Source organism: Saccostrea cucullata, unplaced genomic scaffold, assembly GCF_032062105.1.
Source record: "Saccostrea cucullata isolate Sc308-1 unplaced genomic scaffold, CSIRO_AGI_Scuc_v1 ctg110, whole genome shotgun sequence".
NCBI lineage: Eukaryota > Metazoa > Mollusca > Bivalvia > Ostreida > Ostreidae > Saccostrea > Saccostrea cuccullata.
The window spans coordinates 879925-952013 of NW_026939674.1; the positions used below are offsets into that span (position 1 = coordinate 879925).

The window sequence follows — 72089 nt, forward strand, 5'->3', positions numbered from 1 at the left end:
TTAATGGGCTTAAGAGTTTGAATATTGTTCGCTATCTCCATATAATTCATGGTATATCAAAGTATTTACTATACAAGTTAGTTAACTATAGAAAACTATAGTTAGCTATATATAGAATTTTTTTTTACCAAATGACCACAAAAAGCAGGATTGGACCATAATGGACACAGGGCCACTTTAATATTTAAAACTGAAATTTTAAAAAGTGGAAAAAAGACAGCAGACAATTTCATTTTTTTTAAAGATAAAAATCCATGAACCTTTAAAAAAAAATCTGAATTGATGCCATAAATCCATGAATCTAGCAAACAACAGTCTCTGTCAAGAAAGAGATAACACAAAAATTCTTAAATCAATATATTTTTTCAGGAATGGCTCCTAAAAGTACACAACAAGTAAGAACATTCTCTGCATGTCAAAGTATAAACACCTTTAAAAAAATAAAGCTGTGATAAAAATGATTTCATAGTTTTTCATGATTTCAGTAAAGTGGGATGTTTGTTTTTTTAAACAGTTATTAATGACCACCTGTTGGAATAGAGGACAGGTAAATTAACTTTTTACTAATGTTTAAAGTAAAGATTGAAAAAAATTAAAGTGACTTGAATATATATTACTTCCATTCATCTACTGGATTCTCTTAAACTCGACGTTTTATTGAATTGATTTTAAATCATCTATTCATTTAATGTTCTAAAATCAAGATTCCTTCATTAGATAGTTAGTTTTTTTGTTTCGTTTGGTAAATTTGTTTTTTTAATTTTCTAAAATCCATAGATATATATGATTTAAATAAATCATTTTTAACATAAATGTATATATTTATATATTTTCTGTCTTTAAAAGTACAAAATCAGGTAAATTTAAGATGTAATGTCTTATCACTGTAAAACAGTATAAAAACTAGAGCAAAGCTCGTTGCAAAGCAACGGGTAGGTCTTCCTTCCTGTTTGACCGGATGTAGCTTTCAATTTTAACAAAAATTAGAAATAACGCCCTAAAAATGCTTTGAATCCTCTAAAGCTATGTTAATTAATGCAAAAATAAGCCATTATTTGCTACTTCCGGTTTGACCGGAAGTGACGACAACGCATGGAAAATTAATTTTTAAGCTCCCAGAGACATATGTTACCCAAAAACTTATCAAAAACGGCAAAAATACGCGTTTTCCGACTACTTCCGGTGTGTTTACTTTCAGTACTAATTAAAAAGTAAAATGTTGCCTCTTGCACAAAGCCTAACTGGGTTATGGCCGGAAGTGACGACGCTGGACGTATTTTGACGACTCCATTACATTAAGTTTGACATTTTCAACAACTTTGCTCCTTTGATGTATAACAAATTCTCAATACTTTTTGAGATATCTGGAAAAAACTTTTGGCCCCTCTAGATCCCTTAATTTAGGGGTCAGCCCTTTTTCCGACATATCATTTGAAAGATCTTCTAATTCTGCACAAATCATGTTCAACATATTTTAACAAAATATTTTTAGTTTAGAAGATAAAAAGCAAAATATGAGTAATTTTTGGTTCTTTTAAGCGTTCTAATTTTTGACCCCTATATAGCGCCATTTTGAATAGAGAAATCGAAAAACAAAAACCGATGTGCACAACTTGAATCCTTATTATGTTCCCCAAACGAAGTTGGGGAACATATTGTTTTTACTCTGTTTCTTATTATTATTATTCTTATTATTTTTCTTCCTGGGAAAATTTTGTCCGCGAGTGATCTTGTAAACTACACATCCGACTTAGGTAAAACCTTTTTAGGGTAAGTAGGCATGTTATGTAGATTTGCGGAATCAAGGTCATTTTGCGCGCACGTGCTTGCAAGAGCGCGCACGTGCAAAACTTAAAATGACCAATGTATAATGGATATAACCATAACTTCTCTATTTTGTGACGAAATGTTTTGAAACTTATATTGTAAGGATGTATTAGTAGTATGCACAAGATGATATGGTCAAAATAGCAAGATCTCACGCGCATGCACGTCCGCTTCGCTCTGATTGGCTGGAACTAAAGTCTCAATATCTTTTTTGTTTTTTGATAAAATCATTTGAAATTTTGAACATAGTCATATATTAGGGAGATCTACAGCCTGTAATATAAGATTTATCATGAAAGCATGTGCATGCACATGTGCTTGCAAGAGCTTGCACGTGCAACACGAGAAATGTCCAATATAATTGATACAGACGTAACTATTTAAATTATTGATGAAATGCTTTGAAAATCATTTTATAAGTATATGTTAGAAGTATAGACAAAATGACATGATCAAAAAAGTAAGATCTCACGCGCATGCACGTGCGCTTCGCTCTGATTGGCTGAAACTAAAGTCTCAATATCTTTCTTGTTTCTTGTCATAATTCTTTGAAATTTTGAACATAGACCTACATTATGAAGATCTACAGCATGATATATAAGAATTTTCATGAAAACATGCGCATGCCCACGTGCTGCAATCTGATTGGCTGAAACTTTAAATAACTATATCTACTTTGTTTTTTGACGAAATGCTTTGAAATTTAAAACATTGTCATGCATTAGGATATCCTACAATATGATATAGAAAAAAAATCATGAAATCACGCGCATGCACGTGTGCTGCAATCTGATTGGCTTAAACTCGAAATGGCTATAACTCCCTTGTTTTTCAACCAAACAGGATGGGATTTAGAATAAAGATAGATATAAAGAACTCCTACAAGAAGGTGTGGTCATCATGCACGTGCACGCACGTGGGTGCATTTGGAACGAGTGAAATGAAAAATACACTTGAAAGAGTGATTTTTCATACTTTTGCACTGAATGCTTTAATATTTAGTATATTAAAATATGTAGATAGTGTAGACAAGATGATATGATCATAACGCACATGCATTCACATGCGCACGGGTGCAATGCTAAAATTTGAATATAATTGGTATCCTTCTGAGAAAACGTTGTTAAAGTCAAAATGCACAGAGTTTGTCTTATTTAATGAAGCTTACAGGGAATATGGCACCAAAAAGGAGTTGGGGAGCGTTTGGGGAACATCTGTAACGGTCCCCGTTACAATTAGCACTAGTTTTATCTAAAATCAGTAGAATTTCTGCTCCAGCTTTAGCCGTCTCTGAGCCTTTGTCTGGAAACAAAAGCCTATAAATTTTTGTTTAAAGGAAAATAACTCAAAACTGGAAGTGACTTTTTGAAATTTTAGACAGCATTCTGATAGAGTTTAGTAACTTCTAGTATCTCTGAAAATTTGAGCGAAATCATTGAGAAATGAGTGAGATATGAGGCTTCAAAGTTGGCGTCTAGGAAGTAGAAGGAAAAAAAAGAATAATAATTTTTACCAACAGAATCAGTAGAAGGTCTTCCGTTGGAAACGGAAGACCTTATTTATCAAAACATGTATTGTCATTTTCAAGTGAGAGTAAGTCGAAATGATTTTTAGAAGTGGAAATAGATAAAAGACACCTTTGTTTTAATAGTGTTAAATGATTATATAAATCATCTTCAATAATTCTTTACGATATGCAAAACAGAATCGATTCTTACATACATGAACATGTTCAGTGGACCTTTTCTCCCCAGAATTAAAATACAAAATTTAACAGATTTTAATTTTAAACACTTCTTTCGATATGCAATGTTAAAGCAACATAGATAAGTTATCATTAGTATTTTTTCCATTGATCTTAAGTATAATTTTATTTTAAACATAATATATATACTTCAATGCACACAAGTCTTCGTATGTCCAAAAACTGATAAATAAATTTTTACTAGGTCTTAAGAAACAAGAATAGAACTACTGTAAAGACCGTGGAAGAGTGAAGGCTATCTGCTATGATTACATAATACTTTCTGTACTCCACTGTACATTTTAACAAAGGTTAACAATGAATACTGAAATGGTATCATGTTCTAGCAAAAAGTTATATTCATGAACCATTTCCTGTAAATAAGTGACTAAATAACTATCTAAAAAAAATATTTCATAGGAGTTTTTACCCAATAATAAATCTTATACGTGAATAAAACACTTGCTGTGGCATTCAACTCGACATTTAGATATATCGACGACGTTTTGCCAATTAACAATTGTTATTTCCATCAATGTGTCGATGAGATCTATCCCGGTGAGCTTGAAATAAGAAACCACAGACTCTGACACATTGGGATATTTTAATTGAAAAAGACAATTGTAATCTAAAAAACATGGCAGCTTTATAATAAACGTGATAACTAACTTTCAATCGTTAATTTCCGTAATTTATGCAGCAATATACATGTTCTTTTATGACCTGCAAATGGGGTCTATATCTCTCATCGACTTAATACGCAATAGCATGCTCTACATATGAACAATTTCTAAAACGAGGTAAGTTATTGATAAACAAGTTGATGAGAATATCATAAGCCTCGTTGAAAATCAACATTTCCTAAGTTCTATGGTCAATACAATAGCCATGTTAGCAAATACAATCCATCATGAAGTCAAATGCCGACTGACGTTTTCAATACTAATTGTTAGGCCATTAATTACACATTGCATTAATGACGTATTTTTCCGTTTTTTCCCAATCATGACAAGAAGCACTGATGTGACCGATCGGCAGAGATTGCTCATTCGTCAATGGCATCTGATCCCAGTTCTTGCTCTGCTCCAATTTTATACTGTATAAGGAATCTTTTAACTTGAATACTGTTCGTTATCTTCATATATTTCCTCATTTTATTCAACACTGATTCGGATAATGTATTTGCGAAAGCTGGATTGGCTCATTTTAAAGCAAGATACTAACTCGGTATGATAAAATACTAATCCATTAGAATGAAATAATTATATTTTTATAAAGAGTTACTTTTTTGCTTTCTTGTGAAAATTGAGCCTATCCATTGAGTACAGTGATTAGAGTACCTCTAGATTCCATTATATTCATGTATCAAACTACTTTAAGTTTTGATCTCTACTGAGTTCAAGGTTAAAGTTCCAAGCATGCGATAGTACTTACTTAGATAGCATGTTTTCATGCATATAGTTTAAGTCTGACGCAGTTTAGGGAAACACTACAGATATGGGACGCTTTCTGGCCTGCTTTATTTTGATGTTTTATCGTGAGTTTTGATTTACCTATACAAGTATAAATTCCTCGTCATTGTTGTTACTAATAACATAATCAAATTGAATAATCTTTTAAAAATTATATCGTTTAAAAAAGATATTGCTTTTATATGGCTAGCATAATAACGAGAAAAAGACTTTCTAAAAACTGAAAATCTTTTTTCTATTGTCATACATTTTGTGTAAACAACGTGCATATAAGTGAGGGTATTATTAAAACATGGAATAATGACAAAATCATTGCCAACTGAAGTGTATCTGAGATTTTCGAATGGTTAAGAAAATTGACAATGATACCCTGAAATACTTGTGAAATGTGTTATTATGTAAAGAATATTATATACAACATTAGATAAAGGAATCGCGTTCGTGCAATATGCTTTGTACCTCAAATGCATACAAAAAAGAAATGATCGCTATACGAAGAAATCCAGTCAGTAGCATTTATGACAAGAAAATGAGTGTCCGATTGATTGCTTGATTGTTGTTATTTTACGTCCCATGGGAACATTAAGACTATAGCGGCGTCACCATATATTGGTGAAGGGCATTAAATTTAGACCTTTACTCGGTACTCAGCTCCCTTGAGCAGTTAGGGGTCTTTATCATGCCACATAGGCGTCGGAACCGGGTGGGGGTACTCATCCGAAAGACCCGCAATTATCACTTCTAATTGCCAAGCGCTTTGCGAAGGAACAGTTGCTACATATTTTTTTTTATCAATCTAGGTCTATCGCGGTAACAATTTGAACCTAGGACTCTCTGATTACGAAGAAAACGCTTAAACGACTGAGATACCGTGACAATCAAGAAGATTAAAAAAAAACTTAACTCGTTATAACGAGATAATATCTCAATATTACAAATACGTTTTTCATTATATTGAGTTAAATATCTCGTTATGACGAGATAATTACTTATAACAAGATTACAGATCCTTACAGAAGGAAAGAAAAACATGAGTTTAGTAATTGTTTATACATAGATAGATGTTGGATATTTTTCTGATTTTTCTCAATGTGATGTTGCCAAAAAAGAAGGAAGGATAAGAACAAAAATCAAGATTCCCAAGAGAATTGTTACATAAAGCGATAATAAAACTTATTCTTAACTTGTAATCACAGTTTATAAGACGTGGGAGGCGGCTACACACGAATGCCATGGGCACCATCATTGCACCAGTGTCAGCTGCCCCACTTTAAATTCCATTTGTGTCCACGGGCAATGTCGTTGCTCTGACAGTAAGTTTTGCTTGCTTTATCTAATATTGTATTTTGATGTAGACAAGGAAAATTCTTTTCAAATAACCTGAAAAAAATATTGTAGAAGGAATTCTAAACATTATGCAATGATGTTTGATTCTTTCATAGTTATACAGTCATCAATATCGTGTTTTCTTCAACGATTTACTCATTTACTTTACTAGAATGATAAACGTAATTTAAACAATCAATTTAATTAAATCAAATCCTTATTTATGTTAAGTTCATATACGTAAAATGTTTAGAAGGTTATGTTTATGATTTTCCCCTTTAAATAAATAATCCTAAGTTTTCTAAATTTGTATCAAGTTCTACTGATATCAATTACTGTATTCCTACATAATCTAGTCATAATCTCCCTGTTCTTTAAGGTTTTGCCAAAGGTCAACATGTCAAAAAATTTATTTTTACAATAGCTCCAAAGCTATGCGTTAAAACTTTTGCAGTTTATAAATATATCATCGATTTACAGATAGAAGGTATCACTTTAAAACTACGGAAGCGTATTAGTGCCACGCAATATTTTTTTTTAAAGTTGGTAATTCCAACTTTAAAGTTGGAAATTCCAACTTTAATCTTGGCTTTTCCAACTTTAAAGTTGGTAATTCCAACTTTAATCTTGGCTTTTCCAACTTTAAAGTTGGTAATTCCAACTTTTATCTTGGCTTTTCCAACTTTAAAGTTGGTAATTCCAACTTTAATCTTGGCTTTTCCAACTTTAATCTTGGCTTTTCCAACTTTAAAGTTGGTAATTCCAACTTTAATCTTGGCTTTTCCAACTTTAAAGTTGGTAATTCCAACTTTAATCTTGGCTTTTCCAACTTTAAAGTTGGTAATTCCAACTTTAAAGTTGGAAATTCCAACTTTAATCTTGGCTTTTCCAACTTTAAAGTTGGTAATTCCAACTTTAATCTTGGCTTTTCTACCCGCTTTTCTTAGTTTTTTCTTTTGTTTTAAGTATCACAAACTTAATTAAAGTAAAATATCACACTGAAATAGATTTGTTAGCAATTTATCATTGCAATCTAAGGGTAGGGGTCGAAATGGTGGGGGGGGGGGGGAGGGGGCAAGGAGGAGGTAAGAAGAGCGGACGGGATTATGGGGAGTTATAATATGGCACTTTTACAATGGAAAATAAATATTAGCACATTAAAATAAATTCAATTTTGTGTTTGTTTTATTTTTTACCTTGACCTTCCTTATGACCTTACTTAAAACTTCCAACTTTACTTAGAAATCCTTATATTCCTTTAAGTTCTCTTGTGTAATTCTATTGAGAACAACTTCATATAAATTATGTACACAGTATTCCGTACATGACAGGATTTCAACTTAACCAATTACAGATATTAGTCATTTATTATGCATTGTACGAAAGAATGAGACAACAATTAAATACTCAATCTAATCAAATTTTATTTACTAAAATGAAACATTTTCTGCTAAATTTTATACAACCTAACTAAATGTATCAATTCCGTACTGGCGCGGATCCAGGATTTTTTTTCAAGGGGGGGGGGGCACCCCAGCAAGAAATATGTTGACAAGCAAAAAATTAATAAGTAAATAAATAATAAAATCCTTCCTTAAACGTTAAAAGTCAAAGTTGGAAAAGCAAAGATTAAAGTTGGAAAAGCCAACTTTTAAAGTTGGAATTACCAACTTTAAAGTTGGAAAAGCCAAGATTAAAGTTGGAATTACTAACTTTAAAGTTGGAAAAGCCAAGATTAAAGTTGGAAAAGCCAAGATTAAAGTTGGAAAAGCCAAGATTAAAGTTGGAATTTCCAACTTTAAAGTTGGAAAAGCCAAGATTAAAGCGGGAATTACCAACTTTAAAGTTAGAAAAGCCAAGATTTAAGTTGGAATTACCAACTTTAAAGTTGGAAAAGCCAAGATAAAAGTTGGAATTACCAACTTTAAAGTTGGAAAAGCCAAGATTAAAGTTGGAATTACCAACTTTAAAGTTGGAAAAGCCAAGATAAAAGTTGGAATTACCAACATTAAAGTTGGAAAAGCCAAGATTAAAGTTGGAATTACCAACTTTAAAGTTGGAAAAGCCAAGATTAAAGTTGGAATTACCAACTTTAAAGTTGGAAAAGCCAAGATTAAAGTTGGAAAAGCCAAGAAAAGTTGGAATTACCAACTTTAAAGTTGGAAAAGCCAAGATTAAAGTTGGAATTACCAACTTTAAAGTTGGAAAAGCCAAGATTAAAGTTGGAAAAGCCAAGATTAAAGTTGGAATTACCAACTTTAAAGTTGGAAAAGCCAAGATTAAAGTTGGAATTACCAACTTTAAAGTTGGAAAAGCCAAGATTAAAGTTGGAATTTCCAACTTTAAAGTTGGAATTACCAGCTTTAAAAAAAATATTGCGTGGCACTAATACGCTTCCGTATAAAACAAAACAAATATTTGATTTTTTTTTTTTTTGGAAGAAATTTGCATATTTAGATTTAAATGCACCTGCTTAATTCTGTACTTTTAGTGAAAACATCATTGCAAAAATAATATATGTTTATCAGTGAAGTGCAAGTTGGACGTGAATGGTCCCCGAAAGGCTGTTATTGAAAGCATCACATGTATAAAGACAAGACCCCTATAAAATATGCCATCTGCAATGTACTTTCGGTTTCTAATCTTAACATTTGGACAAAATAAACAGGGAAAACAACTTTCCAATTTGCTTTCACTAAAAGTACGGAATTAATAAGGTGTATTTTTTTAAAAAAAATATATGCAGTTTTTCAAAACATTTTTCTCGATAAATATTTTTTAAAGTATTTGTGATCAAATGACACCTTCTATCTGTTAATGAATGATATATTAATAAACTGTAAAAGTTTGAACTTTATAAACCACACAGTTTCAGAGCTTTTGTAAAAATAAATTTTTGGACATGTTGACCTTTGACGAAACCTTATATAAAGCTCTAACAAGTCAAACCTACTGATATCATTTGATCTTTTTATGTAGGTATTACTTGTATTTTTAACGTTAGGATTGAGAAAGCATTAAAAAAATATTAACGTTTTCTGATTTTTATTCTTTGTACCAGATTGTATTGTTAAGGTATAAATCATTAAACTTAGATCATCTTTCAAACGTTCTTTGCTTGCCTTCTCCCACCCGACTGATTCAGAATGCCCGACGCAAATCTTGTATAATTCTTTCAGAATACAATTATCATGCCTTTCGAAGATTTCATATCCAATAAACTACTACTTAAACTTCACATTCACATGATATTTTTAATAAGAAAAAAATCTACTACCTACTTACAAATTTTCTTTCTTTTTTCCTGAATCGGAAGAGGGAGAGAAAAAATTCTTTTTAAGATGATCTGATCATAAACAATTAGTATAATATGTTATTGTCTTTTGAAGCTGTGGGAGGAGGAATTTCATGTCTTGAGCATCATCATGTGGCCAACACCCATGACCCAAATTGTCAAAGTGCTGGTATCAAATGCTCAGATGGTCATAGCCCAGGTTGTCATGAAGGGCATTGCACATGCGCTCATGGTTCTTTCAGTAAGATACATTTCAATATGTGTGAATCTTTGAATTTGTCACAAGTATTCTTGACAAAATGCCCTTTTCTTCATTAAACTACATGAGAAGTTTGTACGTAACACGATAGGTAGAGTATAATTGTAATCTTCATTATAATTTCAGCTTGCAATCTTGTAAACGAATGTATAGAAGGGGTAGCTAACCATACACTTGAAGACTGTGTTAATGTCGGTGGAATACACGGATTCTGGCATTGTGCCGAGCATCAGTGTAAATGCATCTTCTTCAATCACACGGACTCTACTTTAGTAGGATGAAAAACGAGAAAATTTTAAATAAAAGTCTGCATAAACAAACTGACTTCCCTTCTCTTACTGTTGCATGCATATAGAAAAAACACCGTTCATATCTCTCTTAAAAATTACCAATTTTATAAATAAATGTATCAATAATTTGATATATCGTGATTATGAAATTTATAATTAAATTTTTAAGGTCATACTCAATGTAGCTTGAACCTAAATTACTAGAATGTAACCTTTATTTGTAATTTTTGAAATAAATGCCTCACATTACTGAGGAGCAAAATACAAATAAATAAAGTACAAATTAACTTCAAATACTACGAACCGGTCACGGTAGCCTAGTGGTAGGGCGTTCGCTTCGTGATCGGGAGGCCCGGGTTCGATTCTCGTTCGCGGCGCCGCGTCATACCTAAGACGTAAACAAAGGTAGTGACTGTTCCTTCGCCAAGCGCTCGGCACTAGAAGTGAAAGTCACGGGTCTTTCGGATATGACCTTAAAAACGTAGGTCCCGTGTCACGGTAGGCGCTGGCACGATAAAGAACCCTCACTGCTCAATGGCCCTGATCATGAGTGCCGAGTACAGGTCTTAATTTGAAGCCCTTCACCGGCATACGGTGACGTCTGCATATGAGTGAAAAATTCTCGAGAGGGATGTTAAACAATACACAATCAATCAATCAAATACTACGATTCTTGTTTGTCGTGCACAAAGTTGGATGGCAGATAATTTGTATTCATACATTATCATTCAGTATATTTAAAATATTGATTATACAACTGTAATGATAACAGTTATATTTATTTACATTGACATTTACAATTGCACTGTAAAAATGTTTTTAGATGATAGACATATTTCTAAATACATTCTTGTCACACTTTTTTTAATGCGTTTAAATTATGCGAATTATTCGAAAGTGTTTTAAACCTAAATACTTACATAATTAGAGTTAAAACACACTTCTCATTATAATAAGATTCGTGTTGAGAAGCTAAACACTTCATTGTTTTAAACAAGGATCTGCAAGAAAACTTAAAATATAAATTTTGTACGTAATACTAAGTCGGTGTTTTCGTTTTAAATTTGATTTTTTTTAAACATCATATTGAAATCTTAAAAATATTGATCTAACACAGTCATGTGATCTCACGGAATCATTAATCAGTGGATTCCTTTTACCTGTGAATAGTTTCATTATTTGTAAAGTGTGTGCAGTAGTACAAAACAAACTTAAGTTGATATTAAAAAAAAACTCCAGGTACATATGTATTGTGTGCTTCTTGCAGTGTGATGTAATACGGTTCAATATTTCAAATCTGTGGTGATGCAAACATAACAACGAATATCTGGATGATCTTGAAAGGTTTTTCCAAAACAGTATACATGTTATCAATCTTTCACATCCATAAAGAGAAATAAATTTTGAAGCTCTTCCTCTCGGATATCCAATTGCGTCAACCTGTACGATGTAATGAAGGCGTAAGGTGCATTTAAGTAACAGTTTGTTTTCCTCACTGAAAATGCTGAAGTTTTACAATAATTACTAACCATAAATAAAATATTTTTAAAAATCTATATTTTTGCACAATAGATTCAATATTTATTGTCATTAAAGAATAGATCACATGACACCGAAACACAACCTTTAGATAAAGTCACTGTGCAATATCCAAGGTTATTATTATACCATCGTCAATTTTTACTTCAAGTACCAATCCTCATTTTTCTGCCAGAATCTACTCTGCTCTGTTTTTTGCCAAAAATGATATCAACAAATATTTGAATTGAAAAGAGCATTTATTATAAATGCCAATGAAATATACAGCAGTATTGTTTGATATTAAATATATGTTACGCTGTCACAATAAAAAAATTTAAAACAACCCAAAAGGTACATACAATAAAAAATGAAGGTTATTATTTACTTTGCTCATCATGTTCTTATAAACAGAAGCATCCCTAACCTATAACAATAATAATAAGCCTTCGAAATGTATTTTACTATTTCTGTGGTGATTGGCACTCTCAAGTTCTCATCAGCTTTCTTGAAAACATTGTTAACTGATTTGTCTTTATATATATATATATATATATATATATATATATATATATATATATATATATATATATATATATATATATATATATATATATTTTTTTTTTTTTTTTTTTTTTAGTTTTTGGTTCGCCAACCGCGCTTAATTTTATATTAAACGTTCATATATGCATCATTTCCAGGAAGATAACTTTGCACTTGACCGAATTTAAAAAAAAAACAAAACATCATGTTCTATACCAAAAGAACTAAACAAGTAAAAGAAGTGTTTATTTCCTACGCACATTTTTAACAGTGTGTGGTAAAGTTACGTCAATTAAATTTGGTTATCAACAAACTCTTAAACACTGAGTGAGAGTTTTCAGTGATATATCTTTCCTGTATTTTGGACGCATTGTTATTCTCCATGCTGAGCTTGCAATTATGATGTTGTTGTGTAGAAATTCTTATCTTCAATAAAGTTAGTTGAAAGTCAGAGTCTCGTGTGGTAACGATATCAATGACCATTTGGACAAGTAATTATATATGATTTGGTAAATATAGACTAATTTCACGTTGCACTGGGATCCTTTTATTATAATTGCACGAAAAAAATGGAACGTCTAGAAGTCGACAGCATTTGACGTCGAATGATAGCTGCAGTTATAAAAGTGCAAATATTAAACAAAGACCGTTTACTCACCACTGACAGAGTTTCCGAAAACCAAATATTTCTATCAGTCATTCGGACTGATGACTAAATGTGTTTTACCAGTCCGAAGCATATTCTATCAGTCCGAACAAATTTCAAAAATATACAGTGTATATTTCATGTCAGATGTAATCCAAAAGAAAATGGCATTGAATATGTAAAAATTTTTGTGGCTCACCAACACTGATTGTGATACCAGGGTTACGAAACTATAAATAATTCAAGCTTGGCACCAGCCCACACAGGCTTGTGGCAGCAATGAAGTCACTAGCCCCAAGTAAATGTTGGGGGAAAGAAACAACTAATTAGAAAAAAAGTTAATTCTTGAAAAAGAAAATTTCTCAAGATTTCTTTTAAAAAGTTAAAGTTTAATTCTCACCTGTAGAATTGAATCATATATAAATAGCAGTTATGTTAGAAATTCAGAATAAAAATAAATATTTTAAATTTTCTTTATACGTTTTCTCAGTGACCATTGCACTTCATGACCTATATACTGCTGTTTACCAATAACAGAGGAATGGAGGAAATTCGGATTAGGAAAAAACGATCGTTTTTTGGAAGTAAATTAGTCAAGTAGAACTGCAAAATGGATAAGATTATGGATATTTATGAAGAATGGGAGCTTGCTACATTGAAAATTTTCATTTATGAAGATATTACAATAGATTAGAGTACAATAAATAATCAGGACAGGCCCTCACCACAATCTGTCACACGGACCGGTACATTTCGATTTTCTACCGGTTTTGCCGGTAGGACCGATAGTTTTCGGAAACTCTGCACTGATCCATCTGGAGTATCCATTTTGTAGCAAGGTGAGTTATTTATTTTTTAGTGAACATAATTTTTTGCTGCCACGAAAACGATAGAAGAGAGATGCATTTGCGTCGAATTGTGGATCTCGACAAACGCATCTAGAACAAGATAGGTTTGTGAAACACTATGCGCCCGGCGGCAACAAAGTTCGAAAAAGCTATTTATAGCATATAGGTCACTGTCAAGGTCACAAGGTCATTGACTTTCAAATATAAAGTCTCTACTTTCATGGTTCAGGAGTTATGGTGAAGGTTAAAAAAAAACTATTTTTAGCATATATGTCACAATCAAGGTCATTAACCTTGATGCCATTTAAAAGAGCTTAATAAGTGAAGTAAGCATACCAAATATGAAGCCTCTATCTTTCATGGTTCAAAAGTTATGGAGAAGGTTAAAGTTTGCAGACAAACAGATAAACAGACAAACAGACAGACAGACAGACATGACAGAAACAATGTACGTCTCGGATCTATCGATCCGGGCGCATAAAAATAAGTAAAGTCATAATTTTCCATCTTCTCAAGCCACGGTCAGGAGTCCGCATATAGCTCTCTCCTACCCGTGGCTACTTGATCACGAAAAGTGTCGTAATCTTGAATATTTACGCCTCTCTATTGTGACGTCATATTCAGTCAGTGGCAATTTTTGTTTCCATCGCAATTGAAATCAACAACTGACGTCAACAGTATACAAGAAATATTGCCTTTACTGTGATTGGATATTGAAAGGTCGCGATGAAGTTCATCTTCCGATTATGCTTTACTCGCATTGGTCAAAATTTTAATGAGCTACGAAGAATTCTCTCCTCCTTCAACCACGGCCAGAATGGGAGAGGATCGTACATTTTGGCTGTGGTTTGCGACGATGTAATTTTCTCACTGCCAAGGGATAACATTAGGAGCTGAATGCGTTAGCAGTCTAGACAGATAAAACAGTAACCCTTTTCGTTCATTTTGATATCTACAATGCGATATTCTTATACAAATTATTTGAGAATGATTGCTTATTTATGTTATGTGCTAACTACATCACAATTTTACAAAAGATTTACTCTCGATGATTTATTCAAAATCTATTTGAGAAGAAGAAAACATTTGCCGGAGGATAACTGTCAATTTGATATTCAGATATATCCACAACGTTTTATCAATTAAAATTATCTATTTCTAACTCGACTCAATTTTTACGAGTGAAATAAAATAAAACACCAGTTTATGCAACATCAATTTAATATTTGGATGTTCTGGCTTTATAAAACAAACAACAACTAGCTACTAATTTGAATAACAAACGATATGACTTCAGCTTTTCAATTTTAATCTTTCCTTATTGACGTAGAAATATTCTGCTACTTCCTGCATATGGTGTTTATTCGATACTCAACCGAGGCATGCTTCTAACAGATAATTTGATGTTTAATGGAAATGTCAGCTTGTGCTCAATTCTATGGTCGTTATTCTTTAAATAATTATTCTATCATTATGTTGTATTTTTACTGACTTGTTTCATACCAACTGTTAAATGGTTTTTATGTCCCCGTAATCGAAGATTCGGGGTTTATATTTTTTGTCATGTCCGTACGTCTGTCTGTCTGTTTGTCCTCAAAACTTTAACCTTGCCCAACTTTCATATTTCACATGTGTATTACTTGTGATAAGACCTTTCTTTGGATACCACCAAATTTGACCTTTTGACCTTAACCTTGGAGTTTGACCTACTTTTCCATAAAAATTCCAAACTTTTACTTTGGTCATAACTTAACGGTAGAAACTAGGACTTTCATATTCCTCGTATTTATTCTTTGTGGCAAGGCCTTTCATTGGATACCAACAACTTTGACCACTTGACCTTGGACATTTCCGTACTCATGAAAAAATCTCTAACCTTGGTCATAATTTTTGAACAGTTAGGGCTGAGCTTTCATACTTCACATATGTAATTCTTGTGAGAAGACCTTTCATTGGATACCAAGAACTTTGACCCTATGGCCATGACCTTGGAATTTGACCTACTTTTAAAAACAAACCTTGAATATAACTTTTGAAGGGCTATTGCTCTCATACTTCACATATTTAATTCTTGTGACAGGGCCTTTCATTGGATATCAAGAAATTTGACCCTTTGACCTTGACTTACGAGTTCGACCTACTTTTTAATAACTTTAACCTCGGCTATAACTTTTGAACAATTAGGGCTAGGGCTTTCATACTTCACACATGTAATACTTGTGACAATACTTGTTTCATAAGAGACCAACAACTTTGACCCTTTGACCTTGACCGTTGAGTTTGACCTACCTTTCGAAATCTTATAATATTGAAACATGATGGTGCTAGGGCTTTCATATTTCACAATCGTATTTCTTGTGAGAAGACCCTACTTTGGGTACCAATATATATTTAATTAGAATTTAAGAAAAGTTAATCTTCATTATGTTGCTGTACGAGGGCATCAGTGTTTCACAAACACAACTTGTTATACTTAATTTGGTTGTCTCTTTGATCAGTACATAGGGTGAACGACTTTGTTTCCTTCATCAGGAAATGCTTCTTTTTCTCCTGCTAGCCTCCTGATCCTGCCTCTGGAATGAAATTTCCAGGGGTCCGTGAATATGACCTGCTCACAACATTGTTTTGTTGGTAGTTTTAATAAGATCGATCACTTATTGTAATCTTTATCTTTTCCATAGTAATTTAAGTTGAACAAGGAGTTAAAATCGTATGTTTCTTTTAATTATCTGTAGCATACAGATAAAGACTAATGAAAATTATAGTACACAGCTAAGGTATGACAATTAAACTTCACTGCAAAGCAAGAGAAGACTGCACAATATAAGTGCCGGAAAAAACTTTTTAGGTTCAACTTGTATCTACCATTTCGTTGTTTTCGTGTATGTCAAGGACACACCACTTTTATTTTTAGTGCAAACTTGTAAACAACAGTCAACTGGAGCATGCAAAGTTAAATGAAATGTTCTAACAATTTTTTTAAAAAGTTTGCATCAAAATTCTTGGTTTACATACATTAATTCCGAGGTGCTTGAGACCATGGTAACTATGGTAACTTATTCAACTTTCTGCGCACGCGCACAATAGAGTCGAATGCGTAAACGCAATATATTTTTTATGGGGCATACTGATATAATTTTTACTTTAATTTTTCTCCATTAAAGTAGATTTTTTTAGATTTTGAAACCTGTTATGTTCTGAAACCTACTACTTTCAGGAATTGAACAAGATTTACTCAGGTCATGCAAAAATTCTATGTTTGTCAATTTTCCCCTTTGTATGTCACGGTGTCTCTTTAAATTATTTGTCCTTAAAAGGCAGTCATGAATTGGCACGAAGTAAGAAAGTTCACGTATAGTACAATCATTGTTGACATTCTTAAGTTTTTAACACTCGAATTTGAAAAAGAGTTCGGGGCAAAAGTGAAAGACACAAATGCACATTTTCCCCCCAAAATATATATATCGTTTTTGGATTTTCTTATGGCTTTCAGTTTAAGTATGAATATTATTTAGCTATTTTGATACAAAATATGAATCAGAATTTAATTGAATAAGCAGCATGTAGAAAATTGCGATAGTGGGGAAAATTAAAATTTAAGAAAACCCTATCTAACTGTGCAAAGAAAGAAAAATCAATGATATTAGAATTCATCGTATTTTAAAATACATTCAACGAATTTGATTTATTTGTGTTGTAAAAAGAAATTTCATTACCACATTATGTTCGGCTCATATTTAGAGAAATATCAGGTGTCGTAACCTTATTTAATTTAAATGTATGGCCTGGTACAAGAATATTGATTTAATCCTTATTCCCTACTGTGCGCGTGCGCTGAAATACGTTACAAAAAACAAGGAAATGTCATAGGAACTGGAAGGGAGGTAAGCGGGGAGGGGCTCCATTTTTTTGCAAAGATAATCATATTATAGCATTGAAAATTGAGGCTTTCTTTTTGAATGGTTTAACACCACTTTCAATTAGACACCCTAATTTGCCTCTGACGCCAATATATTGATATTGATTAACCGGAGAGATAGAAAAATGCTTCCAAAAAAGATCAAAACAGTTACATGTTCTGCTCCATCTTCGCTAGCTCCAATTTGATATCATTTATTTCTTACTATAAAAAGTTCGGGATGTAAACTCGGACGATAGCTACGATACGTTTGACACAGAATTTGTTTTTTCGGCACTTTGCATTATTTGCTTGCTAGCAGGACAATTGCATTTATCAAAACTTTGGATTTTCTTTTTAATTTATGCATTATTTTATAAACAGTTTCGTTATAAAAAATATCATAAATATTGTCAGTAAATGACCTCAGATGGTTCTCAACATCGAATGGTTAAAACGACGAAGAGTTCACATTTAACTTTTTTAAAATGATCATATCTCAGATTCACAGCACATTGCCCTTACAAATTTAACGATCCGTTACCGAATGAAATTAATGTTTTAAAGCAGAACTTAAAATACAGCTACAACCGGTCATGTGTAAATTTTTAGCTTGTATACTTGGAGTTAAGGTAAGTGAAGTTGAATTGTAAATTCATATTCACACACAATTTAAGTAGCAATTTTGAGTAAAATAAAAACATATTATTAGGCATTGACTTTGAGACAATTCATCAATATATATACACTGTATTTATGCTTTATTATGCATCTAATATAAATAATATAAAAAATCAATACAACACTGGAACAAGAGAAATTTAACCTCTCTTGGTCATCTAACAGCCCTAAAAACCCCTTTTATTACCAACCTAACATCATATGTTTGCGTCTCTCCCAAGTCCCTCTGAAATTTAAATGAAGAATTAAAAAATATTTTTATACATTTGTAATGGGAAGTAACATTTAAAGACTGTCAAGAAATATTTCTGTAATGAATTATAAAGAAGGAGGTTTCAAGATGATTAGTATAAAAGAGTTCCTAATGTCCTATAACTCGTTTGGATGAAAAAATTGTTACTACAGATCAGTGGGTTAGATTCCTTTTTAGATATTGTCATTTTAAAAAATTGTATGCTTTGGGCAAGATTACATTGTCAAAAAATGTTTAATTTCAAATATATTATTTGGAGGGATGTGTTACATGCATGGTTAAGCTTTTGTGACAAATCATTACAAATGAAACACTTCTTTAGAACCATTATTTATAAACAAAAAAAAAGTTATTAATAAAAGACATTCTTCTGTAAAAGATGGTTTTCACGTACATTTCATGTAAGCTAATGACATACTCTATGAAGATGAGACATTTATGAGTTTGAGTGACCTACATATGAAATATGGTTAAAAACACATTTTCTTGAATATAATGGCATTAAGACATCAATATTAGAATGGCCAAGAAAGATAAACAGGGATCCAAATATTTTTGTCAAAGATATACATTTATCTTATCCATATATCCCAGATAATTTTAATTCGCTCACGAATGCCAAAAAAAAATCACATGATTTAAATATGAATTACTAATTCAACAAGAAATTGAAAATTGGGTAAAACCTCTTGGATTAGAATCTTTAACTTGAGCATTTTTGAATGGAAGAGAATTTATTTACTTGCATTCAAAATTACAAAAAAAAAAAAAAACAACAACAAACAAACAAACAAACTTCAGTGGTTCCAATTTAGAATAAGTCTTAAAATATTTGCGACAAATTCCTTCCTGCACAAACTAACAAAATTCAATTTGATAATAAAACATGTACCTTTTGTTAAAAAAAAAGAAGAAAGAAACTGAAGCAATAGAACATGGATTGTAAACATGTTCAGACTCTTTATGAGAATTTTGCAAACTACTGTTTCGATAAATCCACACTTCTATACCTTTTACAAAAAAGGAATTTTTATTGGGCTATTTGAAGAAAACCGACAAGCTTAAAAATGTCATTGCTTTACAAATAAAGCATCATAATTGTCTGTACAAACAGAAACATCTCCTTGTTTGGGTTGATATGCTCTATTAAGACAATATATGAATTAAAAAATATATACCTTATAAAAAAAATAATGATAGAGAATCGTTTGGTGAAATCTGGAGACCTTTGTGTGTGTTTCAATGTTTGTTTTCCTTTTGTAAATTTTTTTCCCTTTAAATGCAATAAATTAAAAAAAATAATTGCTTGCAAAACATTTTTTTCAAGTGTCTTTTTTCTGGCAGGAAAGTTTTATTTTCATCATCGAAAGTACGTCAATTTATCAGCCAGATTTAATTTTGCTCTGTTTGTTCTGCCCCTATTTTGTATTGTTTTAAGGACTTTTTATCTTGAATACTGTTCGAATCGTTATCTCAATATGTTTCACTTATTAGTGCAACAAAATATGCAACCAAGTGTTTGCCATCGCAAGGACAAGATATTTGAGTAATGTGCTTATACAAACAGTGAGAAAGGTTGTTGATCTGCTTTAAAAGCCTCAGTAAAACATCGTATTAAAAACTTCAGACCTTTGACAAACTAAATTGTCGCCCCAGTTGAACGAAGTTCGGGAACACCAATAATTTTCTTTACAGAGAGTGGACACAACACGGAAACTATGAAAAAATAAGTTGTTTTTTTTCTCAGTCATTCTTTTGAAACAGTTATTTCAGTTAGTAAAGTCTATAAAGTATTTTTGTGATTTTTCATAAGTAGCCCTAAAAATGACGGAAAATGTGTAGTCGTAGTATGTAATTATTAAAATTTCACAGACTGCGATACATTTAATAACAAGGAAACATGAAATGGACTTTTAACTGATTGAAAAGCAAGTGCTTATATTGAAAATTTTCTGACAAAGACTTTTTCCGACATAAGTTTTACCTTCAGCTTGAAGAGGAAATCCACCAAGGATCTTTAAAATCTGTAATACATATTTAAAGGTATTTTTAACATTCGTTTCCACCAAGAAGGTATCATTGGTTTTAACATGGATTTAAAAGCCAATTCCATATAGTAATGGTCGGGTTATTTTTTACAAAATCATTCATGAATTCATTAGTAATACATTATTTGAAATTTATTCGCATACGTGTACCGCACTACTGAAATCCTGTGAAGCAAAAAGTAGGGAATTCATATCCCATTTCAAGTACATATGTATCATAAAGGGCGTGATTACTACTTCGATTTTATAACAGGCATCCGACCATGGACCTAATGAAAGAAGTTAAAGAAGGGCTGTCCAGTAGTCCTAAGTATATTCCAGTCTCTTTGCGTTATGACCATCAGGGATCAGAGTATGATGAACAATGTTTACATATGGAGGACTTTTATCATTATAGAGCAGATGTGGATCTTATTAAGTCTTGTGCTAAGGTATGTTTCGTTTTGTCATTTTCAATTATCTGAAATTATCTTTTGAGACAATTAAACGAAAATCTCAATTTTGAAAACGCCATTCTTTCTTATTTCTAGGTGGAGTAAAATTGATTTGCATTTTGAATTTGTATCATTAATCATTTATTCATAGGTTAAACATTTTTACCAAAAAAACTTTACCTAACTTTTGAAAACGTATCTCATTTCTATATAGGATGTGATATCCCAACTATGTACTCCCTGTAAACTGTTTGACATTGGATGTGGAAATGCTAAAAAATCTCAATTCTTCTTGGATGAATTACTACAGCTTCAAAACACCGTAGAATATGCACCTGTTGACATTTCAAAAGGCGAGAAACCATATGCAATGCACACATACTGTATCATTGTATTTTCATTCCTACGGAGCATTTTAAGACATTGCTTTTTTAAATGTTTGTAGATTTTCTAGATGAAGTTTGTAATGCCCTCCGGCATACTTATGGGGATCGTCTCAAAATTGATCCAATGGCAGACGATTTTTTCCGGGCATTGTCCAAGATCAGGTAAAAAACATTTTAAAAACGGTATGGACTACATTATTAATCATAATGACAAAAAGCCCTTGGTAAGAGTTTACGCCCGAGAGTCGTTGAGTAAAAAAAGATCATCATGTCGAGATTTTGCATCCCAAAGTGGAATGCATCGTCTCAAGCCACGGTCCGGAGTCCGCATATATAGCTCTCTCCTACCCGTGGCTGCCTGATCGCAAAAAGTATCGTAATCATGAATATTTACGCCTTTCTATTGTGACGTCATATTAAGTCAGTGGCAAGTTTTGTTTCCATTGCAATTGAAATCAACAACTGACGTCAACAGTATACAAGAAATATTTCTTAGACTGCGATTGGACATTGAAAGGTCGCGATAAAGTTCATCATCATACTATGCTTTACTCGCATTGGTCAATTTTTTAATGAGCTACGAAGAATTCTCTACTCGTTCAACCATGGCCAGAATGGGAGAGGATCGTACATTTTGGCCGTGGTTTGCGACGATGTGTGGAATGCAACTGCAAGACGTACTGAACTGTAAAATTGAGATCCTTGATTGCAGTAGTTGTTAGCATGAAAAGATCCCTCACTGTTTAGTTGCAAAAACTACTCGTTTCAGGTTAAATTTACAGCCCTTCTACGGGTAACTGCTGGCTCTTGAAATCAATGAAAACATATCCAAAAAGAATCAGCGATTTCGACGCAAGTTATTGAGAGGGCACAGAAAAACTTGGTCTTAACTTTTCGTTATATATCTTATCGTGAAAAAATAACAGCTAGGAAATTCCTCGTGCCTGTGTTCTATTGTCGATCTAATTTTACAGGAGCTATAGAGGTAACAAAGCTCTTCTCTGGATAAGCGGACTACAGGTGTTTCCAAAAGATATGCAGCTAGATATATTGTCAAAGTTTTTCTCGGCCTTAGAAGGTAATTCAATACCTAAGGTATTTTAAGTCCGTTCAAGATTTCATATTCACTTAGCTTTAAGGACAGATAATACAAGCAAACTTTTATCAAAAAATATGAAAAAAAACAACTTGGTTCATGTCAAATTTAGTAAAATGAATAACTTTCACCGGGTAGTTTTTCATTTTTTTTTAATTCAAATTTGCACAAAAATGTAATTTGAAGTGAAAAGAGCATGCTCTACATAAGAACATTTTTTACGACGTGTTACGTTATTGACAAACAAGTTGATGAAACAAGAATATCAGCAGTTTAGTTTAAAGTAATTATTTTATTAGTTCTTTGGTCGATGAAATGAGTTTGTCAGCAAATAAAATTTATCAGCAAGTCAATGTTTTTCATACTAATTGTTAGGCTAATTTATACACACTGAATTGTCAACGGATTTTCCCGTTGTTTCACGATCATGACTAGAAGCACACATTTGGTGTTACCGATAGGCAGAGGATGCTCAGTCCTCCGTGGCACCTGATCTCACTTCTGACGTTTTGAAGGTCCGTGTTTGCTCTGTTCTTCTTTAATATTGTTTTATTGACTTTTGAGCTTGAACTGTTCGTTATCTCCATGTATTTCACCTGTTTTTTGTTGTTTACTTACAGGAAATGGTGCCTGTATGATAACTGCTGATATTACTCAAAGTAGAGAGGCCATTGAAAAAGCCTACCTTAATTTTGATGGTATATAGAATAAAAAACAAAAACAGAGTTAATTGTATAAAATTGATTTCTTCCAATGGTGCCGGTTACATAATTGAAACATGCATAATAAAACACACAATAAAATGTGGCTTACCATTGTATTAGAGTTTTTACTATATAGAAAAAAATGAAAAGCGTTAACAACACTGTAAATGCTTCTGTTACATGGAGATATAAAGAGAATATAAACTATCTTTATTTCTCCTTTCATTACTTTAAGAGGAAAATCCTTGTGCAAAATTGTACGCAAATGGATTCCATGTGTTAAATAGAATGTTTGAAGCAAATATCAATGTGTCACAATTTAAACTGGAGGGAAGATATGTAGAAGATAAGGACGTTTCTAGTGCCAGCTACCTACAAGTGTGGATGCGTTCTCTATGTAAACAGTCGTATGAAATAGGTACAAAAATATATAAACTATGCAATTTTGCGGTAAACATTTAAAGATATGGTTTGAACATGTTATACTGTACTGATTTTATGATCATTAATAACGGTAATGTTGTTGATTGTCAATATCTTACATACTCCAGTAAATGTTTCTTTTTTTAGATTGGAATGTATCAGTCCTTTTTATTAATTCGATTTCCTTTGTCATGTCATTACCAATGCATGCAATACATCTGATAATTTATTGATATAGTTAAATCTAATTTCAGATAAGTTGGGAATGACAATATCTTTTGAAGAAGGCGAAAAATTAATGCTCCATGGAGGGAATGGACTTAGTCACAAATACACTATTAGCCAACTGGAATATCTATTCGAAAAGGCACATTTTCGTATTTTAAAGATATGGAAAAATGAAAATTCAGCCTTGTTACTTTGTGAGCGTAAAAAGTAAAATTAATATATACGTATTGTAAATTTATGTTTAGGTGATTATATTTTTCTAATCAGAATTAGATAGGTTTGACATTAAACATCATTTTCATATATACCTCATATTTTTCATTTATTGTGAGATAAAAAATTATTGATGTTTCTAATTACAATTTCAAATTTTCTTCACATCATGATTACACATAATATTCATTTATGAAAAAGTAAGTTACGCTATTAAACTATTATTAATTTAAATCTAATGATATTGTTATTGATGATAATCGGTGTTTGGGATTTTAAAAAACAAATGGTGAAATTTGGAGCAGATGAATATTTCACCTTAATATATATTCATAGCAATTTTGTACTGATTTTAGTATATTTCATGTATATATCAGGTTTCAGAGCTAGGACGTTATGTAATGCATAGTCTCAGGTTTTGGGGCTTTGCGTTGATTAGTTGTGAGCTAACGTCGGATATATCACGTGATTGTTATCGCTGGTGGATGCTGCAAGTGTTTGTACACACCATTTTTTGTAGAAAAACATACCCTCCACCTCCCCGTACAACCGTCCCTAAGGTTAAACTTTACTTTGGGATGTATTTTGATAATTTCTTTTGTTTGGTGGCCTATTGTTTGTTGCCACCTTACTTTTCAGCTTAAATGTTTGATATATGAGTATTGTCATGATGTTATTTTAAAGTTTTGGGAGATCCATAACAAGGTGTAGATACAAATTGTAGAAAGTCATAGGATCTCCCAAATTTCATGTGTTTCATTTGTGTCATTAATAAATGACATATTTACAACAATACTCATTCTTGGTTTTCATTCAATCTGAAAAATAACAGAGCTGCGGGAAACTTGGTTTTAAATTTGCACCATTATCATATGGAAGGCATAAAATACATCTGATAATTTATTGATATAGTTAAATCTAATTTCAGATAAGTTGGGAATGACAATATCTTTTGAAGAAGGCGAAAAATTAATGCTCCATGGAGGGAATGGACTTAGTCACAAATACACTATTAGCCAACTGGAATATCTATTCGAAAAGGCACATTTTCGTATTTTAAAGATATGGAAAAATGAAAATTCAGCCTTGTTACTTTGTGAGCGTAAAAAGTAAAATTAATATATACGTATTGTAAATTTATGTTTAGGTGATTATATTTTTCTAATCAGAATTAGATAGGTTTGACATTAAACATCATTTTCATATATACCTCATATTTTTCATTTATTGTGAGATAAAAAATTATTGATGTTTCTAATTACAATTTCAAATTTTCTTCACATCATGATTACACATAATATTCATTTATGAAAAAGTAAGTTACGCTATTAAACTATTATTAATTTAAATCTAATGATATTGTTATTGATGATAATCGGTGTTTGGGATTTTAAAAAACAAATGGTGAAATTTGGAGCAGATGAATATTTCACCTTAATATATATTCATAGCAATTTTAAAATATTTTTGATGGCTTTTCGGTTGACGTAATGCATATAATTGTTAAGTAAAATAATTATAAAAATATTTCCTTTATTTATTCAATTATTCAATCTTTAAAAATATTTCCAATGGCAATAACTCCTCATTTCATCCAGGCATTTCTTTATTGTACATATAATGTAATATTCTGTATCTGATTTTCATAATTTTATTATTTCATAAAATAGCATTATGCTTTGGAACTTTAGCAACTGATTCAGAATTATGCATTTTTACCAGTTTTTGCCTTACGTTTATAATGCTGTTGACAAAACAGGAACAATTTTAATGCTGACACACACTTCTGTTTAATATCATCTTACTTCCTAAGAAATGTGGCAACCTATACTTGTACATTTTTTGCTATTCTTAGTTAATTTTAACTATATTCAGTGATAATAAAATCATTTTTTTTTCTTTGACACTATAAAAATGTGAAGATGGAATTACCTTAAAAATAATCTAAAAGTGTATTGTTTTCTTTAAACCTTGATATTAAAAGAAAGGAATTGACACAGTTAGAATAAGTAATATTAATCACAAAAGGGCCGCGTCTTGTATTCCACCATATTTATAGTTAAAGAATGCATCTAGTTTTCCTACAAATACACATCAACTATTGCTTCCAATTTTTCTATTATGAAAAAAATTCAACAGGGCCTGAATATCGAATATCTGAAACATAAGCCTCCATCGTGTTTATGTTCTTCTTCAAACTATAACTATAGTCCTGCTGGACATCTTATTACAGGTGACTTATATATAGTTGAAAATGAGGACCTTAGATTACTTATTTTAAAAGGTCCTAAATATAGGGAACCCCGATCCTTCAACTGACGGAAATTTATTGTAGAAGATTACGTCAGGCGATGGGCAAGATATGAAAAAGATGTTTACACTCTACTAGAATGGATTAAATGGATCAAATCTATGTTACAATCGCGTATTAAAGAGTGAAGCTTAAGGGGCAATATGAAAACCATCAATCCTTTTGTATTCAATCATCCAAAAGTGAAAAAAAGAATTAGATATATTACATGATCAGATTACCTACTGGTCCTTGCTAAAAGCAGGTGACAACATTGATTTCGTTTTAATGCTTATTATATAAATTGTATTTTGGAGGAACTTTTGGTTTTATTCCAAAAATGGTAATCTCAATAATATTTCCCTTTCTATGGAAAAAATTCTTCAAAATCATATGTCAATTTTGAATATTTTAAACTTCTGATAGCATACAATGGTCAACTGACCGCGACTTTTCCTTAATCATGTGTTCAGCGCACTTTAAAAAAAATATCGTATACACAATTAGGGTTGGTGTCTTTCTATCTTTGACAAATTTTATAAGGATTTTGAAAGCTATCTACGAAAACACTAGAGTATATAAAACTAAGGTGAACCAAAATATGATTTCATTTCGGTTGCTGAATAATATTGGACTTTTACGAGGAGCGCTGACTTTTACAGTTGACGCTTACTTTTACACTAGGGCTATGTACGGTAGCTCCTTTACGATATAAATATTTAGCTCAACATTTAATTAAACGGAAATAACGGTTATTTTAATGCACATATAAGTTGTCCTTGAAGAAAACGACAACGACCCTACCCTCAGCTCCCGGACTTCACAAGTTAGTGCCCCTAACACCATACCTATGACCACAAGAAAAGTTTTTCTATGCATTATCAATTCTGTACTTCCGTACATGATACAAGTTTAAATGTCCAAGTAAACGTCAACTGTAGAAGTCGGTGCTTCTCGTAAAAGTCCACTAGGCCTATTCCATTTTTTTTTTTCCGAAAAATAATTTCATTCAGTAAAGGAATAAAGATTGAAAGTTTCCATAAAATTGCTTGCATAGTTACTGAAAAATGATAAAATTAAAGAAATATAGAATATCACACTGCTGTTTTGATCTCGGCCCTGGTATCAGCCCGAGCTGTTCGTATTGGCCCAAGCCCGGAGGGCGCGGGCCGAGACGACCCGAGGGCCGATACCAGGGACGAGATCAAAACAGTGGTGTGATGTTGTTTATATCATATATCTAAAACCAAAGAAAAGAACAAAAATTCAGATATTTTTCGAATGTGTCGTAAGAAAATTAGAGTTATCTTTATTTCGATGTTCCTGAAGATGTTGCTTGACAGTGAATAATCATATTATATAGAGTAAGATTTGCCTGGTCCGGTCATTAAAAAGAATAGTCCTGGTGTTTTGAAACATTTCCTTTTGAAGCACGTTAGATAAGGCCTAACAAATATATTTTTTTTAAAATAGGTCCCAAACTTAAAAATATTCTACTTTCACTTTGTATCGAACCGGGGTTACAACTTCTTCAACAAAACATTACAATTTGTAAGTCTGAGATTAATAGTAACTATTTGTTTTGTTTACGATAAATATTTAATTAAAAATGACACATTAAATGAAAATTTGGTATTGTCTTACTGTCAAAGCAAATAATCGTCCAGTTTTTTCAAAACATGATTTGTTGCTGTCCTAGAAGTAAACAAGAGTTACCTCTCTTACGTCACAAGTGATATCATTTGGCGCACTTTTTAAAACAATTTTCTCAAAATTCTAGTATAAATAAATAATTTTTTAAAAATCAGGTTAATTTTTTCGAGATATATTGTTTCTCTTTAATATTTAAATATGAATTTTACTTTTAATTCACACTTCAAACAGAAATAATGATTTTAAATTTGAGGGCGAGACATTCCCTTGACGACGGGCCGAGACAGAGATATATCAGCCCCGAGGGAGAGACAGCCCTTCTTCCCAGGCGCTGTCTCGCCTAGTCCAAAACGCCTGTATCAGGGCTGATACACTACTAGGTATATGATATAAAAGAAGGTTGGCTGAATACATGGAAATTCTAAGTAGAAATTTTGTAAAGTGTCATCAAGATTTTTCAAGCTACCTCTGAGAACATATATGGGCATAATACCCTTTTCTGGTTTGTTTCTACGGTAAGTGTGTGCTGTCAATCCTTTTTTTTTTTAATAAAAAATGAAATCAAAGTTAAAGAATTTTAATTTTTTTCTCTGTAGCAACAACTAAAAATTTGAATTTTTTTAAAGGTGAATCGCACAACTACAATTACTGATAATCGTTTCTTTAACGTTTCATGAAGTTCAATGGACAAAAGAAATCACTCAAAAATAAAAATCCTTACTTTTTGCGCGGTTTCATGGCGACGTACCCATTTAGAAACTGAGCATCTGCACTGTACAACTAGTGATTGTTTTTTGTGGAAAGTTTCAGAAAGATTCTCTCAGGCATCTGTATTAAAAAAGTAAAAAAAAAAGTTTTGTTCATCTTTGCGTCTGAGCCAGATATACAGGTTAGATCTTCTATGACTCATTAAAGAAGTCGAGGCAACACACAAAAGCTAAATAAATATGAAACTTGAACAATTTCTTTCTTTTAAAAAACCAACAATTATGTATACAAAATATGAAGCTGTGAGAATTTTTGAGTCTGACAGATTGATAGATTGATTGTTTGTTGTTTAACGTACCTCTAGAGAAATTTCCACTCTCATAGAGATGCCTGTGTCTGGTAGAAAAACAAGAAACATTTGCAAACACCATCGGCACAATGACAAAAGCTGTATTTTCCATAAATGCTGCAATGTTTATCGTAACATCAGGCAGTTGTTGACATATGTACAATCTGTTGCTGAAAAGAATCAAATTTACGAACACATGTATATAGCGTAAGCAATGGGATACACAGATGCTCAGAACTTAACATGTCATTTCATTGTCTACTTTATTCACCGTTCAGTGTAGTATGTGAAGATATATTTGTGGAATTAAAACATTTCTAAATAAGTTATAAAATTCATGTATGCGTTTACAGTACAACTAATAAATGCACATTTCAGGGCTATAAGTTTGAAATTATGGTAATAGACGTGACGGATATTCATTATTTTTTTATCTTTTTAGCATTTATACAAGAAGGTATGGATAATAAGTCGGAAGAACAAAATATGTACAAAATGTTACACATCAACGAATGGTTAAAACGATAAACGACTATTCGTCTGATTCGTATTACAAAAATATATAAAATGATCATAACTCAGATTTTTAACCTTTTACCTTCACTAAATCAGCGATCCGACACGCATTGAATTTTATGTTTTTAAATCATACGTAAAATTCAACTGCGACAGGGCCATTGGGAGATTTTCACTTGCCTAACCCTAATTTAAGGTAAGATAATTTGAATTGTAAATTCATATTAACAGTTTAACTAGTATTTTTAGCAAAACATTTTCAAGTGCGTTTAGTATTACAATTTTATTTTTAACAATTATGTCCATTGTATTGATAAATTTTTTTTATGTTAGACAGCAATAAAATCAACCAAGAAAAATTGATAAATCTTACTTCAAATTAAGATGTAGTTAGATGTAAATTCAAGAGATTTTCCCCATAAATACCCATAAATAACTAATACATAATTCTGTAAATATTATGATACAACTATTTAAAACTGAAAAAAAAAGTGAGAGAATGCTTTTCTTATTAAACAAAAATAGTCTACATTTTTTCCAATTCACAAAATGGTAAAAAAAACAAATACGGGAGTTTTAACACTAACATATACTTTATGTAAATTCTCTATAAATTCTAGAATTGGATCTACTTCAATCAAAGATCTTTGAAATAATACATACATGTATACAACAAATGGCACAAAATTTGTCTATTCTTAATACAGAAAAACAATTTTTCCTGTATGAATTGGTCTTCGCTACATTTTTGAAAGGTTATATTCAAAAGTATATTTGAGGCACTCCGATTCTCAGGTTCTGAAAATCAGGCATTGTCTAATTGAAAAGATTCACAAAATGTCTGAATTCTTTATCCACTATAATTCTTCAAACTTCATCTTTCAAGTTAATCATATTATATAGGGAATCTCAAATGAATTTTCAAGAAAATGCAAACAAAAACACCTATTATGCTGTTTCGATTTCAAATTTGATCTACAAACACATTTTAGAAATTAAAATCATAGGTATCCACTATCCAGGCTTTTGAAGAAATTATACAATTTTTATACATATAAGGTACTTTAATTTCTTCTATTTACTTCGATAATTTCATAAGGTATAGTGTAAAAAGATTTTCTTATCATTGCAAAACACCATAAATCAATTCTTATCTCATATCATGTTAATAAACATTGGTATTTATAGTTGGATTAAAATGAACCTAAATTTCTTTAAATATGTAATTTTAAGATACTTGTATCGGGAAAAATTTCGACTTTTTATGAGACCTTTCTCAGAACTTCAAAAATCCTTGAAGCAGAATGAAAATTGCTGCATGAAAAGATTTAGTTTTCAAGCTTCATTTTGAAACATTTTGAATTCAATTATAAAATATAGAGTTATCCTTCCTGGCTGAGGACCGGAGTGCCTTCAAGAAATGAATTATTCAGTAAAAAGGAAAAGAAAGATTAGAGGTCCGCCGTACATTAAAATACCTTCTGTGACAGTATAGATTGATTGTATGTTGTTTAAAGTTTAAGTTTTACTCATACAGGCGTCATCTTATGTTGGTGAAGGGCTTCAAATTTGGATACATTTCTAGTCTTTTTCATAAATTAACTTTGTAACATCTGCCTGCCCAAATTCAGTATACGTACATGTAAGTAGTAGACACAATACGATATAAAGAATAAAAAAACTAGTAATTCATTATGGAGTACTAGGCTTAATAATACATGTAGCTGCACAAAACAATATACTATAATAAAAAGCACAATAAAATATATCATTAAAATCTAGAATGTCTGATGTGCTATGACAAGTACATAATACACAATGTACAACAATCCTTTTATAAATGACAAAAACTAAAACATGAAATACATGGAGATAACGAATATTATTCAAGCTCAAAAGTTCATTAAAATAGAAAATTGGAAAAGGGCAGCACAGACCGCCATAATATCAGAGGTGGGATCAGCTGCCATGGATGAATGAGAATCCCTTGTGGACTGGTTACACCCGCCACTGACAAAACATTAAACAAGAGGCCCAGAGGCCACAGCACTCACCTGAGCACATCGGCTAGGAAAAAGCACATATCAGATCAGAACTGAAAGTTTACTGAGGTGGGGAGGGGGGGCTTGAATTTTACCCCCCCCCCCCCCAGGGGTTCATGATTTGAACAAACTAGAATCTACACTACCTGAGCATAATTCCATATAAATATCACTAATCATGGATTTGAAGTACTTGAAAAAAAGATTTTAAAAGGTATATCCCTATGTAAAACTTGGGTCGGCCATTTTGGCCCCACCCTAGCCCCGGGGGTCATGATTTGAACAAATTTGAATCTACACTACCTGAGGATGATTCCACATGAGTTTCATCTTTCCTGGCCCAGTGTTTCTTGAGAAGAAGATTTTTTAAAGATTTTTCCTATACATTCCTATGTAAAACTTGATCTCGGCCATTTTGGCCCCACCCTAGCCCCGGGGGTCATGATTTGAACAAACTTGAATCTACACTACCTGAGGATGATTCCACATGAGTTTCATCTTTCCTGGCCCAGTGGTTCTTGAGAAGAAGATTTTTTAATAATGCCATTAATTTTTCTCTAATTCATAATTATCACACCCTTGGAAAAGGGCGTGGCCCTTGAGAAGAAGATTTAAAGAACTATATACTTGTAAAATCCCCTTTATCCAAGTTTATTTTGTAGCAAGTTTGGTTGAAATTGGCCCAGTGGTTCTTGAGAAGAAGATGAAAATGTAAAAAGTTTACGACAACGACAGACAACGGACAAATTTTGATCAGAAAAGCTCACTTGAGCCTTCGGCTCAGGTGAGCTAAAAATCACACAGTGGTATATATCCTGGGAAATGTACTTACTAGTAAAAATAAAATGCAATCAAAAGATTTTACCAAAATTAACAGCTTGAAAACCTACGACTTCTCAACTTTATACACAACCATTCCCAATGATAAATCAAAAAAAAAAAAAAGGTTTTTGATATAATTGACAGCTGCTTTTTTCAATAATAAAAAAAATAAAGAATTCGTAAATTTAATAACATTGTGATTGGTTATTTGCAAAATTATTTTGTTAAAAAACATTCTGATTGTACACACAAATACTCTGAAGTTGGCATCAAAAAGATGTTTGAGTTTCTGCTTTACAATATCTATGCTGTTTTGGAGACCAGTTTTTCCAACAATCTGTTGGAATTCCCATGGGTATCAATTGCGCCCCGTTTTAGCAGACCTATTCCTGTATTTATATGAAGCAATATTTGTGCACAAAAGATTATATTAAAAGAAGAAAACACTTGCTATGACCTTTAACTCGACAATCAGGTATATCGACGAGGAATTGTCAATTAACAATGGTAATTTCCATTCTTATGTCGATACGATATACTCTTGGTGAGCTTGAGATTACAGATACCAATGAGTCTGACACTTCTGTTTCATATTTGGAGTTTACTTGCAAAAAAGACGTCAATGGTATACTAACAACCAGGCTCTTTCATAAACGTGATGACTTTAACTTTTCTAATGTCAACTTCCCTTACTTATGCAGCAGTATGCTTTCATCACCTGCATACGGATTTAATATATCTCAGTTGATTCGATACGCAAGAGCATGCTCTAAGTATGAACAATTTCTAAAACGAGGTAAATTATTGACAAACAAGTTGATGAATCAAGAATACTTTCACTTTCAACACTTTACTTAAAGTCATAATTTTGTAAGTTTTATGGTTGATACAATAACCTTGTCAGCAAATACAATTTATCATTAAGTCAATTGCTGACTGAAGTTTTTTATAGTAATTGTTAAGCCATTATTTATACATTGACCTGACGACGAATTTTTCTGTTATTTTCCGATCATGAAAAGGAGCACACGGCGGCTGTGACCGGTCGGCAGGGGATGCTCATTTCTCCATGGCACCTGATCCCACCTCTGATGTTTGGGAGGTCCGTGTTCGCCCTGTTCCTATTTTGTATTGTTTTATGGACTTTTGATCTTTAATACTGTTCGTTATTTCCATATGTTTCATGCTACAAAGCTTTTGCCATCGAAAGGACAAGTTATTTAAATATATTTACATGTACATCCACTGAATATTTTCTCCTTAATTCTTAAGAAAACCCATTGCGTTAATCACTGCATGAACTACATTAGGCATGTCGCCTGTACAGATTTCTTGATCAGTCGCTGTTCCATCAATGAAACGTATAAAGACGTTCGCATCATTGATACAATAATTAAAATTTTTAATCCTTCTTTAAATGATTATTAAAAAAGATATAAATATAAACAATAAAATGTCTTTCTTTGTTTGCTTACGCGGGTTATGTATTTTCTCTGCAACAGCTGCTTTCGTTAATTCCAGTCATTCGAAATTCGAAAACAACCCCTACCCGAACTTGTGTTGAGAGCAAATCTCCAACCTAGTAAATTCCGCCCATCAAGCCAGCCCTTTCTTGCCAGAAATAGATTCAATAACTATGCAAACTAAAAGATCAAGTTATGCTACTCATACAACCAAGGTCAAACATGTAGAACAGACCCATGTCCCTACAGACATATCTGTCAGTACTGCGAAGAGCAACACCCAAGAGTTAAATGCCCCAAACTCCCCTCAAGTGATGAAAGACTCTCGTCTAAAACTCGCAACCCCAGTAAGACCAGAAATTCGTAAAACTTTTTTGGAAGGATACAATTCCTCCCTTTCAGAATTCATTTTATCAGGCTTCACAACTGGTTTTAGATTAGGCTGTTTAGGTACACCTACAATCGTCTTCAAATCATGGATCCACTAACAAACATCCTCAAGTTGTCCTTAACAAAATTCTGAAAGAACAAAAATTGGGCAGGATATCAGAACCCTCCCCTTTTCCTCAATTTGAAAATTTGGTTATCTATCCTCTAGGCGTTGTTCCTAAAAAAAATGTGGAAGGTCAATTTCGTCTCATTCATGACCTTTCCTTCCCGGAAAATAACTCAGTTAATTCACAAATCCCTCCAGAGAATAGTCAGGTTTCTTATGACTCCATAGACAATATAATTTCACCAGTGAGACAATTTGGCTCTGCAGCCCTTTTGGCTAAATGTGATATTGAAGATGGTTTTCGCAATATCCCAATCCATCCGGAAGATTACCATTTACTGGGATTTAAACGGGAAAATTTCTTTTACTATGACAAATGCCTCCCTATGAGAGCAAGTAGTTCCTGTAAAATTTTTGAAATAATTAGGACTGCATTACAGTGGATCATGCTCAACAAATTCTCAGCCAAAGGTATGTCCCATATGATTGATGATTTTTTCTTCATAGGTCCCCCAGCATCTGATAGCTGCCTAACAGACTTGAACAATTTTATTTCCCTTTGTGACAAAATTGGAATCCCTTTAAACCCCAACAAAACCTGTCTCCCCAACACGAACATCATCATATGTGGTATTGAGGTGTATTCCATTGCTATGGAATGTCGTTTACCAGATGACAAAATATCAAAAATCGAAGCTCAGTTATCCAGTTTTTCCATGCGGAAAAAGATAACTCTCCGTGAATTACAATCCCTCATTGCGTTGCTAAATTTTGCTTGTTCGGTGATATCTCCAGGGCGTGCTTAATTGCGTAGGCTTATTGACATGTCTTGTAAAGTCTCGAATCCTAGACATTTTATACGCCTTACATGTGAAGTCCGAGCTGATATACAATGCTGGTTGCAGTTCATTTCACGCTTTAACGGCAAGTCAGTTTTTCTCAATGACGTTTGGTCCTCTTCTGACCACCTCACCCTTTACACTGATGCTGCATCTACACAAGGTTTTGCTGCCATTTTAGGAGCAGTTTGGTTTGCAGCCGAATGGCCTGATGAATTTAAACAATTGCACATTACAATCTTAGAACTCTTTCCAATTGTACTGGCTATGGAGATGTGAAGTTCCCAATTTCAAAACCATAAGATTTTGTTTCTTACTGACAATGAAGCAGTGGCTGCCATTATCAACAAAACTTCAAGCAAAGACAAGACTGTTATGAAGTTAGTCAGGCGTCTCTTGCTTATTTGCTTATAGAATAACATTCTCTTTAAAGCCAAACATGTTCCAGGTAGACAAAACGTTATAGCTGACAAATTGTCTCGCCTTGAATTTCAGGAAACCTTAACCCTGGCACCACGGCTCAACAGATGACCAGTGCAAATCCCACCTCACCTCCTCCACATCCAAGCACCACTGCTATTTCGCTGCTGCATTCCTCCTTGGCTTTGTCAACTAAGACTTCCTACAAGCACAGCTGGTTCCTTTTTCTTCAGTTTTGTGATCAGAAGAATTTAAACAGCACATCTTTTCGAACAGAACTACAGTCCTTCTTCCATTACATCAATGGTTTCTGCTATTAGTTTTGTTCACAAAGTCTTAAATTTACCTGATCATTCCCAAAATTTCTTTGTACGAAAAGTTCTTCATGGTGCAAGCAACATTGCAAGAACGCCAGATTACAGACTCCCGATTACAACTTCAATCCTAGTTAAACTAGTAAACGCTTTGCCTCTTACAGTTTTTTATCACATTTTTATCACAGAATTCTTCTTCATTGCATTTTCACCATAGCATTTCATGGGTTTTTCAGATTAGGTGAATTAATTGCAAAATCACCATCACATAAATCTTGCATTATTCAAAGACAAGACATCAGTATACAGGGCAATTCAAAAGTTGAAATTATCTTAAGATATTCAAACACAATGCAAACTGCACACCCCATTACCATATATCTTTCCAAGGCAACCCCTCAAGAGATATGTCCAGTACAGTCCCTTCAAATGTATCTGTCCTATCACAAGCACTCATCGGGACCGTTGTTTCAAGTCCACTCAGGTTCCGCGGTAACTCATTACTTTGTTACAAATAATCTCCAAAAGACAGTATTTTTCATAGGTCTTAATTCAAATGTATATAAAGGCCACAGTTTTCGAATAGGTGCAGCCACTGAAGCAGCAAAAAGAGGTCTCTCTCAAACTCAAATCCAAAAGCTAGGCAGATGGAAATCAGATGCCGTTCAAAAATACATTCGCATTAATTCCCTACACAATTAAAATCCACCTTCCTGTCAAATTTTTTAATGACTGCTGACTCACCATCTCAAATTTTACATTTATTGTCTAGCCGGAGTTAAATGACATTTAAATTAGCAGGTTCAGAATTTGTCTGTCTGTTAACAGTGGATTTATTGTATTAAGTTTTAACAGGGTCAGAATTTGTCTGCCTGTTATTTTGTCAGTATTGTATGAATTTTAACAGGGTCAGAATTTTTGTGCCTGTTATCATATAGTATTGTTTTGATTTTAACGGGGTCAGAATTTGTCTGCCTGTTACCTTTTTTCTGCACTGTATATTTCTGACAAAGTCAGATTTTGTGTGCCTGTTAGCTATGTCCTTAAAATTTAGGTATCTGCAATAGGTGTAGATTTGTATACAAATTTGTTTTTTGTACATAATTTTTTTCATCTTAAATCTTATGCGGCTTAGAGGTTATCCATCCGTTCTATCTACGTTCATAGATTCCTCTGATTTTTTTTTTGGCCTGTAATGTTTGTACATGTATTAAGTCTAATTTTAAAGGATTCACAATTTGTCTGCCCAATAGTTTTTCACAAATGTTTACTGGTTATTATGTACCTGAATGCCATGATAAATGTGTAGTAACATGTGTCTATTAAGACAATCATAGGTTAGGGCAGTGCAGTCCTTCATTTGCACTTTTCCCCAGATCCTTTTATTGTAAATAGTATCAACCATGTCCATACAAATTTAACATGTTTATGATATTAGAGGGTTTACCAAGCCAACATTTTGAGTGGTGCTTCAACCCTTTGGGTTGATGGAGCTTTTTATGCACCACTTTTGTTTCCAATATTAAGTTTGATGTTGTATTTTACCACAGTATCACATCTCTGTGTTGTAACAGTATGGTGGCTGGGAGACCACTGTTTTTTAATCATTTATTGAACTGCATTTCTAGTCAAACTTTCCATGATTCTGGTACATGTATGTCTCCCAGCTAAATTCTTTTGTAATTGTTTTATGGATTTCATTTTTTCGTCATTTAAGGTACTCCGATCCTCAGGTTTATAAAATTAGCAGTTAAGTAATCAAAAATACTCATAAAAGTATCTCTGAATCCACAAAGTTATGTAGATTTATCCACAATATTTCTTTAAAGTTAATGATTAAAGTTAATCATATTATATAGGGAAAATTGTCAAATCTCCAATATTTTTGCAGGGAAAGCGAATTGGAATATCAGTAATGCATTTTCTAATCGCAAATTGATCAACAAATATATTTTAGGCTAAAAAAAGATAGGTATCCAGGCATTCAGAGAAATTGTCATAATTTTTATTCTTATTTTGTATTTTTTGTCTTCTATTTCCGTCATGTATTCTATAATACGTAGTGTAAAGGCTTTTGCTATCATTGCAAGGCACCACAAATCACTTCTCATTTCATATCATGCTAATAAGCTTTGGTATTGAAGGCTCGATTCAAGAAAATCTTATTTCTCTAAAACTGTTTAAATTTTTTCTCCTTTTATAAGGTACAAATGTCAACGTTTATAAGACCTTTTCTAAGACTTCCAGAGACCTTGAATCCAGGGATGGGGTAATTGAATAAAGTAATTGTAATTGAGTGTAATTAATTACATATTTCAAAGTAATTGGAAGTAATTTGTATTTAAGCGAGCCTTCAATTACAAGTAATTGAATGTATTTAAATACATTTCAAAAAATGTCATGTATTTTCAATTACTTTTCAATTACATTTCAATTACTTTTTTTCAAAATGAAAATTTATATTTAAAAAGGTGTCTTATACCGATACATAGTTTTATACTGGTGGGTATATTACTTATTCCCATGTTTTATAAATCTCAGTTCTCCCTATTCCCACTTGCAAATAACAATGATTGTTTAGATAGTTAATTTGTTTTACAGCAATTAGACTAACTACATCCCCTTTTAGATTTACCTGTATTCTATTCATTTTAAGATAGAAAATAATGAATGGAATTGTGATCTATATATTATTTATTTCTATCCATCAAAAATATGGATTTGAGAAAGTAACAAAAAAAGATCTTGCCATACACCATACTGGTGTAGCATGGGCTTGTGATTGTACAATAATTAATTGTCTCATAATGTTTTATTTGTTTATACAGTGTGTCACACTCATTATAAGGTAAAGGTCTAATTTTGACCAGGTGTGAAACCCTATCATACCCAAGAACAAAAACACTGATTGAAAGTTCGAATTCGATCGCTATAGAAAAAAATCTTATTTCAAAAAAAATCTTAATTTTTTTTTTATAAAAATAAAACTCGAAGTAATTAAAATGTATTTAATTACATTTGTCAAAGTAATTGAAAGTAATTAATTACATTTTAAAAAATCAATGTAATTGTAATTGGAAGTAATTGAAAAAATTATCAATGTATTTGAAAGTAATTAATTACATTTCAAAGTAATTGACCCCAAGCCTGCTTGAATCTTATAAAGATGAATAAAATGAAAATTGTTGCATGAAAAAATTTCATTTTCAAGCTTCATTTTGATGCATTTCAAATTAAATATTAATTTTTGGAGTTATCCTTCCTGGCTGAGGATCGGATATCCTTAAATAAATGACAAATTTTTTACACTTAACATTTCTTCTGTTTTGATTTTTGGAAACAAACTGAGCTGCTATGACGCTTGGTCTTCCAATAAGGTTTTAACATAAAATAAGGTTTATTTTCAAATAAAGCAATTTATGTTAAAAATTTCATATGTGTAATTTATGTGGATATCAGAATATGTTTTAAATTAATTGTTTGGTTAATTTTACAATACTTTTTATCTGTAAATCATATGTATATATAAAGCCCCCTTTTTTCTGTTACCCGTTTTTATCCGGTTCATTCAATTTTACCAAAGCGCTTATTTTGTCTCAGCCAATCAGATTGCCGCGCCAGGCATCCTATTTATATTATTCTCTGTGTATCTCGAAGTGCTGCCGAAAAAATTTGGTGCACAAGAAAACAACCACCACCTCCACTCCATCCCCCACATTTATTTTGTTTTTTAATAATAAAATTATTAGGGTATTTGTTCTTAAGGGGACGCTTTTTATGCACCACTTTTGTTTCCAATAAAGTTTGATGTTGTATTTTACCACAGTATCACATCTCTGTGTTGTAACAGTATGGTGGCTGGGAGACCACTGTTTTTTAATCATTTATTGAACTGCATTTCTAGTCAAACTTTCCATGATTCTGGTACATGTATGTCTCCCAGCCAAACTCTTTTGTAATTGTTTTATGGATTTCATTTTTTGGTCATTTAAATAAATGACAAATTTTTTACACTTAACATTTCTTCTGTTTTGATTTTTGGAAACAAACTGAGCTGCTATGTTGCTTTGGTCTGCCAATAAGGTTTTAACATAAACAGTGATATAGTCAATGATTTGATGTATATGAATGGACTTGATTTATTCTTTTTTTAATGAGATTGGAGATGTTTTAATTTTGTAATGACCAAAATTGCCATAGCAGCTTTTACCGAATGAAAGGTAATTGTATACATAATGACCCAAAGGTTTTTCTGTCTAGAGGATTAAACCAATATTAAAAACGTTGAAAACTTCTCATAAACATTGGATAAAAATGTGAAGATAGGAATGAATTTGCATTGTAAGTCGGAGTTTTTTTGTTGTTTTTTTTTTTTTTTTTTCGAGTATTGTTCGAGAACCCCTGCCTAAATTCAACTTGAAAACTCCGCTTCTATTTACTAAGTCATTTAAAACGGATTTAGGGACACGCTAATAGTTTTTTTTATCCTAAGTTTGTCATTTGCATTGGAAAGTAGTGATAAAACTTCACATCATAATCAGCCATCATATTTTAAAATCGCAGCCATTGCCCTGTAGATTTTTTTTAAAATGTGAAAAAATATCTTTTTTCTCAGTCAATTCTTTGACACAAAGATCATTTTGTGCATCAGATCAAATTGATTTCTGGAAATCAAAATCGATTGAACAAACATATTTTCTGTTTTTAATGAGAAAATTTTGATTTTATTTTTAATTTTTTTTTTTCAAAATGCATGCTATGTATGTGCTATGAAAATTATGTGTTAAAAACAATGGCCAAAAATGTAAAATATGCAATGCAAAATTAACAAATATATACATATGTTCACATGCATTTATCTAAAAAGAAGAAAATTCAAATTGTTATTATACAAAGGATCTATCAGGTTTTTGAAATAAATTTGACCTATCATTGGTTTTGAATTACTTAAAACCAATTTGTAAAATGTGAATGTTATAGATAATAAAACCATTAAAATATTTTACTTATATAACACATCTATTTATACATGATTTCAAAAATTTTATGCAAAATGTTTATGTCATTGCCCATGCGTGTACTGCACCATCTGTGATGTATTCATTAGAAAACTCACCCCAATACAAGTTCATGCATCATTAAGGGCGTGATTACTACTTTGATTTTATAACAGGCATCCAATCATGGACCTCATCAAAGAACTTAAAGAAGGGCTGTCCAGTAGTCCTAAGTATATTCCAGTCTCTTTGCGTTATGACCATCAGGGACTAGAGTATGATGAACAGTGTTATCATCTCGAGGAATTTTACCATTACAAGGAAGAGGAGGCTCTTGTCAAGTCTAACGCTAGAGTAGGTTTTTTAAATCATTTTTAATTTTCTTCTATTATTTTTTTAGGGAAAAAAACGAAAATCTTTACCTTGAAACATCATTCTTAATCCTTTAACGGGGAAGGAGAATAAATTTGCATTCAGTATTTCCCGACATGGAGCAACTGTACGACCGGTGTAAGGACGAAAAGTGACGCCTGCAGAATATTGACCAGGAGATCATTTTTCTACGTAGAAAAATTACCCAGCGTTAATATTCTACGATAAGAAGGGTCATTTTTCGACTGTAGAAAAACATTCCAGACCAGTAATTCTAAGAAACCACACACACGTTGAAAAATGACCCCCATAGGAATTTGACACCCTACTTTTTTAAACATTAAAACCTGATATGTGTCTCCTGATATTTTTTTATTCTTTCAATTGGATTTTATGTACTTTACACTTTTCCAACATATGTTTGATTGCATGTTTTAATGGTAACATCACAATCAATGTATGAGTATCTGGTGTGGATTTTTTTTTTATTTTATGAATCTCCACATATTTCATTCAGCATGTTATAGAATTTATTTTTATTTATGGATTAAACTAATATCAAGCCTTTAAAGGTTTTTCATTATTAATGTAAAAAATTAGATTTTTATAGGATGTGATATCCCGGCTGAGTACTCCCTGCAAAGTATTCGACATTGGATGTGGAAATGCTAAAAAATCTCAGATGTTTTTGGATGAATTACTACATCATCAAAACACCGTAGAATACGCACCTATTGACATTTCAAAAGGTGAGGATCCATATGCAAATGCACACAATCTGTATCATTGTATTTTTACCCCTACTTAGCATTTCAAGAGTCTGCTTTTGAATTGTTTTGGTTTGTAGATTTTCTAAATGAAGTGTGCAATGTCCTTCGGCAGACTTATGGGGATCGTATAATAGTTGATCCAAAGGCATACGATCTATTGCAAGCGTTGTCTAAGATAAGGTATAAATATAAAATCACTGAAAATATGGGTGGCATTATTACTCAGACTGATGAAAAACCCTTGTTATTTTTAGCATATAGAGTGGTTATAATTTACGCTCGAAAGTCATGGAGAATTTTGTTTGTATGTTGGTTTACGTCCCTCTCGAGAATATTTCACTCATGCGGAGATGCCATCACTTGCCAATGGAGGGCTGCAAATTTTGACATTAGATAGAGCGTTCTATCGGTAAAATGATATATATTGTCCCGCAGACCCGGTTTAGCAATAAAACTGTTCTTTGTCCTAGCAATGAAGCAAAATAAACACAAGTGATAATTAGAACTCAGAGCATCTACGAGGGCTGTTCGGAAATTATTGAAACATTTACATTTACTCCATAAAGGACGGAGATAAATTCATGAAAATTCATCAACATTTTATAAGGAACCAATTAAATAATAATGCATAATTTCTAATTCCTATGATAATAAGAATGTTTCGGTGAAATGATAAATATGCATATGTCAATCGACCCGGAGCAGCATCACTATGTCATTTAACGTCACGTCAGCCGGAGATGGTTTCACATGTAAAACGATAGCAAAGCGTTTAATAATTTTCCTTCTTTGTTATTACATATAACTTTACAAAAATCAAACAGTCTCGTTTCTCAAACTATTCTTTAAAAACGTATGGCATTGCTAGTCCGGTGTAAAATTTTCATTTGTGGGAAAGGATGACTTAGAATCATGCAAAGCCGATTTATTCAACGCGGGTCAACGAAATAACTACCTTAACGATATTAATATCGTACGTAATAACTGATGGTTGTCCTGAGCTTTTGATTTTACTCTGGTTGAATTAATTGTTTAAAAAAATGAATATCAATTAAATAAGAAAAAAACAACCCATTATTTTTTTCTTGTTGTTATTGTTTTAGCAGGTCGTCCAGTCTGGAAAAAGAGTTCTACATTGCGCTACACAAAACTTTAGGTATGCTGGCTGCTCCACCCTTGACGTCAAAATCCAATTTTTCGTTCTTTGCAGATTTCTCTACCGCGCTTAATTTTTTAATGATATCCGTATTTGTGATCAAAATTCTAACAAAGTTGCACAACATGAATTTGAAATAAAGCTGACAAATTAATACACATAAATTGAATTATTTTCGCTCTTATTAAGGGTCCACAAAGAGTTAGATCGTTGGTGTTACATATTACAATATCTGATTTCATGACTGCTCCGGTTACCCCTACTATTGGCACATTTATGTAGCATTGTACAGAAAATATTCAATATTTATAAAATATTTTTTGCTTTTATTAATTCTAAGTGTATGTCAAACGTATATGCAAAATTTCACCGAAAGATGTTCATTAGAAAGCAAAATACACACAATGTCTCAATAATTTTCGAACAACCCTCGTACTATGAACAATCCAGTGAGTTCCGAATGTAAACATGGCCTGTGAATTTGAAACGAGAGAGAAACGTGTTGAGAATGTCCGTCTTTCAATGGATTATGCTTAGCAGCTACTGCGACAAGTGACCTTTGTTTATGCGGTCTCATCCAAAATACTGGTCTCCTTGTACCACGAGCTTTGAACCCGCAACATAAACATCAACTTCTTATTCCACGATTCTAACCAATGCGCCACGCAGGCTATCGTTGTGGGGTCAAATTCAAACACGCGGCATTAAGACCTTTTTTAGCGTCGTGGAGTAAAAAAAATTATCCTAACGCGGCGAGTTTGAATCTTACTGTCCATGGGACTTGAAGAATGATCTGTAAAAATTGAAGTCTTCTATTCAGTAGATGTTAGCACGAAAGAGATCCCTTACGGTTCAGTTGCCAGGTTGAATTTGCAATCTTCCAAGGGTGACGTTTCAATCAGAGTAAAAACCCTCGAGGAGAATAAAAAAAAAAGAATCAGCCTTCTTGGAACTAGGATATCGAACTGGCATTGAAACCTATATCTGTTTTCCACGTTTTATATCTAACCGTAAAAATAACAACAAGTGAAGGACTTATGTTGGTGTTCTGTAGATGCATTTTATTTTACAGGAAGTACAGAGATAGAAAACTTATTCTCTGGGTTAGTGGACTACAGATGTTTCCCAAAGATTCCCAACTAGATATATTGTCAAACATTTCCTCGACCTTAGACTTGGTAATTCGCGATATCGGTACCTCTTATGCACATGCATTAATTGCAAATTTTCTATTCACTATTTTAAAATATTTTTTTAGATTATCACGTGCCTTGTCTGATATTGTGTTATATTACCAGAAACTTTACTTTTATTTTTACCATGGAATGCATAAGATACTAGGGTTAATGAATACCATGGTAACGTCATCTAATCTTAGAAAAAAGTTTTCCAAATGCAGATGATAGGTGATAAAAAGATATATCGACAACCAATTATTATAACTGATGATTATTAAGTAAAACAATTGTTTTACTTATTATGGTCGACACGATGTATCACAATGAGTTCGAAATAAAAGATACAGTAGCCCAGAGTCTGACATATCTCAATGGTAAGCGAACAGCAAATATAGGTGTTTCTCTTCCAAAAAACAAAGTGAAACAATGAAGGAGATAACGAAAGGTATTCAATATCAAAGTGCATAAAACAATACAAAAAAGGAGCAGAGCAAACACGGACCTCCAAAACATCGGAGGTGGGATCAGGTACCATGGCGGAGTGAGCATCCCCTGCTAACCGGTCATGCACACCCGTCGTGTGCTCCTCGTCATGATCGGGAATTAACGGAAAAATCCGTCGTCGATTCAGTTTAAAAATAATGGACTAACAATAAGTATGAAAAACTTCAGTCAGCATTTGACTCAATGATACATTGTATTTGCTGACTTTATCACTGTAGATATCATAATTACATCTTACAGATAGTGTTACAAATTGTATAGGACAGTGAAAAGTTAACTTTTCTTTGCTTACAGAAAATGATGCCTGTATAATAACAGCTGATATTACTCAAAATAGAAAGACCATTGAAAGAGCATACCTTAATTTTGATGGTAAATAGACTAAATAACCAAAAATTTATAGTAAAGAAACAAAGTTAATTGTATGAAATAGATTTAACAATGGGCCAGGTCTTATATAATTGAAATATGCATGATAAAATATATAATAAAAAAAAATATGGTTTACTGTTGTATAAGATTTTACTATATAGAATAAAAAAAAAAACCTTTAAAAGCACTGTAAATGTTTCGGCTACACATAGATATAAAGAGAATATTAAACATGTTATATCTTATTTTTTCCCTTTCGTTTCTTTCAGAGCAACATCCTTGTGCAAAATTGTTCACAAATGGAATCCATGTGTTAAGTGGAATGTTTGAAGCAGATATCAATATGTCACAATTTAAACTGGATGGAAGATATGTAGAAGATAAGGAGGTTTCTAGTGCCAGCTACCTACAAGTGTGGATGCGTTCTCTATGTAAACAGTCGTATGAAATAGGTACAAAAATTAGTAAACTAATAGATGCAATTTTGCGGTAAACATTCAAAAGATATGGTTTGAAAATTTCATACTTTTTTCATGATTAATAATGGCAGTCATGTTGTTAATTAGTAAAAGTATCTAAATAATTGGTTCCTTTTAATATAAAAAAAAAAATTGTAAGTTGGAATGTTTCTGTCTTTTTTTTATCAAGTTGATTCCTTTGTTATGTCAAATTTATCTATGTATGCAATACTTCTGATTTTTATTTGTATAGTTAAATCTCATTTCAGATAACTTAGGAATGACAATATCTTTTGGAGAAGGCGAAAAATTAATGCTTCATGGAGGGAATGGACTTAGTCACAAATACACTATGAACCAACTGGAATATCTATTCGGAAAGGCAAATTTACTTATTTTAAAGGGATGGAAAAATGAAAATAGCGCCTTGTTACTTTGCGAGCATAAAAAGTAATAATATAAGAATTGTAAATTTATAGTAGGATATTTGCAAGTGCAAAAGATAAAAAATAAATTTGAACCAAAGTCTCATTATGTTATTAGGTAGGATGAAGGTACAGGGATATACTAGTAGTTTTTAAAAGTCACAATTTTAACAGTACATTGTATACGACGTTATGTTTTGTTAACCTCCGTCGAAATGGATGCGCTTTAAAAGCTAGTTTACACTTGGGTGTTAACGTAAAGTTGACGCGTAACGTAATACTGAGCCTGGCTTAGTCTATGATACAGTGCAGGATTCGGGGCCATAAAAGTCAGATAAATGCAAAGGTAATGCACTTTTGACCTTTGTCTCACTTATCCACTATATATTCCTTTTTTGTTAAAGTGAGACTGAAATAATGTGTTAATTCATATAAATTTTATTCCCTCGTGCCATACACAAGTAAGGTTTTCTCTAGTCTTCCATTGAAAAAGACAAATTGATACTATCATAGCTAATATGAAACAAGAACAATTCTCTGAATTTTTATTCCAAAAACAACCATTTTGTATACAAAATATGAAGATTAGTAAAAGTATTGTGTGTCTAGAAGAAGAAACATTTGCAAACACTATCTGCACAATGCCAAAAACCGTCTTTTCCATGAATGCTGCAATGTCCTAACGTCAAGCAGTCGTTGACATATGAACAACGTGTTGCTGAAAAAGAATCAAATTTAAGAATGCTTACCTTAGGACAATAATTTGAAGATTAAGGTAATAAACACGACGGATATTTAAAGAATTCTTTATATTTTAGCCTGATTTTTGTAATTATACGAGATTGTATATGGCTTGATCATTATGTGTCGGAAGAATGAGATGTACAGAAAGTATAACTTACATGTTGCATGTTCACATGTACACATTCCCGAGTGACAGCCTTTCACGTAACCGTCAGCACAATGTAACTCATTACTAGTACAAACACCGTCAGAATTACATCTAGCAGCCAGGCTTACTCCTACTGTAAAGTATTTTATTTTATATCTCACGATTCAAACATTCACCAAAAATGATGAATTCAAAAGATTGATAAGGTGATAGGACAAGATTCTCTTCAAAGCTTTACTGCGTAAAAAATCTAAGGATTTACATGCATCCGCTCGAAATTTCTTTTTAATGTTTATTAAACTATTCCACGGTCTAAAGAACGTGTAAGCCTCTCAAAAGAATATATCATATAACTTACATAAATGCATGTCTAGGTCTAACGAAGTAGCCAAGGAGCTTTTGAGTTCTGTTCTAGTTACATTTTAACTGAGAAAAATGAAATAAGACGTCTGTCTGTCAATATCTTTTTCATTCTAAATAGACATAATCGGATTATTTCATTTCAAATGGTGTAATATTATAGAAAGCATTTACTTACATAGGCAGACCAGAAGAACCAATGTTCGCAAAAAACCCATTTTCTTATAATATAATTTACGACACACTTAATGATCATTTATATACATAGACATTTGTGAGGTCTCAAAGGGGGAGAAAATTTATTGCATTTATTTCTTAATAATTAGAAATGCTCTGGAATCAAATTTTTTTCTAACTTTAAGGGTTTAGTGTATTTCTATTTTATCTCAATGATATTAATATTAATTAGATGAGCAACAATTAGTAAAGAAATAATATGTATTTTTGGCCCTCCTCGAATACAATGGCGTGATAGAATCATACGATCCTTATCTCCCTCGCAAGGGTTATATTGTCAATGTCATTTTGACTTTTTGTTTAAGCCTTGTCGGGAAAATGTTTTATATCAATATAATTATTCTTTAACAAAGTAGAATATGTACCTATTGAAATTATATTGCATCATATTTTAATATTGTGTTCAACTGTTTTTGTCAATTCTAAGTTAAAATTTCAGTGAAAAATAGAAATTTCTATAGTGATAAACATATACTTTTAACTTTAAGGGTTTTTTACGTCACGGATTCGACGGTTTTTAGTATTGCAAAGTAGAAAACTTAAATTTCTAACGCGTCATCAGCGGCAGGTAATTCCTGCTGCAAATTATTACCTTTTCTATAGTTTTTTTGCATAAAACATATCCTCAGTCGCGATAAATAATCATCGCGTATCGATTTAAAACTAAAGAATCGCGAATAAAAGACTTCGCCAAAAACGAATGGTTTACAGCTCACCCACCACACAGTGTATGTTACTGTACTCCAGCATGTTAGATGTTCACGATGATATACTTTTGACTTCGGTCAAGTAACCTCTACATGAAGCATCCACTGTAAAAATTTTCGCCGCTGAAAGACAAAGGAAAAAAGAAATGTTGACTTAAAATTGACACGAAACAATTATATTATTATTATTATTTATTACAAAACTTACACATTATATACACTTATTCAATTACTATTCGGTGAAACAGACAAACTGTTGTCCCGAGGTAGTGGGGAAGACCTGGAAAACTGTTGCCCACTACCGAGGGACAACAGTTTGATTGTTTCACCGAGTAGTCATTGAATAAGTGTTTTATTACCTTACCTACTATATAATGAACTAAGTTGGAATAAAAACTCACAAACAATCAATAACGAGTTTTTAACAACTGTTCATTCATGTACTAGCCTAAAAATTAGCTGTAAACAGAATAAAGATTTAATTGATATTAGATAATTTAAAGTATATAAAATTTATAAATTAATAGTTTTTGTGTTTTTATTCCAATTTGGTTTATTATATAGCGGGTAAATAGTGATGTCGTGATATAATCAAAACGCTTGAATATCACGATGACGCTTTAAACATGCAACAGTATACACTTATTTAATGACTACGAGGTAAACAGTCAAATTGTTGTCCCGAGGTAGTGGGGGAGACCTGGCAAACTGTTGCCCGAGGCCGAAGGCCGAGGGCAACAGTTTTCCAGGTCTCCCCCACTACCGAGGGACAACAGTTTGGTTGTTTCACCGAGTAGTCATTGAATAAGTGTTTTATTACCTAACCTACTATATAATTAATTAAATTGGAATAAAAACACACAAACAATCAATAAAAAGTTTTCACAACTGTTTATTCACATACTTGTCTATTAATTAGCTGAACACATAATATAAAGATTAAATCAATATTTTTAATTTAAAGTAATACTTAATAAATTGACTGTTTGTGTGTTTTATTTAAACTTGATAATTATAGAGCAGGTAAATAGTGATGTCGTGATCATCAAAACGCTTGAATATCACGATGACGCTTTAAACAGGCAACAGTTCATTCTGTGGACCGGTCAACAGTTCACTGTTTCATGATCACGCAAAAACATAAAATAAACCGTGAAACAGTTCAAAATGCCTAATTATAATTTATATAGTAGGTTAGGTAATAATTCATTCTGTGACCCGGTAAACTGTTTCATGATCATGTAAAAACATAAAATAAATCATGAAACAGTTCAAAATGCCTAATTACAATTTACATAGTAGGTTAGGTAATAATTCAAAATGGCTTATCACAATTTATATAGTAGGATAGGTAATAAAGAACATTGTTAATCTTTCGAATTCGTTTCAGTGATTAATTCAAAATTTTCAAAGTCAAAGCAGAAAACAAAGAAGTCGACTGTTTCATATTCAGGAATTAAATTTTAAAATATCCGCTAAGATGAAACCAGTTTTTATAGGAAATAATAGGAATGTTCGTTTTCTGACTAGCAGTCCGCAAAATGGGAAAGTAATCGAAAGTACTTTTGTTGACAAATTGCAATAATCACGGTTTTTATTAATGAACAATGGTGCATACAGTGTACTGAATGAATTAGATTTTTTGATTTCTTATGACTTTTATACCCCTTTGCTAACATGTGGTACGTTAAAAATTACTTGTTTACAGTTTATTTCACGCATATGTTCCACCAAAAATATCAGGTGAAACAAGCCAATTGATTATTCTGTTATAAATATATTTTCATAAATACACATGTACAGCTAAATATCTTCATCAAAAAATTCATAGTATTTTAAAGATAAAGAACTTAAGAAAAGACTGCAAAATAAAACTTTAGCATAAATTGAGACCTGCACAATATTTTATACTTGCACAACATCGTCATTTAAATGCAAATTTCTTGAAGCTGTTTTTTTTCAAATCGGAAGAAATTGTCATTTACGAGGAAAGGTGTTTTAAGATGTATATAATTCAAATAAAATTTAAAAGATAAGTAAGATAAGGAGTTTAAAAGGTAAAATTTTTGTAAAACATTTTTGCTCCAAAGTATCATCGCCAAGGAAATTATGCCATTCATTTACTGTGAAAAAATGATTTAAATCAATGCTACCACTGGTGAACGCGTTTCAAAACATTTTCCCAAGAAATAAATTTGTAAACAAAAAAAAATGAAACATGAATACGAAACAAATATTTGTTCAAAAGTTGCAAAACTGTTCTGTGTAAATTGGAATTTTCCCATCAATCTTTTAATGTTAAGTCTTAATGTTTTTTTCCCTATTATCAAATTAGCATTAAAATATAAGTGGTTATCTTATTTGTTACAAAAATATAAGTGGCCTTTGCAGTGAAACAGCAAGTGCAAACCGAGGAATAACAGCAAAACAGTGCAATCATCGTTAGTTTTGAAACTGACTTTGTTAAACATTGCATCAAAATTCTACAAAACAAAGGCCTTACATGGGGCACACATATATAGGGGCTAATCTCTCTCTTCTCTTCTGGGTCGGATGTGTTGAGATAACTAATGGTTTTTATCTTAGAGTCCGCCAACCATCTATTTACAAACATTTTGATCCGGGGTGGGGAAAGGCTTTCGTTTCACCATGACTTAAAAATTGAGACAAATTGATCCCGTTTGGGAAAAATTTAAGGGGTTAAATTGGGTGCTGTTTTTCTTTTCCGACTAAAACCTGTACACTTACTATCGTTAATGAAAAAGGATACATTGACTCCGTTTCCGTAAACCGAATTAGATGAGAAAACATTGACAAAAACTGTAGATGTATTTTTTTAGAAAATTTAATTTAAGTTTCATTCCCTCCCTTTGGAGGCCTCACCGAGAAAGAGTGAAAGTTTATATGAAATTTTGGCATATATTGTTAAACAGAGCCCCTGATACAAATGAAAGAGGACATGCGCATTGATAATTCAATATGGTTTTAAGAAAACACTGTCAAATTTTCTGTTTGATTCTTATTTTTATTCTTAATGGTAAGTATTTATCATTTCTTATTAAATTTGAAACAAAATATAACTTTTATTTGTAGGGGTATAACTTTTTTTATTAGGTGGCAAAAATTTACTTTCTTTCTCCTAACTTTCTTGAAGTAAATTTAGATAAACTACGGAAATAAAATTTTTCTAAACAGTTACATCAAAATATTAGTTGGAAACATTTATAAAAGGTATTACAAAACTGTATATGCGATATTTACCAAATAAAGTAACAATTTATATGCAGAAAGCAGCACTTTTTGCAGAATTCAAAAGGTATCTAGAATATAAACTTTTTTAAAAGAATAAGAAAATGAGATTTTTAATATCGTTTTCTCTGATCGTATGACGTTTTTATCTAATATAAAAATCCTTTTGAAAACTCTATATTAAAATTTAAAGATAATAATAACTGCATATTTTAAAAAAATGTAGAAGAGCTACGCTTTGGCTTTCACAATTTTATGCCTTCTAAAATAGAATTTTATTTATGTTTTCTTTTAATTTGAGTTCAGAAAACCTTTTGTTTCTGCGGTTTTAAATATTTAAAGATTTTAACTGAAGTGTTCAAATTACTAATACATATACAATTATATTTACATTTTTTTTTCTTTCCAAAAATTTAATCAGAAGAAAATAATTTGAAATAAAAACCTTCAATAAATCTATGTTCCAGAATTAAAAATGTATTTTCTGCACACGTTAACTGTTTGTTCACTCAGTATATTTTAAACTTAATCTTCAAATACTTATTTTATCGTTATAACTAGTTTTACAATTATGTAAAGGATCATTGTAAACCAGCTAAGAACAATACAAAAGAAACCTAGATAAATTTATATGCTACCATTTCATAAAGACAAATTTTACACATGTATAGGGTACTATAATAACATACTAATTTTCGAAATTTCGCTTTTGCAATTACTCTCGTCTTAAATTTGTTAAAAATGTGATTTCTTAATTGAAATAAACAATTAAAGAATGGTGCACAAAGTTTTCTGAAATGGTATTCTGTTTTATGCTTTAATAAAAAGGGAAAAAATAAAGATAAAATAGCAAACATTGTTCTGTTTGATCACATTCTTCTTTACTTCTTGTATGTCAATTTCTCTCCTACATGTACATCAAAAGTATACCATTATTTTCCAGTGTAACCAAATTCTTAAAGTAAATGCCGTTTAATTAGGTACACAAACAATTTGAATGAAATCAACAAGCACTTAAGTTAATAAACAGTCTTTCTTATCTCTAGGGGTCTCTGCTACGCTAACAACGTCATCCGGTATTAGATGTTACACGTGTTCTTTCACTGTCAACAAACCATACGTATTGAGGGAATGTGTCAACAATACTGATGTTATATCTATCAGACAGTATACCCGACCTTGTGAACATTATTGCTATACAGAGGAGAGGTTTAACATACGTAAGTAAACAATAACTTTGGTCCTAATGAGGGTAACCTATTGTCTTAACTTTAACACTTGGAAAAGAATTTAAGTCAAATGAAAGAATTAGTATGTATAGCATACAGAGATGAGTGATCATATTTAAGCGTCGAACATTTTTCCTGATTTGCTGCATAAAATTGCTCTGCTAAACGGTGGGTGTGACCGGTCGACAGGGGATGCTCACTCTTCCATCGTACCTGATCCCACCTATGATGTTTTGGAGGATGTCCGTGTTTGCTCTGCTCCTATTTTTAGAATGCCTGTCTAAAAATCTTTCTCTTCTTTCCTTCTAAATATATCGTTTATAAATTGTCATGGATATGGAGATAACGAACAGTATTCACTATCAAAGTTCATAAAACAATACATTATTGTATAAATAATGAACTAACAATTAGTATGAAAAACGTCAGCCAGCATTTGACTCAATGATAAATTGCTTTTGCTGACAAGGTCATTGTATCCGCCATAGAACTTACGAAATGATGGCTTTAAACGAGACTGCTGATACATATTGAGTCAGTTGCTACAAAAGTAAGGAAGTTGACGATAGAAAAGTCATCACGTTTGTCATTATATAAATGGTGCCTGTTTTGGAGAGTGACAGTTGAAACTGACACCCCTCGGAAAACCATTGTCAACCGACGCGTCAGCGGAGGTTGACAATGGTTTTCCGAGGGGTGGCAATTTCAACTGTTACCCTCCAAAACAGGCACCATTTATTTCATTATACTGAATGTCTTCTTGATTTACTATGTCAGCAATACAAATCGTCGATCGCCTTTTCGTTCACGTTTAGAAAGCTTTCAAACTCCCCGCTACTTCGAAAAAGATTTACTGACCTCTTTATTGTTTATTTGATACTCTACGAGTCCTTTATCATCTAAAGTTTCGTTATTTCTGCACTCGCAAGCATGTTTCGTCTGTCGTTTGTTGTTTTCAAGTAAGCTACATCGGACGCAAGCTTTTACTGACGTGAAGTTTATTCCGGTTCTTTCAAACGCGCAACTGACGTTTTGAGAATTCTACGGTGAAACGTACGCGCATAATTTCCACGCATGTGGCATTACCGTTGTGTTACCCGTTGTCACGTGTGTTGCTAAGGCTGAGGGTAATAGAACAGATTGTTATCTGCGTCTAAACTAGATCTACTAGATTTTAGTATTTAACATGAAAGTGTAATAAAAAGCTTTGATATTAGGTTACCATTAATTAGCTGCAATAATGTAGACCTCTCCAAAGTTTTACGTTACATTATTGCAGCTAGGTTACTATTAACATATTTTCTAGCAAAATATCCAAATATGAAACAGATCGATGTGTCAGACTCTAGGATTTTTTTAAATTTCAAATTCACTGGGATATATCAAGTCGACACAGAATGAAAGTAACAATTGTTAATTGATAACATGTCTTCGATAAATCTAAATGTCTGGTAAACGCTACTGGAAATGTTTTCTTCTGCTCATACACTGTATATAATTCTGCGGTTACTCTTCAAATGAGTACAAAAATAGGTTTGTCTTGATCAAAATCTACATGGATATTGTAAATCAGTATCTCTAGCATCAATTTAATACAAACTTCAGAGTTCTTGTATGTACAGTCAGAATGTTTTCAACGACATAATATTGCAAAGCAACATGTAGATAACAGTATTCAAGATCAAAAGTCCGTATAACAATACAAAATAGGAGCAGAACAAACACGGACCTCCAAAACATCAGAGGTGGGATCAGGTGTCATAGATGAGTGAGCATCCCCTGCCGACCGGTCACACCCGCCGCGTGCTCCTTGTCATGATCAGGAAATAACGGGAAAATCCGTCGTCAATTCAGTGTATAAATAATAGACTAAAAATTAGTATAAAAAATGTCAGTCAGCATTTGACTCAGTGATAAATTGTATTTGCTGATAAGGTCATTGTATCGACCAGGGAACTTACGAAATGATGACTTTAAACGAGACTCCTAATATTCTTGTTCCATGAACTTGTTTGTCAATAATTTACCTCGTTTTAGAAATTGTTCATGAATACGTAGAGCATGCTCTTGCTTATTGAATAAACTGAGATACATAAACTCCGTATGCTGTTGATAAAGGTATATTTCTGCATAAGTAAAGGAAGTTGACTATAGAAAAGTTAAAGTCATTACGTTTATCTATCAATGACGAATGACCAGATAAGTAAATTATCGAGTTATCAAAGTCTTTAGCATAAAAAGGTACCACTATTCAACACCTGAAAAATAAAAGTCTATTCCTTTTACATCATCAACAACTGCTTTTTCAATAAAAATGAAACTATCTGGTCATTGATCATTGATAGATAAACGTAATGACTTTAACTTTTTTACTTCACTTGAACAACAAAAGGACTTACATAATACAGTATGTGGTGCATCGTAACAATACAGACAGTTGTTTTGTGAAAACATTTATAAAGCAAAAATAATAAACAGCGACGCTATTTTGTGAACAAACCGATCTTGACTTAACTCCCTTCCTTTGTCAGCTCATTTACGCGCTTCAATGATAAGTATGTTTATTGCTAATACAGAATAAAGTAAATATACCTCTGTAGTAGATAAAATTTGGTTTTTGAGTCTTTTCAAACATTTTTAAAAATATTTTTTATAATTTTTGTATATATTGTTCCAGGTACCAAAGAGGTAGATTCCGTTTTCCGTTCTTGTCGAGATTATCAGAAAAATGGGTGCACGGAGGAGGGCGGCTTTATCACGTGTACCTATTCCTGCATGGGAAGTCTTTGTAACAACATTACAGTGGGGGTAGATCACGTGATTCATTGTGACAACAACCAGTGTTCAATGGCGAGCGCACTGAAAACATCGTTATACCTTTTCATAATTCTGAACTTATTTCGCTATATTTAAGAAGAGTATAAATTAAGGACTACACACTTTTTCATTTATTTTCATGATGCATATAAAAATATATTATGCTCAAAATGTGTATTTATTTCAAAGAAAGTTTGTAATTATTTATTTTAGATAATGTTTATCAAAACCTTGTCCATTTTTTCGTGTAATCTTTGAGATTGAGTGAATGTTTAAATAATATGTGGAAATTTTGTCCATCTTTTACACTGTCAATTAACGTGATCTTTTCTTTGAGACTAATTCTTTTCTTTTTAAAATGATATCTGAAAATCTTTACAGAAATGTTAATTATTTATTACATTCATATTTAAATCAATGAGACTCTTTAAGAGGAAATTTCAAAAATAGAAACATTGATAACAATAAAGTATTAGAGAAATAGTGCATGTCTGCCATATTGATCGAAATGAAACTGTTTATACGGATGTCAATGATGGTAACCAAAGCATTTCACGAAGGAAAAATGGAGCAAAACAGACACCCAAACAATGGAATTAGAGAGCACTCAGGGATGTTTAGTTTTGACACTGATCTTCACAGCATTTCAGTAACGACAGGTTCCATGCAAATTATTATCTTGACTTTATCAACAGGAGATCCATGACTTCAGGATTTTAATTTTGTGCATATATTTTTTAATGTTTTACTTTTAATCCTTAATCACTTACACTTTTTTAAGTTCCGCCCTTTGGGAAATAGCGATAATGAATGGATAAATTAATGATGAAGGGGGGCCTACAGCGTTAATAACAAAGCGCGTGCTTTTAGAGGACTTTTTATGTTTTTGTCGTTTTGACTACTATTTCATTTTCTTCTTTCTTCCATTTTTCTTATGCTTTTCCATTTGAACCAATATAAATCTTTATTCCTTAAAGAAGCAAATAATCTCAAAACTGTTGATTACATTTTTAAATGGCTAGGGTTCATACATTTTTTGTATCTTTTTGGTTTTATAGTTTGCAAGTATATAATCAATGCAATTATTTCGTACTATGTGGATTTCCAGCAATAAATACAACATTGGTATATTTAATGCTTGAACAGAAAGTATGTTGAAAAAAGAAAAGTTTAAAAGAAATTTCTAGAATTCGTTTATTTTGGTGACAAAACAACACGTCTAATATTTGAAAAGGTATTAATGAGTCAAAATCATTAAAACCACTTCAAAGAAAAACTGCACCTCCGTATCCACTCATCTGGGTGGAGCCCCCGAACTGGTCACAGATAAGAGGCATTATATGTAGATTTAAATGATAGAAACCAAGGCATTTGGTGAAGGTAATTTTATACTGTAAAATCATGCGAATTCAGTGTCTACCACGATGAAGTTAGAAAACAAGCCGACGGTCGTCCTATTCTCGATTATTATAACATCGTATGTTCCAGGTAAACTGCATTTTTTTAACTTGGAAAACTGACAATTTATTTATTTATTTTTGTAAAATATATATTTTTTTTCAAATAATGTTTAAGAAACTAATATATTCAGACGAAGAAAAATAAGATTTTTGTTAATACCAGGCCATTTTTATACAGCAATGAAATATATTTTTCACAAAAATTTATTTCAAATATATTTTTTCAATTTTAATAACCATTTATGAATTTGCTACTTTTTAAATTTCATTAACAGATACCCTGGGTTCGACCGACGTAAAATATTTCTCTTGCTTGTCCTGTTCCGGTGCCGACTTCCGGTATGATGCGGACTTACAGTGCTTAAATGATACGGAGTCTATCACAACAGTCATCCCTTGTAACAGTAGCTGGCCGTGTACTTATGGGGAACAGATTGACCAACGTGAGTATATACTACATATAATATATAAATTTTATACTTATTTCAATAATTAATGTTAATCTACAATTCTTAAGGTAACAAGTATACGACTGTACAAACAAAACACATCTTTAAACAAAATATTTTAATTTTCTTTTAATAATTTTTTCAAGTTTAAAAAAAACATTATTCATTTATACTTTGTTTATTGTGTTGCGTATTCATGGCTCGAATAAATTACTATTTTTAAACCATTCTTTTAATAATGAATTTAATTTTGATCTTATCCCAGCTTCAAAACTGATGTTTCGGATTTCAAAAAAGACATTACATGTATTTTTAAGAGTCATTCAAATCTTCACTTCTTCATACATATTCAAACATTTTAAAAGAAAAAAAATGTTTTATAAAATTTTTTTTTGATTTTAAAAAACTTAAAAAAACACATTTCATTAGCCTCTCTTGTTGACTTAATTTTAACATCTTCATATCATCATCAATTTAACTAATGAGACAAAAATTTTATTGACTTAGGCACTAATGAGGTAAAGTCCGTCCTTCGCGGATGCCAACCTTACAATTCCATGGGGACAGAATGTATACCATCAATTCCTAACAAAGACTGTGTTCAGTTCTGCTTCTCGGATAGATGCAACAATGAGACAAACCGTTGGACAAAGAAAAAAGATCACAATGGAAGTGAATGTTTTGTTTCTAATTTGTTTCTTTTTGTAACTTTTCCTCTTCTTGTATTTTTTATTTATTTCAAGTCTAATTAATTACCCGGGTCATCAGGTTTTATTTACTATATAATCCAATATGGATGACTGAAGTGATCTCAACCGAGTGTAAGGCATAGATGGATTTGTATATCAAGCCACGTCTGCTGAATCTCCTGCTGTCTTTCCAATTTTCTCACTAATATTTTGAAGTTTAATTATGTATTTTTCCAGTTTCTTGTATCGTTCTTCATTCAATATATCCTTTATATACATCTGAAATTGAATAAAAAATAAAACAATCTTTGCCATTTGAAATCATTTGCTTATGAACTATTAAAAATTTATAAACTAAAAAGCTTTTCGGTTTTTTTTTTATAATTTGTTTATATTCATTATTTAAGGCTGTACATAATAGATAGGCCAAATTTTCCCTCGCATTCAATTTTTGAAACTTTTTGTTCTATGGTACAAAATCTCTAAATATATTGTATGTTATTTGAAAGAAATTCAACAGCAAATTTTTATCTGAAGGATTCTGAAATCAGAATCAGTTTTTTTTTTTTTTTTGGTTAAAAATAAACAATCAATTAATTCCAAATTTGTGTTATCTTTTTTATGAATACAACCTTTCTGTTCCTACATTTCAGTAATTATTTTTATAGTGGTATAATTAAGTAAAATGTAAATTTAAAATAGAACATGCATAGCCCAGGAATGGGAAATTCACATGTAACTTTCAGTTTTTTCAATCATTCAACTGAAGTGATATAACTCTTTTGTGTGTCTGTGTGTGTGTGAGGGTGTGTGTGTGTGTGTTCTTATAAGAAATGAGTTAATAGAGATTTCATGGGTGTTTTGTACTGCCTTAAGCTGGCTTGGGGTCAATAAATTACCAATCAGATACAGTGAAACTTTACATTTATGCAGAGATTTTGTGTGCCATATTTCATGGAGATTGCACAGTGTTAAAAACAAGAAAAATACTAAAATGGGAAAGAAATTTAATGTCGGAATTTACAGTATGTCGGATTATTCAGGTGTCGGATTAGACAGTTTTCACTGTATAACTTATTTTTGTAGATATGATTTCTTAAGCTATCAACTATCATTTGGCAGAGAAATACATTTTACATTTTAGTTTTAAAATTTCTTTTATGTGTTTTAAAAGAAATTAGTTCAATGACGTTTTATAGTTGCCCCTTTAATTTAAAAAAAAACTCACCAACTGGGTTTCTTTCTCTGTGACAATTTTGAAGACTTTCATTACAGACTGAACAACCTCTATTTTTCGGAGTTTGCCCATTAAAATGCTGAAATATAAAAGTAACGATATTTACGGTTACATTGAGGTTGTTCCTTTAATCTACCGGGGTATATGTCTAGTGGAGCATATATTGTAACAATGCCGTGAATTAGAGGTACATGGACACAGATTTGAAGCTAATATTTTCTGTATAATATCACGACTTATATATTTTAATAGCATTTCACACAAAAATATAAGAACAATTTTATTTTATCTTAATAAGTTATTGAAATTTCAATTTTTTTTAATGGGTTTGATTGACAGATCCTTGCACTCTCACACATTTTATTTTTATTCTTAATATACTTGGGAAAAATGGCAATCTTGTTGTGTATTTATGAAAAATATTAAAACTTTAATCCAGAAAAAAAAATTACATTCAGAGTAGAAATGTTAGAAAGCAAAACCCCTTCACAAGTAACGTCATTCCGCGCTAAGTGTTGTGTAGAAAAAGTTGTTGCCAACACGCCTTGATGAACATCTTGACAAAAATCTATTATGGGACCCTTTGCAATCAGCTTACCGACCACAACATTCTACGGAGACAGTACTTCTTCGAGTTAATCATGACATTATGGAGGCCCTCGATAATCAATCGTCTGCTGTAATGGTACTCCTTGATCTTTCAGCTGCTTTGATGTCATAGACCACACAATACTTTTCCAACGTTTAGAGACATCTTATGGCATCGGTGGAAAATCACTAGCGCGAATAAAATCATACCTTACTAACAGGCAACAACCTGTTATCATTGGATCGGAAACGTCAGACCCCTGCCATCTTCAGTTTGGGTCCCACAAGGATCCAATCTGGGACCAAAACTTTATTGTCTTTTTTCTAAACCAGTTGGAGAAATATGTCGTCAACACGGTTTCAAATATCATTGCTATACCCAGGTGTACATGATGATAAAATCTCTTGAAAACTTGAAAAACTATTTTAAAAGACTTGAAAATTGCTTGCAGGATATAGGGACCTGGATGTCGACTAATCTTCTTAAATTAAACCAGGACAAAACCGAATTGATAATCTTTACAACGAAATTCCAATCCAAAAATGTGCCAGTCTTACAACTTAAAGTTGGAGAAAGTGTCATTAAGAGTGTAACGTCTGTACGTAATCTCGGCATCCACTTTGATAGGTGTCTCACTATGCAAAAGCAAGTAGCGTCCATCATTAAAACGTGTCATTATCACATTGGAAGAATTAGGAGTTTCATCTCAACTGATGCATGCAAGACTCTCGTGAACTCCTCAGTTAAATCTCGACTGGACTATGGGAATAGTATACAATTTGGCAGAAACAAGAGTTCTGTGGAAAGGCTACTAAAAATCCAGAACAATGCAGTTCAACTTATTACAAAGAAAAGAAAAAGAGATCATATCACTCCGATTCTCGCTGACTTGCACTGGCTTCCAGTGAAGTTCCGCCCGAAATATAAAATCCTTGTATATACCTACCTTGCAGTGTATCTATTTGCTCCCGAGTATTTACAGGAACTGATTACTATCCGTAAAACTAACCGTACTTTACGATCGGACGGAAGTTTGCAACTCAATTTACCAAGAGTGCGCACCGGGACGTATGGTGAAAGACAATTCAACTATTCTGCAGCCCATTTATGGAACAGTCTCCCTGTGCACATTCGACAAGCCAAATCAATCCAGTGTTTTAAAAGACAATTGAAAACCCATTTTTATAAATTAGCTTTTGGTTAACTTTTTAGATTGATCTATCTATTAATTTTTATTTGTATTTCTTAACCATTATAATTTTAATTCATTGCAACTGTATCTTTATTTTCATTTTTTTTTTTTTTTTTTTTTTGTCATAACAAGACATTTTCAATATAAGTCTAATTATTATTATTAAAGTAATATATGCAATGTTTTATGTACATTTATGTAAAGCGCCTTAGGTAGATATTTTTATTATATAGGGCACTATAGAAATTTATTATATTATTATTGCAGCCCGGAGGACCGGGCTGCTCTATACATATAAGTTTAAGTGTTGGTATATGGGGATTGGGGTGGGAGTACTTATTTAGAATTAAAGGTTTTCTAAACATTGAAAAGATTGTTAATCAGAATGTCCTTTCCGTTCAAAAATTACGAGATACATAATATATTTACTTCCATAAAGTGAATCTGTAAAAATATATATGCTTTTTATATTTTATATATAATGTTGCTTATCATTAACTTTCGAAAAAACGACAGGTCCCTTTTTTTAGAACATCGAATTTTACTTCTCGGATGAAAACGTACTCTGCACAGTTCGTATTTTATATTCTAAAATTGAAAATGAATACATTTTTAAATATAGATGATGCGTGTGTCTAACTTCATATTTTATACAGCCAACATTTACTTGAGGAATTCATCAAGTTAAAATGGTATCGTTTTTGATTGATTTTTAGCTGACTGCAAGTTTTCAAAATATTCGCTACTATCGTCTCCATCAATTAGACGCGTGCCTTTTCACTATTTTTGAAGAAGCGGTGATGATCAAGACTCATTTTCATTGTTTACTTTATATATTTCCCGGGCGACAGTTGATGGTTACATCAAAGTTTTCTTGTTATTATTATTACAGAGTTTGACAAATTGATCATGCCCGTGAATCGTACACAGCTTTTGTAAACAGGCCACAAGCTCTGTTATTATTGATGTTTACGATTCACCAGGAGCATTCAATTGTTAAAGTCTGCTCACCACAACTGCACGGACTGACAATATACTGTGTGTATGTTTTGGTTTCGAACATATCTACTCTGGATTTTCTGGATTATAGTTTTACTATTTTTCATTTATACACAACAAGATTGCCACTTTTCTTAAGAATAAAATTAAAATTTGTAAAAGTGAAAGGATGTGTCAATCAAACCCGTCTAAAAATTTGAATTTTAACAACTTTTAGATAAAATATATTTTTTGTGTGAAATGCTATTAAAATACTAGGATATAAGTCGTAATACTAAACAGAAAATATTAAGTTCAAATCTGTGTCCATGCACTTTTAAGAAGATGGGTCTTTTAAATACACTCTTTACCCCTGATACTTTGAAGATTGTTGATTTAAATCCTTTGTACTCTCCCTATCTTCATCACTCTCTGTCAAAGTAGTGTCTGCAAAAAAAAGAGAAATTTATAAAGAGATAAATCCAATACACATCATATTCTACTTCGGTTATAATATTTTTATACAATAGTCACCAAAGTTTGTTTTTTTTTTTTTTTTTGGTTTTGGATACTAGTATTTTGCACTTACCTCCATATTCTTCCGTCAATGTATCAAGGGTTTCCTGTCTCTCAAAGCAAGCTGTATTTCCTGAGCACGATGTGAGCTAGAATTAAATATACGGTGCGAATATTTGTCGGTACGACGGTAAGATTGTACTTCTTTTTTATACTATGAAGTGTCTGAACGTTAAAACTTTGAGAATTTGTTAGGCCTACCTTTGTGTCATCTTGATGTCTTTCTTCCATTTCCTCCATATCTCCAACACAAGAATACTCATACTTATCAGTGAAGACAGATCCTGCTTTTAAGATTTAATTGGTTATTTTAGTGCTCTTGGGCATTTTGCTTCAAGGAAAATTATTTTTTTCGCAACTTAAATTTCAATTGTTTTCTTCACTGGGAAATTATATTATAACATTTTTTTAATTAACAATTCAATAAAGGCCCAATTTTAATCATTTTATCACATTCTGTATCGAGTTTTGCAGAAAGTTTGTTTATTTACAACCGTCAAAATTACACAACATAATCAAGACACAGTGTCTACTACCAAATGCCATTAATTCTAAAAAAGCAAAAAAAAAATCTTGAAATTTAATTCTACTTACTCAGACTTTGCAATTGTTTTAAAACATGTTGAAGTTTTGAAACATCCTCCTTTATTTTCTCAAACTTTTTTGGAAATCTTCTCTGAACTTCATCCTGAAATTATTGTAGAATACTTTTACAGAATATATACTTTTTTGTCTTACAGGTTTTTTTTTATTTTTATTCTTTTTAAAATTATTTGTTCATTTTACCTTCTTTCTTTCATCGTCAGTATTTGTTGATGATAAAATGCATTTTACTACCAATACGTCTTCTACATTTCCAAGTTTTCTTGTCAGATTCCTACAAGCAGAAAAAAACATAGTCAGAATCTTTGTTACATAATAAATAATTCCTGTAAAATAAATAATTCCTAAAGGCACTTCAGTGCTTATAGCATGGAGAAATTTTTTTATAAACGTTTGCTACTTACGATAGTATTTCAGAGCTATCCATTTCAAGTGTTTCAACATTTGAGCCTTTTCCTGACATAAATTTAGAATCATTATCTGGTTTTGTTTCATGAGCTGCATCACTTGAATCCTGGAATTAGAATACTTTATTTTTCAATCATTCATGGCACTCATGAACATAAACTGATAAATGTTTAAAAGATAATAAGATTCAATGTCCTTAATTTATACGAATTGATTTACCAAAATCAGTTGAAACGAACCAAAATTGGTGTTACACTTGCACTTGCATTACGGGGTATAAGTTTTGAAATTTTGTGATATTCATACAATATAGTGTTCGCGTGAGGGTTATTTTTGCAGATATAAAAGAATATTAATCTTTGGTTTAGTATTATTACGGTTTCTTATCTTAAACCGTTGATAACTTTTGCGAAACTTCACTCCTCGCAGAATTTGCAATTCAAATTTTCCCCATGCAAACAAGTTTATAGTATGTAAATACAGTTGGACCCATTAATAACCATTAACCGTCTCGTGAGGTTAAACCCAGGGTCGTGAAACCCAAACCATGGTATAATTTACAATACACCACAAAACAGTCAAAATTGTATGGTTTATCTATTACATAAAACTAAAATATCAAAAGTGAAGATACCAAAGAGTGATCATTCTCATGAATCCAGTTTACAAACGAATCAAAAACAAGACAAAAACAGGGACCCTTGGAAATTCCAAAGGTGGGATCAGGTGTCTGGGAGAATTAAGTATCCCCTTTTGATCGGTGACAAGCGCCGTGAGTCTCTGTATAGTTCGGAGTACTCCGTAGGTATAAAAGTAATAACATTATAAACAGTATTAAAGATGAACAAAATACGATATTCGTAGTCGATATTTTTTTTAATCCGAAATTCCTTACACTCTCAGATGAAGAATTTTCTTCAGATGCGAATTCAGGATTTTCTTCCTTTGGTGGTCCTTCTTCTCTAGCATATATAACTTCTACGTCCTTATTCTCAATTTCGGCTATGAAAGAAAATATTTTATCAAATTTTTCTTTTAAAATGGAGCCTTTTCTGATTTATTTTCAAGGCAAAATTAACCATGTATTTTTAGAAATATTTTACTAATATCATGTATTTCATCTGGATATTAATTTTTTTTAAATCTCACCCTCTGTCTTCAGCTCTAACAAAAATCTGCCTTTAAACAATAATCCATCTTCTTCATTGAAAGCTTCATATTTAATTTTTGCATGTCTTTCTTCAGCTGAAGTATGGAAAATGGTTTTCATATTTATCTAGTGTATTTATAATTTCATCAACTTAATCATACGTAATTTAAATGTGTTCGTGATTAAATGATTAAATTGTTGATACAGAGAAGGATGTTCGCACTTAGTATTCGGCATACAGAATGCTTAGCTTGCAATTGCTGATCATTTAAATCATGAACATCAGAAAGTGATTTATTTCTATTTCATGCTTATTGACGTTAGAATGCGTTTAACTTACTGGCGCTTGTCATTTGGATATTTGCCCTTTGTTGTAAAAGATTTTCAACTATGCTTTCACCACAAGAGATCTCCAAAGCTGAAAGAAAAATCTTGATTGCCTCTGTTCCTCTGTGTAAGACCAATTTCACAAACTGCAAAGTTTTGTTTCTAAGACTTCCACTGCTCATGTGTATTAAATCAAGTTCTTCTGGTGATATTATCCCCTCACTCAAGAGAGGAGTTTGAATTGCACGGATATTAACCACATCTAAGAGGTTTGGTAAACTATCCAAAATATTTCCTTTAATTTGTTCGATGTCTGAAAATTATAACATAAATTAAAACATATCCTTTGTAATACATTTACTCAGCATTCCCTTTTTAAGGATCTTGTCAAATTATATTTAGCATTTTTTTTTTGCTTAAGAACCACTAATAATGGTGTATTTTAACAGATTTTGGGGGGTTAAATGCAAAATTAGAAGAAAAATGTTTATATAATTTAAGATCAACAGAAACATATTTATTTGTATAATGGCCTGAAACTCATCAAATAAGTATAAAGTCTGTAATGTTGAAAGAGAAAAGTTCTGTGTGCTTTTATTTTCCATAGTGTTTGAAAAAACGTTACCAGTATCTCGATATTTCGCTGTATCTGGAAACAGTTGTTCATAAATGTACTCGTTTTTATCTTGCAGTTTATCTAAAACTAGTTTAATTTTCTCCTCAGGCTGCTTTTTGAGATGTTCTAGGAAGAATTCAACTTTTGCTCTTCTCAAGCTTGGCTCCCTCATCTTCTCCAAAACTGAACTGAAAATGTCGGCAACCTCCTTCTCTTTTAGCAAACAGCGCGGTTGAAGTTCTTCCACAAGAAAAATATGACATCTGTCCAAACGCGACTTGTATGTATTTTCGAGTTTTTTATGTTCAGTTGACTGCAAACTATTCAAATTTGGATCTAGAATACAAAAACACAACCGTAGCTTATCTCTATCATATTCTGTCCCAAAATAGAAAGAAACATATATTTTACATCACCACTTAAAAACTACAAAAGAAATCGCCTATTTTATTAATCAAGATACATGTACTATGGAATCATTAGATTTTGTGGTGGCCGGACTTTGTGGAATTTGCGGGTATCCATGGATCTTCCATGAATTTATAAACTAAGATTACATAATGAACAACGTCATATTTCATTCTGTAAGTATGAATGAATACGCAAAATTCCGTATACTTTAAACAAATCCACGAAATTTCCCCCTCAAATTTTGACGAGTTCAGGCGCGGATCCAGAAATTTTTTTCCAGGGGGGTCCACCCCAGTCAAAAAAAATCCAATCCCAAAAATTTCTTGACAAGCAAAAAAAAAAAAAAAAACCTAAACTCGCCCAAACGTCAAAAACCTATTTCGTGGGGGGGGGGGGGGGGGGGGGGATGGGGGGGGGGGGGGGGGGGGTAGTGTTGACTACTTTTGCCTCAAATCTTTCACTTTTCATACCCATTCCACACATATTCGCGTTTACCAGGGGGGTCAGCGTTTTCCAGGGGGGGGGGGGGGGTCCATGGTAACTTTTTTCTTGTTTTAGTTTATGCAACTTTTAACCTGGTCCTGACCCCCCCCCCCCCCCGACCCCCCCTCTAGATCCGCGCATGGAGTTTATAGTACATTGTACCTCATTGTTTGATAGAAGATATCGTCAGATCCTCTGACTTGTACATCATACAGAAGGTTTATTCAATTTCACTTTTATTGTTGTATTAAATGCCTTAAAAAGAATGTTATTCAATACCTTTTCTTTCCTTTACTTCTCTGATCTGAACGTCTATTTCGTATTTTTCTTTCGTCAAAAGTTTTCTTACATAACTGGATTCAAATATTTGTGACAAAAACTTGGAAATACCCTCTGTTTCTATGAATTGCCTTAATTTTGCCATTGCATAGCATGACTCGGTTTGAAGTACAATTATTATTGACCCCGTCGATGTTTTATAGTAGGTTGAGTGTGTTCTTTGTGCAACCGTTACTTCGGCGTCTTTTATAGCAAGTATCACAGCTCTTTCTATACCTCCCTCAATTTTTGTGAATTTTACTTCGAGTACTCCCAATTCTTCAAAGGGAACTATAAAGAAAGAAAAGTTAAAATTATTTGGATTTCAATACATACTGAATGCAAAAAGATAACTATACTGTCGGTTTTTCCTCCTTTCCTGTTGCAATCAAAGACATTTGCAATCCGAAGCCATTCTATTGTACAAAATATTTATAAACGAGTTACAAATTACTAGCATCTTAATAAAACGTGGGGATCTATTGTTCTGATCAAATACTGCTTACATACAATACCAGTGGAAAACTCTGTATTTATTCAATAATATTTTCCCTTTTTAAGACGGGTTTTTTGTCAAACTGTGGAGATATCACTTATTTTCACTACGTGAAATACAACCTCACTTTTTTTTAGCTAAAAATCCTATCCTGCTTGCAAAATAAATTTTCTCAAAGTATACAGCATTGAAAATCCTCTATCTTTTGTATTGAAATGTTTAAGATTAATTTATATTTCACCTTAAAAGAGTTCCATACCTTTTGAAGTCAAATGTAGTTCACCATCCAACATTTTCCATGTAGCTGTAAATTCTCTCTCTGTAAAAATAAAAAGGGGTGCCATTTTAGCATTTAGTCATATTGATTTCAATATTCCATATTATACTTCATCAGTTTATTTTTTCTTTTTACTCTTTGCTATATACAAAATCTATTTCTTTTTTTTACCTGTTTGTTCGAAATCATTATCATCTATAGCTTCGAGACGGCCAGCAAGATCATGTACTCCATATGTTCTTAGTACTGAGAGCAGTACTAAGTAAGAATGTGGAAGTTTGTTCTTTATGCACGTTAGTAGCAAATGAGCTGCATTAGATTTATTTGTATCGGCCGATATTTCCTCATGTTCATATACAGAGACAATATCTTTTTCCAAGAAATCATCAACGATGCTCTCAGTTTCATCCGATATCCTGAACTTGATTTCCTCCAAAAGTTCATTTCTATGTTTATTCAGTGTTCCATCCAAACGTGTGGATTTTATTACTGAAAAATAATGACCAGCAGTGTTATTGTATTTGATTACTAGTATTCAGATTTTAGCACACCCAGGCTTTGAGTTCCGACGAAATCTTTTACATGTAAAAGTTTTAAGGAATCATAATTAATTACATGTAAATGTACAACCTTTTCATTTTTAATTTAAGCATATAATATTCATAAAGTAAGAATCTTTTGGTACATTGGATTAATATAAGGTCTGAGACACGTTCCTTCTAAGATACAGTATGTGAATCATCCGCATTGCTTGTGATGTCATTCTTTTGCTATCTAAACATTTAGTTGTGGCAGATATTAATGAACAGTCTAATATTAAGAGTAATATCACTGTCTCAGTACTGATATCCTTTGAAATTGAACTGTTACTGAATAAACTTAAGGATTTTTAATTATGTTCGATTGACCCTAGCGATTTTTTAACCTTCTGATATTTTCTCATACTGAACTGTATTGGGCAAATATCCAAACAGAATAACCTCTTATATTTGCAATTCAAGTGTTTTCCACGCATCCCAAAAGAATTATAATGAAAACGACATCCTTTGAAATACTGCACAAATGCCTGAAAATGTACTATAATTTTTTTGGTATTATTGTTGAAAAGCAATACGTATACTTCATTCAGAACTTCTTAGGAGAAATGATGTTAATTACCATAATACATGATGACAATAAAATGTAATATTTCAATGAAAAATAACTACACCTTCTTCAGCATTGTGGGAAGTTTCGCCTGCCAAGGCTTCAGACCTTGAGAGAGAAAGAAAACAATGGAATCCTTCTTCTTCCCGGTGGTAATGTTTTATCATTCTTGTGAATTCTGGCAAATGTCTTGGATGCTATAACAGTTTCCTTAAAATAAAGTCGCATTTTATCCTTCGAGGCTTTCCAATCAGATTTTTATCTTCGTCTGTGTCAAGAATATTGTGTTGGACTAGGTAGTCTACTATTGAATCTGGTTCCATTTCACGTTTCAGGAATTTGTAATTTTTCCTTATGTGATGGGCTTCCAAGATGATCGGACTCTCTGGATAGCCACTGTCCTGTCTGTCATAAAATACTGACCCGTTTTTCATACTGGCAAAACTTGAGTACTGGAAAGAAATGTTAATATGTTGTCAGCTTGCTATTGAGAACAAACAACAGCTCCAGTAAGTGTATTAATATATTATGAGCATGTATGTACAATAAGCGTACTGTTAGTTCAAAGAAAAGACTTTATTTTGCCTTAAATTTACAAGCTGTGAATAGAAAGAAAAAGCAAAAAAAATTAATTTTGTACCAATTAGTATTTTAGAAAGTCGTTCAGCTTTTGACCTCATTAAAGATTGGATTTGCTAAAAAAAAAAAGGGGGGGCATTGAAAGTTTTGTTGCTAGATTGCCACTACTGTTTTTTTTTTTTTTAAATAAAACATTCAAGTAGGGAAAACATGTGTAATACTCAGTGGTATCTTTTTATTCTAAGTTTACTAGGATATATCCAGTCGACATATGAATTGAAGTATCTATAGTTAATTAATAATTTGTCGTCCATATTTAAATGTCAAGTTGAAGGCCACAGCAAAATTTATCTCTTGTAAGTTTTTGAATATTAATTCTGCTTACTTGAATGTAATTACATGTTTTAATATTATTAAAACATTAAAAAAAAAAATACATCTACATTTATCAAAATGAATGAGAGATAAATTGCAATTTTTTGAAAAATATCTTTTAAATTTGTAGATAGTAGTTAATAGACTTTTTTGTAAGAAATGTGTTTTATGTCTTTATTAACTAAAATATATTAAAACCCTTTTTATGGAAGGGATATCAGTACTTGCTTTATGCTATATTTAATTTTAGGGGGTCAGTTTGCATAATATGATGACAAAGATCTTGGTGTTCCTTAGAAGTTTTTTCTAGTCTCTTCTGACCCCACTACGAAGTGTATTTTTGTTTTGCGTCGTTTATTTAAATAAATAACATTTTTTCACTTTCAATTAATACCACTGTTATTTTCTTTTAATCCATAAAAAACAAGCTTAGTTGACTTGGCTTCGGGCCAAACAAAGGTCTCTACAGTCTCAATATCATCAATTCTATCAGGAATAAACATCTTTTTTGGCAACATACCTGGCAATTTGCTTTTTTCAAAAGAATTAAATTTTCAAAATGTGAAACAGATTGTATTTTGGAAACGTTTGAGGGCATAATTTTTTTGTAACCTGAGATATCAATGAGATATTTGGTAGGTTGTTTAAATATTTATGCCGAGTCAAAAAAAAATTATCATTGCTATATTTTAGCACAAGTTGATAAATTTCATCTGGTCAACTTTTTTTCTATTTCTCCCAAAACAATCATGCAATTTATAACAATGTTTGTTCATTTGTTCCACTTCTACATCCATAATAAGGAACCAGTAACACAAGCTTTGTCAAATTCATCACTTTTATAATCACTTTTCGTCTTATAATTAATACTGTTTTTTTAACATGCAGTTTATTAGTTTGACCTCTTTTGAATACCCTGCTTTCCTTTTTACTCAAAAATGCTTAATGGAAAGTTTAATATTGTTTTATCTTGCGAAAGAGTGAAAATGTTAAAAGTTTAAGGACACGCAGAAGACAAACTTTAATCAGAAACGCTTACTTAGACTTTTAGCTCAGAAATACTAAATAAATTATAAAATCATGCATTGCGATGCCGGAAACATTTCTATGCAGAGATGCCGTTAATCATTGGGAATATTATACAAAAACTCCATTTCAGGTTTTAATTTAATGGAAGTTAGATTTGTTAATACCAAATCTTACCTTCAGACAAAACATCACGTTACCCTACTTTCACTTTGTGCTTGCACCAGAAATCTTGCAAACTTCATTTTATATACCTGTTTACTTGAGTAATCAACAACGCCTTACCAAAAATGTTTACAGTTTTTGACTTGAAATCGTGCCAATCTTTAACTTTATCAATACGTTAAAGTGTCATGGCCGATCGATTCACCATGCAGGTGCATTGTGTATTCATGTTTGGAAAATTCATAGATGGAACGAAATGCCTCGTTGTAACCTAGTTCATCTAGTACCACGGCAAAATTAAATTTCTTAAATAATAGTTACCTGATTAAATATTGTTATTTGATTTCAAATAACCATGTATCATTATGGAAATACCGTCCAACAAAAATTACTTTTTAGGTATCATTACTACTGTCTTTCCTGATATACTTTATTTTATCAAATAAAATATACAACATGACTATCTAAGGGGGAAGATAGTCATGTTGTATATTTTATTTGATAAAATAAAGTATATCAGGAAAGACAGTTATGTTTAATGACTAGGTATGTGTATGTGTATGGGTGTCCTTATTAGATAATAACATAGTGTAGAATAATGAAGTAGTAATGTAGATTTTCTTGTTTAAATAATATTTTTGTATTATTATTTTTTTTGTATATAGTACAGCAGTATTTCATGTATTTTATAGTTTATTTGAGGTTAAGGATATAAGATTTATATAAAATAATTTTTACATTTACGTACATAAATTGATGCCAATTCAGTTTG

At 32.0% G+C, this 72089-nt stretch overlaps 5 protein-coding genes across 5 annotated transcripts; 3 read left to right on the forward strand and 2 right to left on the reverse strand.

Moving 5' to 3' along the window:
• Window positions 1-4974: 4974 nt before the first annotated feature.
• On the forward strand, window positions 4975-10212 carry LOC134253592 (uncharacterized). The gene is made up of 4 exons (XM_062736143.1): window positions 4975-5108; window positions 6240-6356; window positions 9759-9905; window positions 10050-10212. Exons 1-4 carry the CDS (start codon window positions 5069-5071, stop codon window positions 10202-10204), a joined length of 459 nt encoding a protein of 152 aa, XP_062592127.1. The 5' UTR covers window positions 4975-5068; the 3' UTR covers window positions 10205-10212.
• Window positions 10213-13730: 3518 nt separating this feature from the next.
• LOC134253578 (uncharacterized) lies at window positions 13731-24319 on the forward strand. Its single transcript, XM_062736105.1, has 8 exons — window positions 13731-13759; window positions 20902-21079; window positions 21297-21435; window positions 21528-21630; window positions 22443-22546; window positions 23185-23262; window positions 23504-23686; window positions 23946-24319. Exons 2-8 carry the CDS (start codon window positions 20912-20914, stop codon window positions 24128-24130), a joined length of 960 nt encoding a protein of 319 aa, XP_062592089.1. The 5' UTR covers window positions 13731-13759; window positions 20902-20911; the 3' UTR covers window positions 24131-24319.
• Window positions 24320-46828: 22509 nt separating this feature from the next.
• On the reverse strand, window positions 46829-47785 carry LOC134253604 (serine protease inhibitor Cvsi-1-like). The gene is made up of 3 exons (XM_062736160.1): window positions 47707-47785; window positions 47179-47301; window positions 46829-46994 (listed from the first exon to the last, which is right to left on the reverse strand). The coding sequence occupies exons 1-3, from the start codon at window positions 47744-47746 to the stop codon at window positions 46882-46884; spliced, it is 276 nt and encodes a 91-aa protein (XP_062592144.1). The 5' UTR covers window positions 47747-47785; the 3' UTR covers window positions 46829-46881.
• Window positions 47786-57055: 9270 nt separating this feature from the next.
• Window positions 57056-58424, forward strand: LOC134253568 (uncharacterized). The gene is made up of 4 exons (XM_062736095.1): window positions 57056-57255; window positions 57503-57670; window positions 58184-58318; window positions 58420-58424. The coding sequence occupies exons 1-4, from the start codon at window positions 57192-57194 to the stop codon at window positions 58422-58424; spliced, it is 372 nt and encodes a 123-aa protein (XP_062592079.1). The 5' UTR covers window positions 57056-57191.
• On the reverse strand, window positions 58132-69620 carry LOC134253569 (uncharacterized). Its single transcript, XM_062736096.1, is given in 16 exon segments — window positions 58132-58644; window positions 59594-59681; window positions 62733-62808; window positions 62951-63026; window positions 63139-63221; window positions 63532-63625; window positions 63724-63814; window positions 63945-64054; window positions 64844-64950; window positions 65098-65193; window positions 65439-65738; window positions 66051-66377; window positions 67212-67544; window positions 68009-68068; window positions 68198-68515; window positions 69237-69620. Coding segments are annotated over 16 exon segments (2652 nt in total). The 5' UTR covers window positions 69607-69620; the 3' UTR covers window positions 58132-58521.
• Window positions 69621-72089: the final 2469 nt, after the last annotated feature.

Excerpts from the sequence above, each read along its gene's own strand:
- LOC134253604 (XM_062736160.1), bottom strand. The coding sequence starts at position 47,746 with ATGGGTTTTTTGCGAACATTGGTTCTTCTGGTCTGCCTAT. Across the intron at positions 47,302-47,706 it reads GGTTCTTCTGGTCTGCCTAT|TAGGAGTAAGCCTGGCTGCT; the intron begins GTAAGTAAATGC and ends AATACTTTACAG. Across the intron at positions 46,995-47,178 it reads TACATGTGAACATGCAACAT|CAACACGTTGTTCATATGTC; the intron begins GTAAGTTATACT and ends ATTCTTTTTCAG.
- LOC134253592 (XM_062736143.1), top strand. The coding sequence starts at position 5,069 with ATGGGACGCTTTCTGGCCTGCTTTATTTTGATGTTTTATC. Across the intron at positions 5,109-6,239 it reads CTTTATTTTGATGTTTTATC|TTTATAAGACGTGGGAGGCG; the intron begins GTGAGTTTTGAT and ends TTGTAATCACAG. Across the intron at positions 9,906-10,049 it reads ATGCGCTCATGGTTCTTTCA|CTTGCAATCTTGTAAACGAA; the intron begins GTAAGATACATT and ends TTATAATTTCAG.
- LOC134253578 (XM_062736105.1), top strand. The coding sequence starts at position 20,912 with ATGGACCTAATGAAAGAAGTTAAAGAAGGGCTGTCCAGTAGTCCTAAG. Across the intron at positions 21,080-21,296 it reads TTATTAAGTCTTGTGCTAAG|GATGTGATATCCCAACTATG; the intron begins GTATGTTTCGTT and ends ATTTCTATATAG. Across the intron at positions 23,687-23,945 it reads TAAACAGTCGTATGAAATAG|ATAAGTTGGGAATGACAATA; the intron begins GTACAAAAATAT and ends ATCTAATTTCAG.
- LOC134253568 (XM_062736095.1), top strand. The coding sequence starts at position 57,192 with ATGAAGTTAGAAAACAAGCCGACGGTCGTCCTATTCTCGATTATTATA. Across the intron at positions 57,256-57,502 it reads TATAACATCGTATGTTCCAG|ATACCCTGGGTTCGACCGAC; the intron begins GTAAACTGCATT and ends TTTCATTAACAG. Across the intron at positions 57,671-58,183 it reads TGGGGAACAGATTGACCAAC|GCACTAATGAGGTAAAGTCC; the intron begins GTGAGTATATAC and ends TTATTGACTTAG.